General features: G+C 31.9%; 12 protein-coding genes across 15 annotated transcripts in view; 6 read left to right on the top strand and 6 right to left on the bottom strand.

The window, feature by feature from the left end:
- Nucleotides 1–104: 104 nt before the first annotated feature.
- Nucleotides 105–3,648, bottom strand: LOC125844560 (protein SOSEKI 5). The gene is made up of 4 exons (XM_049523870.1): nucleotides 3,390–3,648; nucleotides 3,204–3,273; nucleotides 2,127–2,996; nucleotides 105–654 (listed from the first exon to the last, which is right to left on the bottom strand). The coding sequence occupies exons 1-4, from the start codon at nucleotides 3,619–3,621 to the stop codon at nucleotides 453–455; spliced, it is 1,374 nt and encodes a 457-aa protein (XP_049379827.1). The 5' UTR covers nucleotides 3,622–3,648; the 3' UTR covers nucleotides 105–452.
- Nucleotides 3,649–16,840: 13,192 nt separating this feature from the next.
- Nucleotides 16,841–18,537, top strand: LOC125845111 (transcription factor MYB48). Its single transcript, XM_049524529.1, has 3 exons — nucleotides 16,841–16,999; nucleotides 17,213–17,342; nucleotides 17,765–18,537. Exons 1-3 carry the CDS (start codon nucleotides 16,882–16,884, stop codon nucleotides 18,171–18,173), a joined length of 657 nt encoding a protein of 218 aa, XP_049380486.1. The 5' UTR covers nucleotides 16,841–16,881; the 3' UTR covers nucleotides 18,174–18,537.
- Nucleotides 18,538–21,332: 2,795 nt separating this feature from the next.
- Nucleotides 21,333–26,675, top strand: LOC125844053 (uncharacterized). The gene is made up of 9 exons (XM_049523288.1): nucleotides 21,333–21,434; nucleotides 21,523–21,608; nucleotides 21,721–21,768; nucleotides 22,006–22,094; nucleotides 22,437–22,490; nucleotides 24,878–24,945; nucleotides 25,043–25,092; nucleotides 25,221–25,309; nucleotides 26,250–26,675. Exons 1-9 carry the CDS (start codon nucleotides 21,376–21,378, stop codon nucleotides 26,352–26,354), a joined length of 648 nt encoding a protein of 215 aa, XP_049379245.1. The 5' UTR covers nucleotides 21,333–21,375; the 3' UTR covers nucleotides 26,355–26,675.
- A 776-nt stretch (nucleotides 26,676–27,451) lies between these two features.
- On the top strand, nucleotides 27,452–29,199 carry LOC125844051 (uncharacterized). The gene is made up of 2 exons (XM_049523285.1): nucleotides 27,452–28,271; nucleotides 28,354–29,199. The coding sequence occupies exons 1-2, from the start codon at nucleotides 27,452–27,454 to the stop codon at nucleotides 29,136–29,138; spliced, it is 1,605 nt and encodes a 534-aa protein (XP_049379242.1). The 3' UTR covers nucleotides 29,139–29,199.
- Nucleotides 29,200–30,290: 1,091 nt separating this feature from the next.
- Nucleotides 30,291–33,343, top strand: LOC125844052 (monofunctional riboflavin biosynthesis protein RIBA 3, chloroplastic). 2 transcript variants are annotated; one of them, XM_049523286.1, is made up of 6 exons: nucleotides 30,291–30,706; nucleotides 31,314–31,532; nucleotides 31,883–32,208; nucleotides 32,317–32,446; nucleotides 32,537–32,833; nucleotides 32,920–33,343. In XM_049523286.1, the coding sequence occupies exons 1-6, from the start codon at nucleotides 30,380–30,382 to the stop codon at nucleotides 33,181–33,183; spliced, it is 1,563 nt and encodes a 520-aa protein (XP_049379243.1). In that variant the 5' UTR covers nucleotides 30,291–30,379; the 3' UTR covers nucleotides 33,184–33,343. The 2 variants fall into 2 exon arrangements, with proteins under 2 accessions (XP_049379243.1, XP_049379244.1); XM_049523287.1 differs by having other exon boundaries at nucleotides 30,569–30,706; nucleotides 31,330–31,532.
- Nucleotides 33,344–34,002: 659 nt separating this feature from the next.
- Nucleotides 34,003–34,596, bottom strand: LOC125844418 (RING-H2 finger protein ATL66-like). The gene has a single exon (XM_049523735.1). It carries the CDS (start codon nucleotides 34,594–34,596, stop codon nucleotides 34,003–34,005), a length of 594 nt encoding a protein of 197 aa, XP_049379692.1.
- Nucleotides 34,597–35,061: 465 nt separating this feature from the next.
- On the bottom strand, nucleotides 35,062–36,721 carry LOC125844792 (uncharacterized). The gene is made up of 2 exons (XM_049524126.1): nucleotides 36,611–36,721; nucleotides 35,062–36,340 (listed from the first exon to the last, which is right to left on the bottom strand). Exons 1-2 carry the CDS (start codon nucleotides 36,644–36,646, stop codon nucleotides 35,525–35,527), a joined length of 852 nt encoding a protein of 283 aa, XP_049380083.1. The 5' UTR covers nucleotides 36,647–36,721; the 3' UTR covers nucleotides 35,062–35,524.
- A 10,243-nt stretch (nucleotides 36,722–46,964) lies between these two features.
- LOC125844917 (uncharacterized) lies at nucleotides 46,965–48,319 on the bottom strand. The gene is made up of 2 exons (XM_049524282.1): nucleotides 48,181–48,319; nucleotides 46,965–47,703 (listed from the first exon to the last, which is right to left on the bottom strand). The coding sequence occupies exons 1-2, from the start codon at nucleotides 48,214–48,216 to the stop codon at nucleotides 47,152–47,154; spliced, it is 588 nt and encodes a 195-aa protein (XP_049380239.1). The 5' UTR covers nucleotides 48,217–48,319; the 3' UTR covers nucleotides 46,965–47,151.
- A 2,229-nt stretch (nucleotides 48,320–50,548) lies between these two features.
- Nucleotides 50,549–59,575, bottom strand: LOC125843853 (UDP-galactose/UDP-glucose transporter 5B). Of its 2 annotated transcripts, XM_049523065.1 has the most exons (12): nucleotides 59,416–59,575; nucleotides 59,141–59,286; nucleotides 56,788–56,901; nucleotides 56,517–56,609; nucleotides 56,339–56,404; nucleotides 55,711–55,809; nucleotides 53,244–53,323; nucleotides 52,143–52,255; nucleotides 51,359–51,447; nucleotides 51,101–51,187; nucleotides 50,950–51,018; nucleotides 50,549–50,867 (listed from the first exon to the last, which is right to left on the bottom strand). In XM_049523065.1, the coding sequence occupies exons 2-12, from the start codon at nucleotides 59,243–59,245 to the stop codon at nucleotides 50,778–50,780; spliced, it is 1,005 nt and encodes a 334-aa protein (XP_049379022.1). In that variant the 5' UTR covers nucleotides 59,246–59,286; nucleotides 59,416–59,575; the 3' UTR covers nucleotides 50,549–50,777. The 2 variants fall into 2 exon arrangements, with proteins under 2 accessions (XP_049379022.1, XP_049379023.1); XM_049523066.1 differs by lacking the exon at nucleotides 56,788–56,901.
- Nucleotides 59,576–60,463: 888 nt separating this feature from the next.
- Nucleotides 60,464–62,372, bottom strand: LOC125843850 (12S seed storage globulin 1-like). The gene is made up of 3 exons (XM_049523063.1): nucleotides 62,103–62,372; nucleotides 60,881–61,601; nucleotides 60,464–60,799 (listed from the first exon to the last, which is right to left on the bottom strand). Exons 1-3 carry the CDS (start codon nucleotides 62,296–62,298, stop codon nucleotides 60,646–60,648), a joined length of 1,071 nt encoding a protein of 356 aa, XP_049379020.1. The 5' UTR covers nucleotides 62,299–62,372; the 3' UTR covers nucleotides 60,464–60,645.
- A 1,739-nt stretch (nucleotides 62,373–64,111) lies between these two features.
- On the top strand, nucleotides 64,112–65,860 carry LOC125843852 (glutelin type-D 1-like). Its single transcript, XM_049523064.1, has 3 exons — nucleotides 64,112–64,432; nucleotides 64,679–65,399; nucleotides 65,489–65,860. Exons 1-3 carry the CDS (start codon nucleotides 64,237–64,239, stop codon nucleotides 65,640–65,642), a joined length of 1,071 nt encoding a protein of 356 aa, XP_049379021.1. The 5' UTR covers nucleotides 64,112–64,236; the 3' UTR covers nucleotides 65,643–65,860.
- A 2,018-nt stretch (nucleotides 65,861–67,878) lies between these two features.
- The window catches only part of LOC125843854 (DNA repair protein RAD51 homolog 4), a 5,107-nt gene continuing 3,819 nt past the window's right edge, over nucleotides 67,879–69,166 (top strand). For both annotated transcript variants that reach the window (XM_049523069.1, XM_049523068.1), the window contains exons 1-2: nucleotides 67,879–68,002; nucleotides 69,002–69,081. In XM_049523069.1, coding sequence (XP_049379026.1) covers nucleotides 67,915–68,002; nucleotides 69,002–69,081 — 168 coding nt within the window. In that variant the 5' untranslated portion in view covers nucleotides 67,879–67,914. The remainder of the gene's footprint in view (nucleotides 68,003–69,001; nucleotides 69,082–69,166) is intronic.

The following is a 69,166-nucleotide window of genomic DNA, read 5'->3' as shown; positions in this document are numbered from 1 at the left end:
ACAAGAAACTCTCAAAGTAACACTACGACTACTAGTATGGAGCAATAAACGAGGTAACTCTCAGCTACTTACCTAATCCTTTACTCTAATATGTGTCCTCCATAACCTCTTATCTAAGATGATGTCCTCTGTAAACTGAAGTTGTGTCATGTCTTGACTAATCACTTCTACTCCTCCTATAACCAACAAACTCTCATGAAGATCCGTGCATTTCCTCTTCACATGTCCAAATCATCTTAGTCTCACTTTCCGTATCTTGACAAATTAGCTAGTCATAATAGATTATCAAAATTATATTAACTTCGAGTGAATTGACAACAGATTAACAATGAAATTTATAGCTAATTCCATTGTATTTACAACCTACCATGGAGATCAGAACTAGAGGAGATTGTTTTGGTGAATGCTTCTGATCATCCTCTAAACTACTGTTGCTTAATTTAGCTCTATATCTAGAGTTGGGGTGTAACCACTAGCCTTTTGCTACCATGTTGGCTACTGCTACTACTAGAAATACTAGCCCCACTGCTACCGCAAGACAAGTCAGTGCTGCTTCCTAATTCCTTTCTGCTGGATTGATTCTTTGGCCTTCTTGGAATGCATTTTGCTCTCACCCCTTCTATCTCCTTCTCCCTTATTTCCAACTTTGCACTCCTGCAAACCAAAAACAACCCGAGTATAGTTAATTTAATTCACAAAATAACAACAACAAAGAATCCTGTATAATTATACAAGTGGGGTCTGGGAACGATATGATACATGCAAACCTTCATCCCTACCTTTGTGGGGTAGAGACACTGTTTTGATAAGATAGCGTAGTGGATACAATACAAAATGCAGCAACAAATAGTAGTACACATCGAAGAATAAGAAAGCAGTTAAAATAGCTAACTAGCCTAGCTATAGGTAGCTAGAAGGATTCTAAATGCACTTGACGACATTTTCAAGGAGTCTAAGCAACATAGATAAACAGTAAGACAGCAATAATGCTTTAATACTAGTATATTAAAAATTTTCTTCTTTCTGCAGAACTGTGCTGTGAAAAATCTAGATATGGATTTTCTGAAAGATTACATCAAGTTATTAATGTTGATCAATTAATTAGGTACTAGTTGTAAACTTTGTAAGGCAATTTGACTATGACATAGTACCAATACCCCTATGGCCTATACTAAGTTACAAGAGGAAATTGTACTTTTCAATCATGAAAACAGGACAAAATATTTTCACATACTACTGCTACCAATCACTGCTGAATTGCCTTTTATGTAAGTTATTATAGACGTGTAATGCTATATCAACTTGATTTCCAGCTATTTTTTGTTGCTATGGAAAATAATAAATGCTCAATCACCTAGAACCAGAAATTGCAGAACCTCTTTAAATGATATTCCTGAAAAATTACTGTCTTGAATACTCCATTGTTTTCCTATGTCAGGGTAGATTAATTAAATAACCACATGAAAATGTCTTCCTTCCATACATCCAGAGGATTTGGAAAATGACATTTACAAATCTCTTATATGTAAAAATGAACTCGTAAAAAAAGAAATGAAACTAAAAACAAGTTTGTAAAACATTACAAAACCATCTCTCCCTCGGATAACTCATAGTGGACATGATAAGGCAATAATGAGATTTAGTATCTATCATATATAGGGCAATTTCCTAGCAAAGTGGATTTGAATGAACTCCTTATTCCCTTAACTCTACCCCGATAACAACTACGTAATAATTCCTTTGTGAAATGAGTTGAAATTTGAATAGATATTCATATTTGTCAAATTTTTATCTGATTAAGTTGAACTTTTGTGCGTTGCGATTTCAGGATTGTTCATAGTAAACAATCTTCTATAACATGTTAAGTTCTACTATATGTGTATATATTTATCATCGTCAACATTTATGACTTAATTTTAGGCAACACGACAATTTTTTTTTTGTTTGAATGAAACAAACATTATTGAGAAAATCACTCCAAGCAAAGTCAGGCACAATATTTTGGACTTAAGCAAAGTATTAGTCATCATATATATATAGAAACAGTTTGACACGAAGCAAAGTATCATCATTGAAGTCGTTCGGTAGAATGTATTAGAAAAAATAATATGCGGAGTTATACTCACCGATCTGCATTAAATGATGAAGATCTTTTCAGAGCTGGATATTCGTCCTTGTTTGTCTCTATCAAGCTTCCGCTGAAGTACTCTTTATCTTCTAGCTTTGTGATTCCGTGATGCTCCACCGTAGTAATCTCAGCACCTTTCTCCACCGAATTCAATCCCGGCCCACGTGGCACCCTGGATTTGTAATGTGAAATCAATGAAAGCCCATGATCTTTTCCATAACCACCGGGCCCACAGTCCTTGAACGACATTGACCCACACGATAATAATTGCATCAACACGGAAGATCCTCTGCTCTTTCCATTTGATTGATTATTAGCAGCCGTTTGATCTTCATTGACAGTTTCTGGCCGTACGATTACCCTCCCGTCGGCTTTCATCAACGTTTCAAGTGTTTCCGGGCTTGAATCAGACGGCGGAGGTGAAATCTCGCCTCTGCTAAGTTCTGTTGACTGGCTTTGAGTTTGCTCGATACTCTGGTAATCTTCTTCTTCTTCGGCAATTCCGATTTCTCTTCGCCGGCGACGGCGTTCGTCGGTCTGAGTTGAAGCATCGGCGGCGGCTTTTCCTGAGGATTCGTTACTGGACGACTCTGCTTTGTAGACTCTGTATTCGTGAAAGTCGGCAGAACACCAGGACTGGTTGCGACGCCGTGAAACTGCCGGAAATTCGTGATCTTCGCTGAGTTTTCTCACTTCCGGCACCTGATTTTTGGAAGTGGAAAATTCTACTTCTTCTTCCGATTGAGATGTCAGCATTGTTTCACCATCAACAAGTTCTGATCCTTTGAGAACGTACTCTTGGCCGTGTGCTGGATATATAAAATCATGCTCCGCCAAATCGTGCCATACAAATCCATTTCTGTAGCTTCTGCATTGCAGAAAAAATCAACTTCAGTTCCACAATAACAAAGCACGAGGATTTCCAGGAGTTCACTCGTCTTAGTACTACTTTCATTTAAATACTCTTAACTTTTAAGTTCTAATGAGATCCGTTACATTAGTGCTAATATCATTGCATTCACTCTATAACACATATTTGAAAAATAAGGAGTAGCAAAAAAATGAACTAATTCACCTTTTGGCAGACCAGGAATAAAGGGAAGCCATGCCTTTTCCCCTGAGAAAATTCAAGCGGTTGATCACATCTGAAAACAAGAGAATGACAATCAAAATCAATTGCTAATCGTGAAAATTCAATTTATAACCAAATTCCATCTGGAGATCTTAGATACGAAGTAAATTATCTTGCCAAAGTGTGTACCTCTAAGATAAAGTCCGTCAGGGGAAGAAAGTGGAACTTCCATGAAATGAGGATGTTCAAGTTGTCCATTTCTAGTGAGATAATAAACAACAGGCACTTTGCGTTCAGATTTGAGCTTGTGATTTGGATTTTCAATCCAAACTTTGTTACGTTCAGGACTAGTTTCTCTATCTTTCCATTTTTGGTGCATTTGAAGGTCCTTTGCTCTAACAGATCTCGACGAAACCGCCATTGTTTTTAGAAGAAGATGGGAGTGTGTGTGTGTATAAAGGGCGTTCAGATGAAGGGAATGTTTTACGAGGCTAAATGCTTGGAATTATGTCAAGTGTGAGAATAGTTGAAATATAGAAGAGTGAATGCCGGGGGGATTAATACAAAGAGAGGGAGCAGAGATTTCAAAATAGGATGCGGCAGACAACAGCTATATGACAAATTTCACTCGTCTTATTTTTTATTTTCTTTACCTCTTCTACTCTATTATTTTCTTCTCTTTTACGATTTTAATTCATCTTAATCTAGTATTTATTTAGATGGTGCTGATTAAAAAATTTCATATTAAAATTACTTTCAGCTTCTTTTCTAGTTTCGTTGATTTTATCAGGAAATTCAAAATTATATGATGATCGACGGATATGTTGACGCGATGGTACTAGTTGTGATGATAGATAGTAGAAATTATCCTTCAATAATAGCAAGAAATTGATGCTTTATTTTAGTATTCAAATGGATTTACATGTATTTGACTCTCACTCATCCCTCTTCCTTTTGTATATGTATTTCAAAATGTATTTTGTGTGATTCGCATGTATCTGGATACGTAGACTCCCTCACTCGTCTCTCTCTATGAATATGTATTTCAAAGTGTATCTAGTAGAAAAAATGCATGCATATGTGAAATCTGGTATGAAATTGTTCATTATTAGAGAGACAACATGTAAAAAAAATTCAAGCAATAAGGAGAATTTGTAAATATGATAGGAATATTTATGTAATTAAATAGTTTTTCCACATCTTATTATCTTTTCGATCCATTTTGCTTGTCATAATTTGACTATATTATTCTTATTTATTATTTCTTCCAATTTAATACTTATGTCTTTTGTACCACATTAATATCTTTTTATATTTATGACTAAGGGTAAAAGTGTAAACAATTAATTATACTTGATTTTTTTTTTCAAAATAATAATTATTTTGGAACATTTAATTATTTTTAGTAAGGACGACAAGTATAACAAAAATAGGTGGGAGAAAGTAGAATTTCTACCACTCTTTACATTTTTCTTTTTGGTTTCTGATTATATTTCTCTGGTCATTTTCTTCAACCTCTCTCTATGGTTTTCGTTCGGTATTTTTAAAGTTAGAGTTCGATAATTTCATAATTGATAATTAAAAATATATATCAAATATCAAAGTTTTAAATTTTGATTCAATTTGATAATTTAATTTTATGATTTATGTCCACCCTGAATTTCTAGTATACATTTCTAGTTCACTTTCGATACATAAAGTATTTTTGAGTTGCGCAGTTTGATTTTTATAATATTTAGTTCGTTTGAATTCTTCTTGATTCTTGTCGGAGTGAATTCAAATTAATTCAAAAAGAGTTGACTTAACACTTCTGTGATACTTCACCAAACATTGACTAAATCAATCCTACAATGATTATTATGTTACTTATTAAAAACATTTTTTTCTCAAAAGTAATTGAATAAAGTAACTTACTTTGCCCAAATGTTTGGAAATTTTCGTATTAATATTAAAAATATACTTTATGTCCATCTATTTCAATTTACGTGACACATTTTTTTTTTAAATTAGTTAGTCTTAAAAAGAATGATACATTTATATATCTAGTAACAATTTAACTTTAAAATGTCTATTTTACTTTTAATGAGATGATTTATAGATCCACAAACAATTATGACTTATTTTATACCATAAATTTTAAAAAGTTTTTTTAAAAAAAATCTTGAACATTTCGTATCAAATTAAACAATATCACGTAAATTGAAATGGACGGATGGAGGTGGTGCCGTCCATCAAATATATATCGAATCAATTTTCCAAACTAAAAATAAACATGAAGCCAATCAGTTTTTGAGGAGACGATTTGACAAGGCAGATCTTTTGTTAATTTGGACAAGAATGTACCAGATTATCTACAGCTTGACGTTACCGTATCTTTACCGTATTTGCAACTTTTTGTTTTTCGTTGTTCAATATCTTGAAGTTAGACTAATTTGAATTCGCATAAGGTAATATCCCATTCGGAGGGATGCGCTCTCTACCAAAAGAATTTTCATACCTAAGGCCCTTGTATATAAATATTATATTTTTTAGAAGATACATCTTTTATATACGTCCAAACACCTACTAAGTAGATATGATTAGGGTTGAAATTAATTTGAGGGGCTTGAACATATTTTAGATCAGATTGAAATTGAAAATATTGTTGGGACACGATTTTGATGTTTTATACGATGAAAACATAGAGATCAATAGCGCAATCGCGAAGAGTGATGTCAAGTTAAGCAAGCAAAGAGGGCTTTGTCGTAACACGATCATAACCTAAGTCAAGGCGATCAAGCTCCACAGGGCAAGACGGATTTGGCTTTATATGAATGTGGTGTAGTTAGTGTGATTCCAAACTACTTAGTACATTGTAGATGTATCGTAAACGTAAATCTTTCGAGCAAATCATATATAAAAGACTCAACATCGAGATGATTTCATTTTAAAATTTAAGACTGTTTAGAGGAGATTTTGAGTTGGTCGGAATTGAATAGTCAATATATACTTCATGTATAGTTCAATTATATTTAGCTTTTTGGGTGTATCATAATGTATATCAGTGTATAATTACTCATGTATAGGTGAGTTATATTTAGTTTTTTGAGTGTATCATAATGTATAGTTAGTGTATATTTTCTATGACTCTTCGCTATATATATATTAAAGATTCGTTCGATCAATATAAATAATATATCAAGAACTTAATAAACAAAAATAATCGTAATTCAGAACCCATAAATTAAAATTTTTGGTTCCACCGGTGTTAATAGCAGGATCATATTCATTTGGTTGTGACATGTTATTAATACCAGAATTATATGTTCATTTGGTCTAGCGATCTATTTGTAAGGACCAATTGTTTGTTCTAAAATTCTTATTGCTAATTTCAATCTAAACATAAAAATATGATTGCAAAGTTGGAACCATTTGTCAGTTTGTCAACATTTAATAAATCTTGAGTGCTGACCTTTCATCCCTAGGGTAAAAGGAACATATCTCTCTGTATTGAAAAGTGCTCCATCTTGTTATCAACAAAATTCCAAATATTTTAGGTATGGGTCTTAGGAAGCATCATTTTTATTATAAATCTTTTTTTACTTTATACTCTTTCCAATTCATATTAATTGAATTTTTAAGGTGTTTCACACCTTCAAGAAAAGTAGATTAAGACATAAATTGAACATAGTTTTCAATTTTTACCCTTATTAATTATTGTCAAATTTATTGAAGTCATCACATTGAAAATCCAAATGAAGGGTAAAATTGGAAGAATATTTTAAAAATAGTCTTGAAGATTGAACAATTAAGTTAATTTGAAAAATGAAAAATGCCTCAAAAATTCAATTAATATGGAATGGACGGAGTATTAAATATGTGCCAATCATCATCATTATTATAATTACCAATAAAGATTGTGGTGGGATGAATAGGTTTTCGTCATCTTTAATTAGAGAGCTCGATTTCAAATTTTATTTAGATATGAAAAAGATCTTGTTAGGAAGAACTTCGTCGTGGTGAGAATCGGAAAATCTATTGAGGTTTTTTAAAAAATTAAAGAGTTTGATGTGTATAGATATAGTAGACGTGCAAGGTGCATATATACCACTTACGAGAAAACAGTTAACTAAACGCAAGTAACAAATTCGTCAATCTTTCCTCTATTGCCTTTCGTGTGTTCTTCGTTTCATCATTGTTCTGCATCAATACGAATATCAAATATCAAATAAGTATCAAAAAAGGTGATCATTATAATTTATAACGAGGAGGTGTATTTGATAGTCGAGAAAATAGGCAAAAAGGTCCAAATTAGGGAGTAATTCAAGGACCAATATTCACATGGGGGGGCAAGAATATACATCTTCCAGATGTTCTATATTTCCCATTCCCAAAATACACAGCAACGTGCCCTATTGTTTCTTCCATATTTGTGTTTCTCTACCCAAATATCAAATGACTATTTCCAACACATTCATGCACCGACGCTCGAACTCTGACATGTTTCAAGTGTCTCAATATATGATAAAATGTTTCTATTAGACATTTTTAATTAAAATTTTGAAAAAGTTTTTGGAATGTGTTTTCATGTGCTCATTATTCAACTTAAAATATGTCACTTTGTTTGATTGTACACATTATCGTCCATAAAACCTTGCCCTTGTTTTGATTAATGCATATGTATATAATTAAAGGATGTTATTTTATGTTATGTAGTTGACGTTTGAGAACACAAGCATGAAAGTTTCCAAAATGACTAGGGTTTGTGGGAAGAGATGATAGGATGAAATTTTGTGCGATTTGATGGAGGTTGTATATGTTTTCTAAAAATTTACGATCAAAGATAGACTTGTTTGAATCTCGAAATTTGAAATGTGTCACGTAAATTGAGATGGAGGGAGTAACCAATGCATCAAAATGATAAGCAAGCACAATCTATAATGGATGACATCAAAGAATGGCAACTTCGATAAGACGATTATCCTAATTAATTCATAAATCTAATCCATTTCAAAAAGGAAGAATTAATTGTTATCATATTTATCTTTCTTGCACTGATATTCAAATAAGAATAAAAAGGAAGAATTAATTGTTTTTATCTTTATCTTCTTATATTGATGATGCTGTGTATGGAAATTCTGTCCCAAAAAGGCAATTACAAAGAATAAAATTGAATAAAATATCTTTATCTTTTGTGTGCTTTAAATTGCAGCTAAAAACGATACATTTTTCTATATGATTAATTGTTAAGGATACCACATCGGTGGAAAAAGGCTTTTTTTTTTATGACTTTTAGATTTGGATATGGATCTGCTGGATCATTATTTTGAAAAAAAAAAGAAAAGAAATAACGCAAACACATTATGATTGGGGCTAATTATAGGGTAAAATTTACCTGCATCGGGTGTTTATACCAAGTCAATGCATACATGTCATGTGTTTAAATTTATAGTTCATTTTACTTAACCATAATTGCATTGTCTTGATGTAAACACCCGGTACGGGTAAGTTTTTTCCCTAATTATAGGTTGAAACAATTGCTTTCCAAATTATATTTTTTGTCAGAATAATATTATTTTGAATACATATATGTGATGGAATAAAGATATATGTATCTCAAATACATGTAAGTAAAATTATGCGTAATTTATCCCGGATAATTATATTTAAGTGTGTCTAACGTGATGCACATATATCTAGAATACTCTCTCTCATTCCTCTCCTTCTTTGTATTTGTATTTCACAATTTCATATATATGTGTATTTCAAATTAATTTCATCTAATGTATTCAATATGAATTTTATCAGTATATCTAGTATCAAAATATCATAAATATATATATCTGGTATCAAAATATGCATTAATACAATGTATCGAAATATAAATATATGTATACTCATCGATTGCTTCTAAGTACCATCCCCATCAATCAGAAAGAGTGGAGAAAAAGAGAGAGAAAGGGGAGGAGAGAACACAATTTTTTTTTTATAAAATATAATAAATTTAATAGATATGATAGAAATATTTAGTTTTTCCTACAATAAAACTCATTCAAATATTTACCAAATTGAGGAGTCATTTTAGATAGATAGTGAGCCTTAATTTTAAGCTCAAATTATTTGTGTAATTCCTTCTAGCTCAAAGCTCATCTTCCAAAAGAGAGTTTTTTTCTTTAATCCACTCTCGATTTTTTTTTGGAAAAACGTAAAAAAACATATTGGAAGGAATAGTTTGATAAAGTTATTGGACTGTAGGGCGGAGATATAGACCGCATACTAATTTGATTGAATTTAGTAAATTTTATTCAAATAGTGTATATGTAATTTTATATTAATACTCACTAAATTTATATAAATATTAAATTTAAAACTTAATTATTATCATTTAAACTAGCCATTAAAATTCAGAATTCATAAAATTAAAGTTTGATTGGACTTGTGTTTCACAATCTGATGATTCATTTTAGGAAATTTTATTAAGATGTTATCAATCCGATTTGCCTCCTCACTTGCCCCTCGAAAATGCATAAAGGAATTCAATTGATATTGTAGTAATCACTTTGTAAAACATTTATACAAATAATCAATCGGATTTATTGTTTATTTTTTTATTTATTGATTCTTTATTTATTTTTAAATCAAGGTTAGTGAGCTCCTGGCTCAATCAACAAATATCTAGATTATATGTTGATTATATACATGTATATACTGTGTATTTTTAAATTGAGCAATTGGATACATAGATATTTAGGTTTATTGTTACTTTCTTATTCGATTAAACTTCGATTGCTTTACTAAAATATGCATATTAAAACTTGTTCATTTCTCCAATAAAAATTGTGAGCCAACCCTTATAAATCCTCAAAGGTGATTTTAAAAGTTAATACACTATAAATTTATAATTATGGTCCTAATCAAGCTATGGTAGTCATATATAATGATTCCAACATGATGCTTTCTTAATTATTAGAAAGGGAAAAGAAATATTGATAAATCATTCATATAATTAGTAAACCAAATCACTTAGCAACGACCTTAATCAATCATTAAAAACTTCTAGTAATATGTATACCCTACCAAAAAAAGGAATTGAGATCTTTATCAATATGGTTGTGGGCAGTGGTGAGACTGTTTCACCTTAAACCAAGAGGTTTTGGGTTCGAGCCTTGGGTATGAAGAAAATCTTGTTGAGAGCGCTTCCCCCGAATGAATCCTGCAGTGTGCGATATGAATTTAATCAAAGCTCCAATACGAATTCCGAACACTAAATAAAAAGAAAAAGAATTTGGATCTTTCATTTTGCTACTTAGATAAGACAACTCTCTTACCCACTAGACCACTTAGACTATACTATATGTTAGTGCATAGACGTGACATCAACACTAAAAATGTAACATCAACATTCAACAATAAAATAAGTCACTTAAATTTCTATAAATATTCCTGGCCACTTAATTCTTTAGAGAAGGTTAAATGACAATATTTTATTATGTTGTTTTAAGAATTTAATATCTTATCATCTTTTATCCCATCCATTAAAATTATACCTTTCCCCTTTCAATTTTAGTGTCCATTTGACTCTATATACCCCATTTTTGTTGTGCCATGTGGAACTAACCATATATAACTTCTTGACCATTGTTGCCTAGCAATTCCTTATAGATGGCTGAATTACGAAAACAATAATATATTCAGTGTAATTTCATAAATGAAATTTGTGGAAGGCATATGATATATATAAATCTTATACATATCTTTGTGAAGAAAAAAGTTGTTTTCGATAGACCTTCCATCCAAAAAAGAGTAATCAAAGCATGATAGAAAGCAAAACAACAATATAACAAAATGACACGATAAACAAAGTAAATAAAACAACATGTAATGCAAATTAGATGATTAAGATACCACGCGAATACTACTAACTAAGGACAAGACGGGAAGAGAAGACTGACCCCATGTATCCCCCACATAAAGTATTATACAACACTTGATTATCTACTACTTTTCTACCTTATGCTCGATTTCCATATCTTTCTATATAGAGTCATGCCCTTAGTAAACTAAAGATATGTCATGTCAAATCACCTCCCTCAGTTCTTATTTGGCCTACCTCTACATTTCCTATAACTTACTATAACCAACCTCTCACACCTCCTAACTGGTGCATCTGTAACTCCCTCTTTACATGTCCGAATCATTTCAGTTTCGCTTTCCTTATCTTATTTTCCATGCAGGCCACTCCAACTTTTTCTTGTATAACCTTATTTCTAATATTCTTATCTCTCCTAGTATATTCATATATTCATTTGAGAATTCTTATCTCCGATCTTCATCTTCCGAACATGTGTGTTCTTGATTAGGCAACATTCTATCCATACTACAAAGTAGGTCTAATCACCATCTGAAGAACTTACCTATAATTATGCCTCAACACGTTCTTATCACAAAATACCTCGGGCACAAGCCTCTATTTTATCCACCCCATTACTAAATTATATAATTTAATTAATTAGGAGACAAAATTTGCAAGTTAAACCTTTCTTCAAGGACTTAGCTAAAAGTATGATTAAAAGTATGATTATGATTTATGACTATATTATTAATTTTACATTTATGTAAATATAATATATAAAGAGGTAACCGTTCATAGAAAATGCAAAATATAATTTTTTACGAAAAAAGGAGGGAAAGGATAAAATCATAAGTGAGTTGCCATAAAATATAAAAATGGTGACATCCACGTTATATATAGTTCATTTTTTTGGGCTTAAGTCCGTGATAGAAAGCCCAAGTCCCCACCACAAGGAGAGCCCCTAAAGTCAGGAGCCCACCATCCATTTTTTCCTAAATATCACGAAAATTGAAAATTTGAATACATAAAATATTCCAATTAGATATTTTTTTGTTCAAAATTTGAAAAAAAAAATTGCGTGCATTCTCAATCGTCTCTTAGGCAGTCAAGTTAACTACATGGAATATGTCATTACCTTCAATTATACACATCAACCTCTTGCTTAGAAAAAACCCGGAGTTTTACGACTTATTGAGACGAATGCGTATAATAAAGGTGTAGCATATTTTTAGTGGTTAATTCATTTATGTAATATGTATTTGAGAAATATACGCAAAAGTTTTTTCAAATTTAAATAGAAATTACATGTCTAATAAAGATAATTTATTATATATATATTCAAGTATTCAATTGAAATATATTATAATTTAAATGTCTAAATAAAATACCGATAAATTTAAAAGTGACAATGTATTAAACTCTCTTTTTAATTGACTAGCTAAATAATGTGCTTCATTTATTGGGATTCCCATAGAATTTTAATTTTATTGGTTTTGAATTTTCTAATAATAATTTTTAGTAATAATAATTAGATTTTGAATTTAGCATTTAAATATATTTAATAAATTTAATAATATAGTATATCAAAATATATGCTGATTACTAGCTCCATCCCTAATTACAGGACGTCATATTCCATTTTTAAATATCTCTTATCATATAGTTTTTTAATATTATGTGCTGTAACGTAATCATGTTTGGTTTCTCATACCAAAATGTTCTTGTTTAAAAAAAAAGAGAGGTTTAAGGAGTACTTATTTTTCCTTCTTGAAATTATTACTCCTTTGATTTCATTTTATCTGGTCAGGTTTGAATGGATATAAATTTTTAAAAAAGAATTGTAACTTAGAGTATATATGACATGATATTTGCATAACTAAAAAATTATGTGATTATCAAATTGTTTGATTCAAAAGTAAATTATGTCCATATTGATTATGTAAAAATATTAATTTATCATCTGTATATAAAAATTAGTAATACATGGATGAGTGATAGGAATTACAATGTATAATATTTTTTATTGGAAAATTGATTTGTTATCATATTAAATAGGGAAAAAGGAAAAATATACCCTCAAACTATCGTAAATGGTATGCAGATACCCTCCGTCATACTTTTGGGACATTGGTGCCCCTGCCGTCCAAAAATTAGAGCATATATGCCCTTCACTCTAACGGAAGACTAAATAAGAACATGTGGCGCAATCTTATCCGTCGATCCGACATTTAATAAATGTCAGAGCGGTGGATAAGATTATGACATGTGTATGTCCGTTAGTGTAAAGGGTATATATACTCTACTTTTTGGACGGCAGGGGCACCAATGTCCCAAAAGTATAACGAAGGGTATCTGCATACCATTTATGATAGTTCGGAAATATATTTATCCTTTTTCCCTATTAAATAAATATGAGTGAGGAAACGAGGGTATGTTTATAGATCCTATTCACCATTTAAGTAACTAAATGGCCTTAGCTGAAGTCAAGGGACATTAAACCAGCAAGAGCTCATAACATAGTAAATTAATGACGAAGCAGGTCTAGTCTTTATCCGATGGTATTTATCAATTTGAGAAAAGATAAACACCAAGGGTGTGTTATGTTAGACACAAAGGATAATATTTTTCATTAAAAATATTTTTTTTAAAAAGTAATTGAGTTATTAAACAATATTTGTTCTAGTGATGAGTGAAGTGATGCGGTGTACTTAAGATGAGGTGTATTAGTGTATATTATTTGTAGATGGTATCGTATTGATTGAAGAAATATACAATGGAGTTAATGATATGCCAAAAGTGTGAAGACAAATTCTGAAGGATAAGGGATTCAGATTGAGAAGGATCAAAATAGTGTTTAGAGTGTAAATCTAGTGATGTTATGCATGATGAAGGCGTGGAAGTGAAGCTTGACACACTACCTAGCTATCGTCAAGAAAGATAGTTTCAAGTACCTCGGATCTGTAGGAAAGTGGAGCTATCGACGATGATATCACACATTATATTAGTGTAGTGTGAATAAAGTGGAGGCTTGCCTCTGGAGTCTTATTTGATAAAGTGGTAACACAAAAAAATTAAAGGTAAATTCTATAGAGTGGTGGTTATACCAACATTGTTGAATGGAACAAAGTGCTGACCAATTAAGAACTCACATGTTCAAAAGATGCATATTGCGAAAATGAGAATGTTGAGATAGTGTTGACATACTAAGGGAGATAAGATTAGGAATGAGGCTATTGAGAGTAAGATAGGAGTGGCCTCTGAGGTGGACAAGATGACAAAAGCGAGATTCTGATGGCTTAATTTGGAACAGTGAAGCGGAGTTGCGCAAACACCCCATTGAGGAGGTGTGAGAGGTTGGATGTAAAAGGAAGAGGTAGAAGTAGGCCAGAAAAACATTAGGGAGAGGTGATGAGACAAGATATGACGGAACTTCAGATTATCGAGGACATAACCTTAGATAAGAGGACGTGAATCTCGCGTATCAAGGTAGAATATTAGTAGATAGTGGATTGTTACCTTGCTTTCGTGTGTTAAGGCTTGTTAGTGTTTGTAATTATACTAGCCATTAACTTGTTCTAGTTTTTTATATCTATCATCATTTGTACTATTTTTCCATGGTACATAGTCTTGCTTTTAGGTTGTACATTGAATTCTCTTATTAGTTATTATGTTTTCGTTATAGTTTTCTTCTTCTGTATACATGAAATTGTTGCATGTGAAGCGAGGGTTTTTCGATATTTATAAAATAATTATATTTTTCAATTAAAAAATATTGAATAGAAAATAATTATTATTTAGCGGTGAAAAAATAAATATAAAATGGAGAGCAAATATTTTATGAAAGTTACATCCACATATGACCGTCTTATCTTCATTTATGATCACCAATATTGGTCTTTCCTGTTAGTGGCTTTCATCATATGCAACATTACTCTGCCAACAATTGAGCCACTTGTTTGGTTATATTAGACTCACAATTTATTTATTTTTTAAATTAATAATAATAAATACATTAAAAAAAAATAGCCTAGGAACTCTCCTCGATCTCAAATATTAATTGTTTTAACAAAACTGAATTTATTTTAAAAAGTATTAGTTTTTTCGCAGAAAAATAAATCATATATTATTTTGATTAATAGAATATTAATTAGATGATACATTTAAAGATATATAAAAGGTAGTCCAAGCAAATATTTATATGATTAAAGCTATAAAGCTTCTTTTATTATAATACTAGACAATGTTGCCCGTGATATGTACGGGTCCAATAATATAAATGGTATGTTTTGGGGCTAATAACCGAGTTTTTGAAGCGATTGTTTGCGTGGATAAAGGAATAAGTTTTTTTTTTATCACAAACCTGTACTTTCTTTGACGCTATTTAAGGCATAATAAGACTACCCACATACAACATTTTGTAAATATTTTATGTTGTCAATTATCATAATTTATAGTATTTTTACGCAATTTTTAAATATAAAAAAAAACAAAAAAAAAAGATAAATAAATTAAAATGGACCCAATAGATGTTATTTCTGTTGTCTCAATTTATGTGACACAAATGAAATTTGGAGAGTCATCCTAATTTTCATATTTTTTTAAAAAATGTTTTAAGTTATTAATTATTGTGATTTATAATATTTTTATGTAACTTTGAAATAACGTACATTACTGGTCACTTTGTCCTAATTTATGTGAAATGGATAAAATTACAAAATTAACCCTTTTAAAATGTCTTTCAGATATTTTAAGTTGTTAATTATTATTATTTATAATACTTTTTTGGTAATTTTAAAATGATATGTGTTATTTTTTCTGTCCCAATAGATGTGAGCCTGATAGAATTCTGAGAGTTAACCTATTTTATTATATAGCTTTTAAATATTTAAATTAGTAATTATTGTAATTTTTAATGCTTTTTAAGTCATTTGTAAATGATATATGTTGCTTCCTTGATTGCGACTTTTCCATTTGTGACATATATATATATTATTTTAAAAGGGAGTTTATGCCCAAGTTCTACTATATAATGAATATAATATATAATATTCAAGAAAGTCCCAATCTTGAATATTATATATTATACTTGGGCATAAATCCCTTTTAAAAGTCCCACAAGTATAATATATAATATTCAAGATTGGAAAAAGTCCCAAACTTAAATATTATATATTATACTTGGGCGTAAACTCCCTTTTATAATATAATAGAATTGTGCGAAAATTTTAAGAAAACCCACTAATTTAGTAAAGGTTAATTGATTTTGAAGCCTTATAAATTAAAAAATGAATAGTGATAGAATCCCAAACTAGAACTCATAAAATTTAGATTTTAAACTCTATTATTATTAATTAATTTAAAATTATTTCAGATTCCACAATAAATTTTAAATTCTAAATTCACCTTTTTTACCTTTCTTGGTTAATTGGCCCCACCCTCACCCGTTGAATTTTAAAATTTGTCCTAAATAAGTAACTATAGAGATATTTTTGAATAAAAAGTATAACTACAGATGGATTTTTAAACCCAAATTATAATAACATGAGCACTTTTAGATCAAACTATTAATAAAAAATAATTTTATTTATTTTCACATAATTTTAAACCTTAAAGACATTCTTGATCATTTTCTAATTAGTTTAAGATTAGTGTAAAAAAACCTGATAAATTTTAAAATCTGAATTAGCCTCTTTTGCGTTTCTCGGTTAATTCTCCCTACCCCACAAGAATTTTTTTTTAAAAAAACTCCCCATGATGGCAATTATTCGTAGTATAAATATCAAAGTAAGCCTTAATATGAACCACACATAAAAAAGAGAAAATATTATTAGTAGTAGCTAAGAAAAAAAAATGGTGCAAGAAGAAATAATGAGAAGAGGTCCATGGACAGAAGAAGAAGATGTGCAGCTTTTATTTTATGTTAAATTATTTGGAGATCGACGATGGGATTTTCTTGCCAAAGTTTCAGGTTTGAAACTAAGGTGATTGGCGGGAGACAAATTATAAAAAAAAAAATACATCATAGTATATATGTATAATATTAGTACAAAAAATAGTCTTCTCTTTTATCCCAAATAACAGTTAAGTTTCTAATCTCTTCTTTAATTACTTTTAATTTTACTTATTTTAATTTTTTATATATATAGTTGTTTGTGATGTATTTATGTTTATATATGTTTAGGGTTGAAAAGAACAGGTAAGAGTTGTAGGTTACGTTGGGTTAATTATTTGAATCCTGATCTCAAACATGGAAAGATGACTCCTCAAGAAGAACGTCTTGTTCTTGAACTTCATTCCAAATGGGGAAATAGGTATTTCGAAATACTAACTTTTTAATTTTAATTTACTCGCAATTTATTTGTACTTTTTATTGTTATATTAGCAAATCGTCTTGTATTTTTCCATGGAGGAGCTCTAGCGTGGTTTATGCAATACATTTTAATATCCTTAGGTGGATTACACGTCTCAAACTATACTTTGGACTTGTTTTTTTGTTTCTTTCTAATTTATCATTTTGCTTTTGATTATTAGTTACAATTTCCTTGATTTTGGAATAGGGATCCCCGTTAGCAACAAGCGCGGTAGTTATACTTTTAAGTTGAAATTTTGTTATATTCAACAACAAACACGAAGATTATTTATTTTCTTTGTTATACTTCAGGTTGGACTTTTTGATGATTTTTTCTCTTTAATTCCATATATATGATGCTACTTTCTTTATTTTTTATATTAGATGGTCAAGAATTGCCCGAAAAATACCAGGACGTACTGATAACGAAATTAAGAATTACTGGAGAACCCATATGAGGAAGAAAGCTCAAGAACAGAGGAGAAAGTCTTCTATTTCTCCATCTTCATCATCTTCTTCTTCTTCAATCACTCACGAAGAAAATGAAAGAAACTTTTACGATACGGGTGGAATCAAGGTCTTGCAAGTTGAAGGAGAAAAGAAATCTAGTGATCAAGAACAACATGGAAAAAGTATGAAAGTTTACTCTATGGATGAAATTTGGAAAGATATTGAATTATTAGAAGAAAATGAAGAAAAAATGAATAAACCAATTATGGGGTCTATTTCACCCCTATGGGATTATTCCCTAGACTCACTTTGGAAAGATTTTGATTGGAGTAGCTTTCGATAGGAACGTGACTCTGAATTAGACGAGACAACAAACTTCAGTAATCAGATGGTTAAATTGAGGAGGGAAAAAGACGGGTTAATAGGAGGTTCATTTATTTGAAAAAAAAACAAAAACAAAATTGTTATAGTTGGTTTTAGGTTTTACAAGAAAAATATTAAGTTCTAACTTGTATATTACTATTAGTAGTGGTGAAAAAAATAAGAAAAAAATCCCATGATTAGAAGGTGCTAGGCCTCTCTTAAGAGGATTAGTAGTAGTGCTTTGGAATTAAGTCTGTTATTGTAGCCATTTGATGATGCTTTGATTTAATTTCTTGTCTTTTAAGTCCGTTTCAATGTGAAATGCTTTCACTATCCGGCAAATCTTTTATCTAGTGTATACGTTACATATTTATTTGAATTTAATAACGTTAGTTTAAATTTTGTATTTGGCTTAAGAAACTCATTGAATATATATACATTATTAATTTAAAACTCTACAACGTAAAAAAACTAAATTTCAAATTCATAGATATCAAATCTTGATTTTGCTTCTATTTATCAAAATTGCTGAATTATACCAAATCTGTAATCAACATACTAGCTCCGCCGCAGGTTCCAAAGACTGGGGATCTGATTAGGATGCAATTAGAGTTAGTGGTGATTTTAACTCTGTAATCCACTACTATTAGCATTAGCACAACTTTCATTTTGATACGGCAAAACGGAAGCCCATGATTGGATGATTAAAAAGATAGAAAATGTTCTCCAATCACCTTTGTGTATTAGACTATGATTTTTTTTATACCAATAATCCAAAGAGGAATAGTTTAGTTCCCACATAAACACGTAGCTATTTTCTTTATCACACAAATATAGTATTCATCATTCATTATAAATGGTACAATTTGTCACAATGATAAAGTTATGTACTATCCCTCCCACCCAATTATGTGATGAATAAATTATTATTTTCTCCGTTTTATTTTATGTGACACCATTTAACTATACGGAAGATGTTAATATTGATTATTTAGTCAATGGAGAAAAAGTTAAAAGAGGGTGTTATATCAACTTTTTATTAAAGTGATAAGCATGAGTGGTTAGTGATATTTAGATGTTACTCACCAAAAGCAATAAAAAATACTAAGGGGACAAAAGATATGAGTGGATAGAATTGAATAATGTGTAGGAAGAATTCAATTAGCTTCTTGTTAATTTTCTAGAAGTGGTAAGTGGTTCTATGACTATATGCATATCCCTTTCATCTTAATTTATGTAATAGGTTTAACTTTTAAAATTTAAATTACATAAATTTTAATTAACATTTTAAAATATAATCTTATATATATATATATATATATATCCTTCTACAATTAGAGATAGAATGTGAATATTTGTGCAAGAATAGACTTTTGATAATGTAACCTAAGTAATCAAATCTTTCATGAGGTGTTGGGTGGAAATGTGATTGACATTCTACTTTTATCGTTCGTTAAGTGAATTTTATTATAGTCTATTAATAGTGATTTTTGCTCTTAATAGGTAAATAACCACTAATAAAATCTTTAATTATTATTGTTTGGAAATCGAATACTAAATCAAACACTAAAACACCAAAGACAAATTTAATTCACTATCGAGATATGATCCTCTCACTGAAATCTGAGTACATTAGTCTTCTTGATCGAGGCATTTTTTTTTTTGAAATAACATGTGTCAAATGAATAAAAATTTTGGGAGAGAGACTAGCCCAGACAAGTGTGATGAATTTGTTTCAGAGCCTTGTACACATCGTCTCTTACATTATGGGAGTTGATCATGTCCGAAGTTGTTATCTTAACTGCAAGAAGGTGGATGCCAAAGACAAGACTAGAGACTGAAATGAAGTCGTAACAAATAGTTGTACTAAAAGGTGCAGCTGAATCACCTCCTTTTCAGAAAGAGATAATGCTAATGGGGTATTGCAAGTGTGGGACAACTGATCTACCCCTAGGCATAGCGGTAGATTGATGTAAAAAAGAAAGATAATCTCAATCTACATCACCACAACATTTAGAGCCAAAAACCCATTACCTTTATTGCTAAAAGTTATGAGCTTATTACGATAATGATAGTAGAATTTAACAATTGTACAACTTGGGAGCAAGTGTCCTGGTGGCACAATAATAGTAAAGATGTAGTATTGTCATATGTAACAAATGAACATTCCAAATGGTAAAGAAATTAAACACATCCAACAAAGAACAAGTGGTGGCAACCAACAAACAAGGGTTTGGCGGAATGATAAGTACTTTGTCATTCTTAATCAAATTAGGTATCGAATTCGAGTCTCCTTTAGTACGAAGTTACTTTTGTTAGGGATAGTTTACCTCCCTCTCTCCATAAATTTTCCAGCGCAATCCAAATTTAGTAGGAACCAAACGAAAAAGAAGTGGTGGCAACTCCATCTATGTTGCCTCGGGTCAATTTCCATGTCATGCTACTCCCACTAGTATAGTTAAGTTTGAAATTTTGTGCATTACATAACAGCTCAGCACAATGTACAATAAATAATAATTTTATTTTTTTAGAAATTTTAGTAAAAATAAAGTGTATAAATAGTATATATTGAAATTTGAAATGATCTTTATATTTTGTCTTCAAATATAATGATTTTTTAAAAATTTTATCTATGTCGTTCATTTACTTAAAATTTATGGATCAAAGCGTCCATATCCACGACCTAATTTTATTAGGCATAAGTTTAGAGAAACTTTGCATTGTTGGGCATAAGTTGGATAGAAATTAAGTTATGCGACATAAGTTATGTAGTATTTCTCTGATCTAATCTTGCTAAGCATAGTTATAAAGAACTTTTGTCTTACTCAACATAAAATTTGTCGGAATTCAGTTATGTCTTTTACGACGTAACTTATACGTTTTGAAACTGAAGTTTTGCTTCTACCGACACAAGTTCTGTAGGAACTAAGTTATGTCATAATTTTGAATTTAACTTTTGCCTTTACCAAGTTCTATAGAAAATAGACGACATAACTTGTTAACGTGCCCCTTTTAAGGCATAACTCGTGTAATATTATAATATGAAAAATATAAATTTATGCTGAATAAAAATTATTTATTATTTTGATATCAAGATATTTTTGTGGGCCCTCTTGTTGTACTATTGGTTGATATTGAGGACCAAATTTGGTACATGCCATAGGATTACCAAATTATCTCTAATGGCTAAATTGCAAACTCTTTATCTCTTCTCTTACAATTTTCTTCAGTTTCTTGGATGGTAAATTTCTCTTCCCTTTCACAATTTAAAAAAAAATTATATTCATAATGTTCCAATAATATATGTGATGGATGACATGAAATTGTAGGACATTAGCTCTTTTTAGAATTTTGAGCAATTTTATTTCCACCAACTCGGTTACTGGGGTTTATGCTTCTGCTGGTGAACTAATTTGTGAGTTCCAATTTATTTATTTATTTCCTTAATTAATCTCAATCTCATTAAGAAAAAGAAAAAAATCTCTCATTTTTTATGTTTGAGTAAATTTGTGATCTTTATGGTAAAGGTTTGCTGCAATGTTGTGCATTCTTGGAAGTTATACATGGAGCTATTGGTAAAGTATTTTTAATTGGTTACATTTGACAATAGGTAGCTAGAGGTGGAGCCAGAATTTGAAGTTTATGAATTCGGAATACTAATTGTTTTTTTAGTTATTGGCTTCAAAAATAATAATTTGTACATATTCAATGTAGAAATTTAAGTTTGAATCAAAGTTACTGAGTTTGGCTCTGCGGCTCCGCCCCTAGCTAGCTAGCTCATGTTCTAATTCCTTTTTTTTTGGGCTACGAAGGGATTGTTCCTACTGGGGTAGTGCTTCCTCTGATGCAATGGAGTGGACGAACTCATTTTTTGCTAGCAATTGTTCATCAAATTGTTGAGGTTTTGTATCTTTCTTATCAAATCACACTTACTTTTATGCATTAGCTACTCGAATATGATATGCTATGTTGCTCTGACTCCATGAAAACGTTGTTGCAACCATGTCAGATACTCCAAAATGCACTGCTTTTGGAGGATCTAACTCGTACTTGGTGACATTTTTGAGGAGTCCGAGCAACATAGAGTACTTGCTGTTTTTACATAGTATCGTCGTGGGGCTGATTATTGGTGACAATAACAAGATTTATGGAAACTTAATAATGCAATGAAGTCTTTCTTTTTGCTAATCTGTTTTGTGTTAGCATTAGTATTTAGTAGTGAACACAAAGATGCTTCTTGTAGCTCCAGGAATCGCCTTCAGTGTTCATAACGTTTTCCGCTTGGAGCTTAAGTGAGGTGAGTTAATTTTCTTCATCTCTTTGCCTTTCTTACATGTTACTCTCATTTTCTTTTTTCCCTGCCTTCTCCCCCTCTTCTTAATTTAGTTGATTCATGTGTTTAGAACTGTAAACCGTTATCTTTGTGGAACTTACTTGCAATAACTTTAGAACTTACTCCCATTGAAAGGAATGGCTGGAAATGGAAGAAATCAATTGTGCTGGATGAACTTTTGATGTAAGTGAGCACATGGAGGGGACTATAAGGAGTGTATTTAATTATGATTGATTAAAGTATTACGGGACCACGTTTATTTACAGTTGGGAGATATATATGGAATGGGGCAAAGATTTCAACCAAATTTTTTGCTATACGAAACGATTCTCAATGCACATATTAATTCTTACCCAAGAAAATTGGTGGTTGTGTAGAAAACAAAGAAAAACAATGATGATTAGAAAAATCATGAGTTAGACTTTGAAGTGAGGTACCTTTCGTCATTTGTTCCCCCTAGACAAGCTATTGTGGAACTAACTCTGTAGGTGTGCATTGTACTTGCTAACAAGGCAGATCTGAGGTCAGTCTAACCTTGTAGTAGTGATGAGAAGTGATGGAGAAGGAAAAAGGCGAGAAATGTACATACTTGGAGATAAACGTGTCTGACCTGACTTATTTTTTTTCCCTTGTTGTTCTATGTTCTTGTGAGACAACCTGTTCAATTCTCTTGTTAATCCTTCCGTTAGATAAATGCATGTGACCTGATTTATTGAAGATATTGCATCTTTTTAACTTCTCCAAACTGACAGTAGTTGGGGAAAGAAACGGTAAAACAGGACTGAGGTAGGCCACAGTGTGAGTTGTCTGATTCATATTATTGTACAAATACAGTAAGTGGTTATATTTACTCATACACATGCTCGGTAACAATAGTTTCCTATACGTATAAGAACAGAAACTACACTTAATCTTATCCCATAGGCCGAGAAAGATAGATTGACAGTTTGCTATAATGTGTAGAGGTATTTTCTTTGTTCAGTTTTCTGTCTGATATTGTACTTTTTAGCTGAGAGGCTATTTTGAAATTGAAAAACATCTATTCAGTTACTGAAGCGAGTAAGATTGTTGAGAAGTTTTGCATTTAATTGATCCGCTGCATATGCCACATGACCGAAAGATGATACATGTGGAATTTACGTCATAGGTTTTGCTCAACCACGAGTGAATTTCCTTCTAGGCAATGCTCAGAATCATTTCTACCATTTGTATCTTGGCAGGAAGATTCTGTTCTCCTCTGTACTACTAATTATCCTATGTCGTCTTCATATGCTTATCTCCTTAATCCAACAAAGTGGTCAACTTTGTTTCACAGGAAATCTGTTTTTTCCTCAGAAGTAACCAACAACATACCCAGTGTAATCCCACAAGTAGGGTTTAGGGAGGGTAGAGTGCACTGTACGCATGCAGACCTTACCCTTACCTCGTAGAGATAGAGATATTGTTTATGATAGAACCTCGGTTTTAGATAAAGCATTTCCAAGCAGTTTGAGAAAAAGAATACATACATTAAAGAAGTAGCAACAACGAACTAATGTGAATGCCTCAAAAGTAACCAACTGATGATAATTAAAACCCGTCACTCCCATCATCTTCAAGTCCTTTTCCACAAGTTACTCTAATATGAAAAACATATAAATTGTCATAATTAGAAACTCAGTGCATCTGCAAGGAAGTTAAATGACTTTGTTTCTACTTCCACAAAAATACTTAAAACTGAAAATTCCGAACTCTTTTTTCCTATTCCTGTGGAGTCTTTTAACAGTCTAAAAAGGTTCGACATGTCTTCATAAGTTCTATCTCCCATTAGACCAGACACTTAATAATGCTATAACATTTTTCACGTCTGATAATAACGCTCGTTGTTTTTAGCTGTAGTCTTCACTCCTAAAGCTATCCTACAAGTTATAGAGTACCGGTTTGGTGACTTAGTGGTTTAATGCGTTTTGTAATATCCAATTGGTTACAAAAACATTATTGATTCAAAGCTAACCGTATCCACTCTATCCTTATTAATTTGCAAAGTTTTAGTGCACAGTAACGTTTAAGCGGTACTTTTAGGGAAAAGTATACTGAAATTGAAATGCCAAAAGCCCACCTTTAGGCAAAAGCTATCCTAAAGTAGCTTATACTGTAACATGAAACATTGACAGAAACACGAACTCAGAATGTGATTCTAAGCTTTACGAACCTAATCTCAGGCCCAAATATTTACTAGTTATGTTCTGTTTGAGTTGCAACAACTTTTCCATGTTTTGGTCTATACTTCATCCTTTTGATCGTCTTCCGTTGATCTTGCATGATGATAAACTTTAAACAATTATATGATCCTGTTTTGCTACTCAATGCAGGTGATCAGATACTCACACTATGCTTTGAGTTGCATTGGGAGTCCACCATACTTGATCACATACCTCAGGTTCGAATTCTCTTGCAGAAAATAATGCCTCTGGTTACTCAGGAGAGAGTATATTACTCGGAATTTTTTTGGTTTTGAATATCTTTTTGCCTATTAGGTACACTGCTTTCATTTTACTGTATCCCGTTGGAGTCGGACCTGGTGAAAGTAAGTTAACAATTTTGTTAACACTAATTTTATCATATTCATAGTATTTTATTTCATGCATTTCTTTTTGTGGTCTCTTTGTCTCGTATGTGTAAAATCTGAAAATCTTCGACTTCATTTCTATGCAGTATGGCTTATGTACCAGGCACTTCCGTTCATTAAAACGAGAAACCTGTATGCAGATACTCTTCCTTTCAGTTATTATAACTTTGTCAAGGTACGTTTCGATATCCTGAAAGAAAGAGTAATTTCTACTGGAACTTTAATACGCGAACAATTTTTAATGACGAAAGATAACTTTGGCTTTTGCCACCATAACGACGACCTCCTTCAGCTTTACTTTTGCATCAACTCTCTCCATTTCTTTAGACGAATTTCGGGGTTCATTCTGTATATAGCTTTGTTTCTTAGATCAGATAAGGCACTTATTCTGTCTAAAACTTTAAAATATAGAAATGCAACTTGCATTGTCCTGTAAATGTAGCAAGTAGATCAGCATTTCTAGCTGATATTGGTGTGCATCATTCATATGAATGACGCGGGCTTGCTTTGGAAAATGCCCAGAGAGGCGAGCAGAGACAAATCTAGAATTTCTAGAACATGGACGCACTACTAAGAAAGGAGAAAAAAGAGAGTATTAAGTGGGAATTCCTTTGGGTATTAACACAACATTCAACTAAGTGCATCATTCAGCCTTTTTTGTAGCACGAGTGTCAACAGATAATATTAGATTAATTATGTGAAAACATGTACACTAAATACATAGTTTGACAGAAATACCATGGGTTCACGTGTATAGTAATTTTGGTACTAAATCCGCCCTTGAGAGAGAGATCCTACTTGCTTATAAATAGAATGTTGTTTTGTTATAGACATAAATGAGCTTTTTAACTTGGCTGATATTTATGTCCTCTAACTTTAGGTGAGCACAAATAGACACTTAAGCTTGTATAAAGTTGAACAAGTAGACATAATCATCCTACGTGGCATAATACAAGTAGGACACATGTATTTGCTTGTTCAACTTTATACAAGTTTAAGTACCTATTTATGCAAATCCAAAGTTGGAAGGCATAGATGTTAGCTAATGCCAAATTAAAGAGCACGCATATGTATCATGTCATAAAAATACTTCATTTTTTCATTTCTAACTTCAGGTTCTGCTTCTGTTATACCCTCTTCTATGGCTCAAACTTTATCTGCACTTGTTCAAGCAACGCCGATCAAAGCTGGGTAAATATCACAAGACAAAGAAGACATGAGAGTCCATGAAAACTTAAATTAAGGGTTCATTTACTTGGTGAGATAAGGATAATAATTTCAAAACAAAATGTGGATTATTTTATTTCGCATTTGGTTATGGATATTAACCAGTCATGAAATTATTTTATTCCAATATTTGTACTAAAATGATGGATTACATGTCCAATATAAAAGGCGAGTCAGCTAATCACATGAAATATCACAACTGATTGAATATCCTTGTCTATTCCATCCCATGGATCAAGTGTATGATGCGTTTGTCCATCAACAGACTTTCTGCTGGTGAATGTTCAAATATAATTTGTTTATCTGAACTTAGTGAACTCTAAGCTTAATATCTATTGGAGAAACTTAACATTCGTATGCTACTATTAGAGAAATGGAACGTTATAGCAATTATACCTTACAGGTATAATTAAGTTTGAATTACTATTATAATGTATGATGCATGCATCCTATACTTAAAAAATCATAGAAGAAAAGAGTTGTAAACCTTTGCGCATGTGAATTAATCCCTTTATTCACAAGATAATTTAATTGTGTTGCTTTGAGTAAAAATGTATCCAAGCTATAACCCAGATTACCAATTCCTTTCCTCACAAGATTCGTTTGACATTTTTTCATACAATTTTTTTAGAAAATGATTTCTCCTGGCATGCAGAGGACCTTTATTTCTTCATTTTGAGTCTTCCTTTTAATTAATTAATTAATTAGTTTGAAGCTACTCCAATGTTCAAGGAAAGGTACACATACAAATAATTAGAATTCTGTAAGTGTAGTGTACTAGCTTTATGGCCAAGTGATACCATATCTTTATTCATTTTATGAAGCAGCAATATAACATAGACAATATTGAGTTCACTTTACTAACCTTCTATTTGGGAAAAGAAGCATGTGAAAGGCACCTTCCAAAGGAACCTAGTTAAGTAATAATTATCAATCAAATAATGCAATCATATATGTGCCCCCCAAATAACTAGTATAAAATGGGGGATGTAGTAATGGAAATTTCATCAGTACTCATTCAACACAAGTAGTTGAACAATTAGAAAAGAAGAGGTTGACACATTCAAGCAATTGATATAAAGATAGTGAAATGGCTAGATTGATTGTGGGTTTGGGGATTGTCATGCTAATGTTTATAGCATTGGCAGAGGCGACTCCCCCGGGAATAGCTGATCATCCAAGCCATTCTCATTGCTCAGATGATGAGATTAAGCAATGTAAAAATCTTCCTCATGTCTGTCCCAAATTCTGTCCAAATGGCTGCATAACCGAATGTCGTTCTTGCAAGCCTATTTGTGTTGATGGCCCATCTCCTCCCGAGGAACAAACTCCACCATCGCCATCTCCTCCTAAGGAAGAAACTCCACCACCCAAGGAAGAAACTCCACCTCCATCTCCACCCAAGGAAGAAACTCCACCATCGCCTTCTCCTCCTAAGGAAGAAACTCCACCACCATCTCCTCCTAAAGAAGAAACTCCACCTCCATCACCACCCAAGGAAGAAACTCCACCACCATCTCCTCCTAAAGAAGAAACTCCACCTCCATCACCACCCAAGGAAGAAACTCCACCACCATCTCCTCCTAAAGAAGAAACTCCACCTCCATCTCCACCCAAGGATGAAACTCCACCATCATCTCCACCCAAGGAGGAAACTCCACTGTCATCTCCACCCAAGGAGGAAACTCCACCGTCATCTCCTCCTAAGGAATCAACTCCACCACCTTCAGTGCCATCCTCATCTCCACCTCCTCCAGCTTATCCACCACCTACTCCTAAACCACCCACACCTAAGATGGTCAAGTGCAAGAACAAGTACTACCCTAGTTGTTATGCTAACCAGCATGCATGCCCTACCTCTTGCCCCGAGAGTTGTCAAGTCGATTGTGTCTCTTGCAAACCCGTTTGTAGTAAGTATAACTACTAATTTTCCTTATTTTCTTGCAATAATTTCTCTATTTATTTCCCTTATTCTTTTTATTTGGGATGTAGAATGTGACCAGCCTGGAGCAGTTTGCCAAGATCCACGATTCATCGGTGGAGATGGAATTACCTTTTACTTCCATGGCAAGAAGGACAAAGATTTTTGCCTAGTTTCAGACCCTGAATTCCACATAAATGCACACTTCATCGGAAGGAGAAACGAGAACATGAAGAGAGACTTTACTTGGGTACAATCCATTGGTATCCTTTATGGAACTCACAAAATCTCAGTTGCTGCACTAAAAACATCAACATGGGATGATTCCATTGACCGTCTAGCCCTTCATTTCAACGATGAACCAATATTTCTTCCTGAAAGTGAAGGCGCGAGTTGGAAGTCTGAAACTGTACGTAAGACCTCAATTACAAGAATCAGCAATACTAACGAGGTTGTCATTGATGTAGAAAATGTATTGACAATCACAGCCAAGATTGTGCCTATTACGGAGCATGAATCGCGAGTACATAACTATGGGATAACGAGTGATGATTGCTTTGCTCATCTTGAACTTGGGTTCAAGTTTGTATCGTTGAGTGATGAAGTGAATGGTGTTTTAGGCCAAACTTATAAGAAAGACTACGTGAGCAAAGTTAAAATGGGAGTTTTGATGCCAATAATGGGAGGTGACAGAAAATTTGCAGCTTCAGGACTCTTCAATGCTGATTGTTCCGTAGCTAGATTTCAAGCAAATGAAGAACAATCCGACATTTTTAAGGCTCCCATGAACTTAGAGCTTCCAAGTTTGAATTGCAATAGCGGAATTTATGGACGTGGAGTTGTCTGCAAGCGATAGACATTATTATCTTACCATTTTATATGATCATTTTATCACAATAAGGTTTGTAAACCAATCTAACAATTAATGGTCCTATACGTATAAAAGAAAAACAAACACTCTTTGATTTTTTATTTCTATGATTAATGATATTGTTTCCTGATAATGGGAATCATTGTGTTATTGAGGGAGTATATGTTCAACGTGTTACTTATAATTGTTTACCTTTTCATTGTGGATTTCAAAGGAAAATAAGACAAACACATTAGAGATGAAAGAGGCTCGATCGAATTCTCAATCTCATAATCATTAAAAGAAGCTATGAGTCCTTTGCGCTAGCCAACAATATCACTATCCATTTTCTTTTAGGGAAAATTACGCGCATATTGTGTATAAACACCTTTTATCTCATGAGCACTTAGGCTACATGTAGTTCATGTTCAAGCATTTGATTTTTGCTTGACATCAAGGATTTCAAAAGCAATTATTGTGTCGAATACGGAAAGCTTGGGAATGCGATGAGTAAAAGATTATTGGAACACCACCTATATATTTTTGAGATTTGGAAATCAATCTACTAGTTCGACTCAGTTGGTTGAAAAAGTATCTATTATAATGAGTTGACCTTTGCAGCTAAATGTGGTTTGAGTAGATGCATACTTTTGAAATATAGAGACTTTACCATTGAAGTGGATTCGTTATATCTTGTTCAAATGATCAATGAAAATAAGTGCTATAATTAAAAACTAAACATGAAGTATAACACTGTTTTCAAGAAGATCACTATACGATTGCAGACCATCTTGTTAAATTAATCGTCCGCGGTCAGAATGAGGTCTATTATGACACTTATCAGCAACTTCCTATGTATGGGGTCTAAGGGTCCATTCCAACGGGATAAGAGTCAAATACCTTTTATAAGGCTCAAATTTGACAAGACAAACTTTTTTGTTAGTTAGCTAGATAGGTTATTCCTTTTATAACAGTTCCAAGTAAAAAAAAATATAGAAGAATTATTATACCAAAGTAGGAAAAAAAGAAATGAAAGAGGGAATTAATTATTGATATCATGTGGTCCTAAGTCCACCTACGTTCAAAATCATTTTTTTTTTGGTTTAGCATTTTATTGGATAAGACGATAATAAAACTAGAGGTACTCTTAATTTCTTCACTTGCAAAATTCCAAATGAAAATTACTTACTACTACATTTTTTCTATGTGCCACTAAATAAAAGTACAATTGAATCAGCATTTTTTCTATGGATTGTGTGTTGTTTAATCAGCTATTAGCTCCAAGAATCTTCATTAGCTCAAATGTTCATCATCAATCTTTTGGTAATTCACATAATAATATTGTTGGAATTGGACACTATAGAAAAAGACTATCTTCTCCCAATTTGAATACTTGGACATGTAGGGTTGCTGAGACTCCATTTGAGAATGGATCTTTATTTGAAACATTGAGTGCTGAAATAACCCCTCAAACTATTGATTTCTTTGTGAGTGAAACAGAGGGTGATCCTGATTGTCCCACTAAAGGCTATTCTTCAATTGGAGAGGCACTTAATGCATTGTCTCAAGGAAAGGTTGGTGCTTTCTTGTAATACTCTCACTCTGTCTCGATTTCTGTGGCACTGTTTGGATTTTGAACGTCAAACAAGATTGCTTTTTTTAACTGTGATTTGTTTATATGTTTTTTAAATATTTTGTACGTTAATTATTGTGACTTAGTAGAGGTTCGTATTTGAAAACTAACTTTTTCAAGTTCGAAATACAACTTTCAAGTTTGAATTTTGAATTTTCACAATCGAACATTGATTTTCAAATAAAATGAAGTACAACATGATTTTTGACTAATCGGACAGGACAATTCAGTTGGATATAAGATGAAGTCATACCGATCTATCATGGTTTGCATTTGTTTCTAAAATATATATTTTTTTCTCTTCTTTTAATAGTATTTCACTCATGGTACCTCAAAAAATAATTTTTAAATAAATGTGTCACTTATGATACCTGAAAACATAATTCTTTAAATAAATTTGTGTGAGACTATATGTTGAAGACATGTACTCGCTGACAACTTAAAGTTTAATGAGACGGTCACACAATTCAACATGACTCGTATTACAAGCTATATAGTACTAGTAGATTTTCATTTTGGTAGAACTTATGATTGTGAAAATGTATCAGTTTGTCATTGTTGTAGATGATGAAAGTGGGGGAGTGGAAGGAAACCTTGTCATGGCAGCATCATTTATTAGTGCCGAGGCAATTGCATTTATGGTGAGACATGGTTCAGGCATTATTTCTGTGGGCATGAAAGAAGAGGATCTTGAGAGGCTTAATCTTCCTTTGATGTCACCTGAAAAAGAAAATGACTCTTCTGCTCCATCCTTCACAATCACAGTGGTAATATGATAGTATTACTCTTCTCTTCCTTTCATAGACAAAAAGTGTTGTAATGTACTTAGAAGTCACTGAATAAGGTGTATTAGTAATAGTGAGATTAGTTATGTTGGGATTACTTCTTATGCACGGTTTTTGTTTGGTGTATTTAGGTAGTTATGTCTTCAATCATGCTTTTTCGGTGTATTAATGACTCTTGTATTGCTAATACCATAATTTGCTATGTATTAATTATTCACCATGTAATACTGGATAGACTGAAGTATACCATCCATATATATAACAATTTTACAAGCTGTTATGCGTTAGTGATCATGTTTGCTTACTGAAGTACCATGTTTAATTATGCAAAGGATGCTAAGAAGGGCACATCTACTGGTGTATCGGCTTCGGATAGGGCTAAAACTGTCCTGGCATTGTCATCTCCTACTTCTACTCCTGAAGATTTCATAAGGCCAGGCCATGTTTTTCCTCTCAAGTATCGGAATGGTGGAGTCTTAAGAAGATTTGGTCATACTGAGGCTTCGGTTGATTTAGTAACGTCAGCTGGCTTGCAACCAGTTTCTGTTCTTTCAACTATAGTTGATAAAAATGATGGTTCTATAGCCTCTATGCTCATTTTGAAAAATTTGGCCTTGGACCACAAGATTCCGATTGTATCAATAACTGATTTAGTAAGGTGAATCATTAACATATTTTCGTATTGCAGCCTTCAATTTGTACTGAAGCTTGAGAAAGCAACAACGGCCAGGTTTCTTATTTGTATGTCATGTTTTACTGCTTGCAGATATAGGAGAAAGAGGGAGAAGCTTGTCGAAAGAACTGCAGTATCTCGTTTACCAACTAAATGGGGATTATTCGATGCTTACTGTTACCGTTCAAAGCTTGATGGTACAGAGCATATAGCTGTCGTAAAGGTCAGAGATTTCTCCTTTGATAGTATAAACTATTAGTGTTTAGTGAATTTTATCATCTGGAATTCCTTTAAACTTTAAAGCCTTCAACAGGGTGATATTGGAAATGGTCAAGATGTGTTGGTAAGGGTACATTCAGAGTGTTTGACAGGGGATATTTTTGGATCACGACGATGTGATTGTGGTAATCAGCTGGATTTGGCAATGCAGCTGATTGAGGAAGCTGGTAGGGGTTTGGTTATCTATCTCAGAGGCCACGAAGGACGAGGCATTGGCTTAGGCCACAAGCTTCAGGCCTATAATTTGCAAGATGAGGGACATGATACTGTTGAAGCCAATCTAGAGCTCGGCTTTGCTGCAGATGCTCGTGAATATGGCATTGGCGCGCAGGTTAGTGTGATCATGTGCTTATTTTCTACTACTAGAGTAACTAACTATTAATTAATGGAAGAATATGATTTCATTGATTGCAACAGATGTTAAGGGATATAGGAGTTCGTACCATGCGCCTAATGACTAACAATCCAGCAAAATTTACGGGTTTAAAGGGTTATGGTTTAGCAGTCGTTGGACGGGTACCAGTTTTGACACCCTTCACAGATGAAAACAGGAAGTATTTGGAAACCAAAAGAACAAAGATGGGTCACATATATGGATCTGATGTACAAGGACCTATTAAGGCGTCCATCAAACGGAATTTGGAGAAACAAGATCCATCCCAGGAAAGAAATGAAAGTTGAGTAAGTACAGATTACTTTCAAGGAGGGAGAGACTTTCATCTGTTGCATACTTCATTCACATTTTTTTATTGTAGAACTTATTCTATGAGATATATTCCAATTACAGAAAAGAAAACACACTAAAGCACCCATTATACATAAATACCTTCTTGATACAAAAGCTCAATGATCTCTTTTTAGCTTAATTTCTGTATCTCATTTCATCTTTTGAGAGATTTTGCAAGTTCGAAGTACTACTATGTTCAACCAACTGAAACAAACAGTACAAGTAAGGAAAAATGTGAGTTTCAATCGATAAGCTTAAACAAAACGTATACCTCAATGGAGCTATAAACTTCAGGTGACCACAGTTAAAATTAGCTTGGTGTAATTTGTGTTTCTAGTTTGATTTGCCTAGTTTTACTCGGTCAATTATCGCGTCTAGTTTCTATTGATTTATTATTCTGATTCTTTCTTTTTCCTCATTGGTGTTCCTGTTGCAGAATTATCTCTACTAAGAAGGATAAAAGTATAATAACTGAAATGTGTTCTTCATATATTTCACTTCTATGCTCTGAAGTTGTTAAATCTGCTTCCGTTGGCTGAACCAAACGTACCATCACCGACTATTAACTTTCATGGACAACCAGAAAGAGAAGTGAAGGATGAAGCTGCTTAGTTTCTAGCTATGTTCTTATAAGAATTCCTAGTCTCTTATCAACATCTTCTCGTGCACGCGGGCTTGTCTTTGCTAATCCAATAGTATGATATCCATACCAAGTAATTGTTAGACACAATTGGAGATGGAAAACCCACTAGTCAGAACTTCCTTCTACAACTCTAGAAAGAATGATTCTGTAATATCTGTGACCGGATATCCTCATTGTGAACTGATCGTTCACGATTGAAATCTTCCCTTCTCAGAGTTTCCAGTAATGTGTTCATAGTAATGGAATGTCCTTGCTGCATTTTGACACTAAACACATTTGATCTGCATAGTGGGCAGCTTGAATGAATCTGAAACCAAGTGTCAATGCATGCAACATGAAAGACATGAGAGCAATAAGGTAAGTGTTTCAGCCATTCACCTTCTTGAAATTCACCTAAGCAAACTGCACAATCTGAGTTATTTGGTCTAGTAGTTTGTTCGTCGTTCTTCTTGAACTGAGTGATTGGTAGTGAATGCATAATATAGGAGTCTAGACCACGACTTTGGAGCTGTGAATCATGATCTTCAAGAATATGATCGTTTAGTTGACGCCTTTGAATTGGATTTCTGTAGAACTGCACAGATAGAAATCCACAGCAACGCGTCTGTATAATCTTGAAGTAACTGAATAGCAGAAGGATAAAACAAACTATCCCTACTGAGACAATCAGTAGCGGATCCCAATGCAAAGGTCCAATGCCTGGAGTGGAGTCTGGACTAGACATGCTATTCTGAATTTCAACAGGAAAGACTTCTAAGAATTGAATTGATAGGCCTTTTAAGACAAGTTACTTAGTTTAGGACCTTAGTAATTGGAGAGACTACTAAGTTTAGAAAAACTGTTGAGGACATGTATGGTTGACGGTTATATCAAAGTAAGATCAATATAGACAAGCAAGGTTACTGATGAATCCAAGAATTTAACTTTCGGACGAGTTCATTTAAGTAGAGGTCATAAAGCTTCTACCTTTCCCAGACAATGAAGAAAGAGAATTCTTACTTCAGTTCTCCATCTTAACGACAGAAAATAGGATTGATCAAATTCTATCGCCTTTTGGTATCTTTAATCTTTTCATTATACCAAAGATTCTAGATATTGATAATTTTTTATGTTTGTCATTATATATGCAACAACCAAGATGCTTTCTTCTGGCAGGCTGCTTCCTGGATAAATAGTATAATCCAACATTTTGCTGTCAGAATAGTTTTAAAAAATGATAAGTCAGTCTACATTACAAGAGTCCAAATGGAAGGTTTTGCTCTTTTTTGACACTTATGGACAAAGTTATAACTCTTTTGAGTAACATATCAATATCAAGAACCATAATCCAAATTCAAAATTCATAGTATTACTGTTCATTGAATAATGTAAAGAAAACTGTAAGGGAAAAGCCAAAGGAGCTATGAAATTCATCAAAAGCTAATGCTGTCAAACTCAATCAATATGTTCCATTTACAACGCCCGGAAAAAATGCTTTGTACAAAACTTTGAAATATAGGCATCCATCTTTCCACCTATCTTGCTGAGACTCTCCAAAAATGTTATTGCACCCGTGTCACATCCTCCAAAAAGACACTACTTTTAGAGAATCCGACATGCACCCCTCTAGATTATTGAAGAGTCCGAGCAACATAAATTTCAACTTGTCTTAATTAATGCAACCTTTGTCTCTTTCCCAGGCAGACAAAACTGTTCAACCTCTGATTTTCCAAACAGGAACCAGAATCAGAATTAGCAAAATTTAACATAGATGTAGACGCCATTTGTGAAGATCCACATGACATGTCAAAATAAGGTTGAGATGTTGAAGCAGGATAGCTCAAATTTGCACCAAGATTCTGATTTGAGACATCAGATACACACCCTTTAAAGGAAACTGATGGAATATTAAACGGCATAAGCTGAGGCGGATTTCGCCATTGAGGAAGTTGTCCTGAAACTAAAAGTGTTTGTAGAAGTGGCCCTGCTTCAAGAACAGACTGCAAAAGTTTCCCTTGTTGAGGCAAAGTTTTCCCCTTAACAAAACTTTCAATAACCAATGAGGCCTTGTCAACTTTTGGGGACAATTGAGTAACACAATTGTCATAAGCTACTGGATTTGAATCAGCTATGTTTATATTGGAAAATTCCAATTCAGGAGATGAAACTGTGTCGAAAAATGATTCGACAGGGGATGAATAGTGTGACTGATAATTGTATGTTTCAGACAAGCTGTTGGATTGATCAGTTATACTTGAATTTGCTTTTGTTGACTTCATCATCACAATAGGAGGATTACTATCAAATTTGTTGAGTAGTTTATGAAGTTGATCTTTTGCTTCATCTCTTTCTTGACAAACCATTTTCAAGAATTGGATTAATTGCTTCACATACTCTTTGTTCTTCATCATTTCTTCACTCATTTGAACTTTCATCTTTTCAAGTTCAAGACTAGTGTAAACAAGTTTCTGTCTCATTTCATCAATTGTCTGCAAGAATTGAATCAAGTTAAAAGAGAATCATGGGAACAGTAGAGTCTACGCAGATCTTACCTTTACATTGTAAAGATAGACAAGTTGTTTCCGAAAAATTGACACAAAAAGTTCTTTAGGCATGAACAAGTGTGATGCAAATTTTTAAATTTTAAACAAAAGAAGTAGAAAGCATATGATTCGTCTTTATATTAAAGAAAATTAATTCTTGAAATTTGTCTATAACAATAGAGACCTATATAGAAAATGAAGAAGTATTTAATTCACCTCTTGGTAAGACCATAAAGAAGCCATTTCTTCCATTTTTCTCTAACAATTACTTGAAATATGGAAAATAGAGAGAAATGAAATATTTGAGAAGAATTTGTGAGAGGAAAGAAGGAGGGAGTTTTTAGGAGTGGTGGGGTTGTGAAGATTTATATAAAAGAAAGGAACCCAAAAAAGGACAAAATAAGCTCTATTATGGTAACAAAAGTTTATTATGGAATCTTATTGAATTTCCATTAAAATTATAGTACTACTTTAAAAAAAAAACTCCATTTCTCTTTATAATTTTCCCTCCCTTGTGGTCATTTGGTCACAATATTTTTCACTTTTTCCTGAGTTGAATTCTGAAAATAATATTAAAAATTTTGTATTTATAGTCAAGCACAACTCTAAATTCTAAATCTTTCTTCTTCTTTTTAGTTTGGGGGTAGGAAAAGGGGAAATAGAGGAGACGATTATAAGTAGGGGTGGATCTAGTAGCCTGCAGACCGCAAGTGAAGTTCGGTCGAAGCAAGTAGATTTTGTATTATTATTATAGTTATATATATAGCTATTAAATTTAGAACACAATTTATTGTCACTTAAAATCGTCATTATAAAATTCAAAACACATAAAGTTAAAATCTTAATTTTCTATTTGTAAGGTAAGAGATTGAATCCTTATCAATAAATTTAAAATTCATATAGTCAACCAACTACATTAAGATTTTTTCTAAATATCATTTTTTATATTAAAAATAGTTTTAAAAATTCAAATTTCATAATTTTCATGATGAAACTTTGCTAGTGTTGGGCAATAAGTTGTGTTTTTTGTTCTTGCAGAAAATTAGGCTCCACTCTTTTAGGGCCCTTTGTTTCTTCTTACCTTAAAAAAATGAAACCTCAAATATATGCGTTGGCACTGCAAAATCTTTTTTACACAGTCAATATATTTTATACGTTTTATTTTTTTTTCTTACTAAAATGGTTTAATTTGTCTACAAATTCTTTAAGATGTGTAAACTTTAGGGGTGTGCACTATTCGGATTAAACCGAATAACCAAACCAAACCAAACCGAAATTTTATTTGGATTGGTTTTTTGGTTTTTCGGATTGGTTTTGGATTAATAAATTACTTTGTTTGGTTTTTTGGTTTGGTTTTGGATTTTANTGAAGTGAAAAGTTGTCATAAGGGTAAAATTATAACTTCACTGTGTTAATCATTGTTGCCTTAATCTGTGTGTCATTTCTAAAGTGGACAACTAAAAAGGGACGGAGGGAGTATTTCTTTTAACATGAATGTCATTATTTCGAGTTTAGAATTAAAAAAAAAAGACACTTTTTCCCTTTCTAGGTGAATATTACTATTTTCATTTTATTTAGCGTGACTCATGTTGACTTACAACGCCCTTTAAAAATATTAAGCTTACTAAATATGCTTATGTAGGTATTTAATGAAGGATATTATTTGATGAAAATAATAAATATTTCTTAATTTATTAAAATGGACAAATAGAACAATACTTGTTTAATATAAGAATCGAATAAAACAAAATGAAGTGAGTATTAAGGTTTAAAGATAAAACGTGTTCCATAATTTAAATATGGATATGAATTAAATGTTATTTAGCAAGGTAAATAACTCTGGATGCAAAAATGGAACTTTTGATCTACCATCGCTGCTATAATAATGCTATTTCTCTTTTTAGCTTCTTTATTTTTTTTATTTAATATTTTAAAAATAAATAGTGGATTTTTTCATGTGGATTGGAAACAATTTTCAACTTGAGTTTTAAATTTTAAAGTGAATTATTTGGAGGTAACAATTAAAATGAAATGAAGAATATTCGTTACTTTTTTTCAAAATCTTAATTGCTCCCCAATTAATTAAGGATTGTTCAATATGAAGAATTTGATAAGTAGAGATATTGATGAGATATTTCATTTCATCTTTTATATGAGATAGTATTTTTATTATTTCTATATAACTAATGAGATAAAATAATTTTAAAAATTAATTAATACCTCAAATTAAATACAATATTACTATTCTTAGTATAAAGCGAGGTTTAACAAAGAGATAAAAGGAAACTTAAAAACGAAATATTCTTAAAACTAAAAAGACTATATTTTAAAAAAAACTTTTATAGAGAAAAAAATGTGTGAACTGCCCAAGAAACTGAAATAAATCCAATTGTTGTTGACTTTTATACGGTGTGTATTTTCTAATCATATATTTTATTTTTGACAAAGTTTTGTCATATCCCAATACAACTGGCACACAGTTTTAATCTGTGAGCACTCCGGTTATATTACACCGCAAAAGAGATAAATTAAAATTATTTTTTTTATTTATAATTTTATAAATTTGGGCAATCTTCCTTCCTTTGAGATAGGTTTTAAATCCTTAAATTAAAGTAAGATTCATCTTACTCGGTGTTGCCCTTAAATTGAATTTATCCACGCACCAGATGTCAACTCTAGGCGTGAGGTGGAATGTTGAAGAATGAAAAAGTTCCACGTATATAGGTGATTAATGAGATGAATGATCTCTTTATAAAACGTGAACCATCTTTCTCCCTTTGAGCTAACTTTAATTTGGGATGTGCATTAGACACATGACCTAATTTTACATGATATCAAAGTAAGATTCATCTCACCCAATATTGAACCTCTAAATTAAATTTGTCTACGCACCAAATGTTCAGCCCTAAACACGTGATGGGAAGTTTGAAGAAAAAGTTAATGAAATGAGTGATATCCGGGCAATCTCCTTCCTTTGAGATAACTTTTATCGTATAAGTTAAACTTAAACCCTAATTTTACATAATATTAATTTTTATACATCACATTATTTTATCAAAAAATGATATGCATCTGACTACCTTTCGTCTAAGGTGGCTCTGCTTATAGGCCTACAGGGTGGTGGTGAATATATAATCAATACAAAAATCCAAGTTTATGCATTGATCACCAGTCACCACCAATAGAACCTGATGAACATTACAATTGTTTTGTGTTTTTAATTAATAATTAAGGATAAAACCTAGTAGTGACAAAGACAATGAACATGAAAGGAGGAAAATTAATTTGTTTATCCCCGACAACCAGTTTCCCTACTCATTAAATTTTCCATATCATCACGTTACACTTATATTCCATATTGGAATAATCTAATTAATAACACCGCCATTATTAATTAACTAATCATAATTCTACTGCCCTTAGATTTCTCTACTCTTGTCTTATTATATATCCTCCTAATTCAATCTTTAATATTGTAGGTGCATTGCTTGTGTATGAGACGTGGCACTATCATTAACAGTTGGAGCATTAACACTTCGGGTCGTTAGGTAGTTGGTTAGAATAATATAAATCTTAAATTATATAAATATTAATTATTTTATTTTTTACATCACATAAGATAATTAATACATATCAACATTCTCATAATTTATGCATGTAGTATATATATATATATATATATATATATATATATATATATATTATACAAGTTCCTAAAATTGCAAACCAAACGTAGTATAATTACTTATACAAAATTTATATGAATATGGTATTTGTTTACTAGCTACCAAACAATGTTTTAGGGATTGTTTGATTGTTGGACAAGCATAAATAGTTATGCAATAAAATATTATGATAAGTTATATCGGAATTGCTAATTAATAGTACTCCCTGGTAATGGTAATATCAGGACGCTAGTTATCCTTTATATTAGAAGGAGGGTAAAATATTAGTGATTTCAAAATAAAATTGAGATCTCTCGCACTCTTTTTTCTACTAAAAGAAGGTAGTTAATATTTTTGTAAACAAATAACTTTTTTAAAAAAATTATGTGATGTATATTATATTTAATACAAAATAATCAAATAATAAAATTTAATATCAAAATAATTAATCTCAGCATAACTAATTAATCACTATCTAATTATCTTCAAACAAAACAATCCTCAGAAATTTTCTATGTTGTTTGCTTGTGAGTTCAATTGTTTTATTTGGCAAAGAAGAAGACAAATAATTAAAGGTGTTTTTATATTATTTTTAATAATATGAATTTTTTTAATTAAGAAAATGTTTCATTAAAGGACAAAGCTGTTTATATTAATTTCATCTCCGTGCAATGTATCTAGTAGCTCTATACTTGGATTAAAAAAATCACGTACACACGCATCATATACGTATTTATTTATTCTTATTAATAAAATATTAATTAGTATCTTTTAATAGCCCACTTGTCTTGATTTTCTAAAAAAAGGTAAAAATTAACCAATACATCATTCGATAATTGCTAATTCATTATCCAATCAGTCGATATCTTATTGATTGGCTAGCAGATTAGTAAATTTCAAAACCAATATCCAATAAGTCAAATCATTAAGTGAAATTATCTGCTTGATAAATAGCCCTGCCTAAAAAGATTGGCATTGCAAAAAAAAGCCTAACTCAATATGAATATTTAAAGGTAGCCTATATATATGATTAAACTTTAGTCATATTTGAACTTCGTGATATATATTTATTTTCATTTTCTACTAATTTGATTATATTTGAGCTTAAAATGACTTTTCAATATTAATCTTATAAAGGCTATTAGTATTATTTCAACCTCAAGCATGTTTCACTAAATTGACTTTTAAAAAATATGAGAATTAAAAAAGTACGAAAGAGCGGTAAATAAGTAGGCATGGAGTCACACATGGCTAAGTACCTACATCCTAGTCTAATAAGTCATAAGACACTACATTTGAAAGTTCCTTCTTTTAATATTTGTTTTTTTGATCGGAAAAGAAGAAGTTTTTTTAGCCCATCGAAGCAATGGTCCATAAAAGCAGAAGCAATTTTACTTTAAAGCGTATCCTTACGAGTAACGACTTTACCTATTTCACGCATAACAAATTTGGTATTCCGTCCGTCGCAATTTATTTGATATAAGAAATTTATTTTAAAAAATAATACTTAAAATTTGTAGTCTAAAGAGTCGTGTTTGTGTAATTATAAGTCAATTAGTATTCAATTTGTTTATAATATTAAAAAAAATATATTAGCATCACAAAAGAATTGTTTTTCTTCATATTTTTCTTTGAGAATTAATTGCTTGTTTTTTAAATTATTTCTAGAAATTTCATATCAAACATCAATTAACATGATATTCAAGTTACTGAATATGATATTTTTTAAAAAAGTTTAAGACCCTTTAAATAAACTTTAGTTTTAGGTCTCCAATATTTTTGAATCGATCGTTATAATATATACATGATTTCGAAACATGGAGTTCATCCGTTACTATATTCACAAAATGTGTCAACATACTCATATAACGTTAGTAATAAGTTGCAATTATAATAGGAAATGTGTATATATGTTGGGTCATTTGTTAAGTAGGGTCTTTTAAGCATAGTGTAAACTGTAGATTATTTATCTATGTATCATGTGTAGACTAACGGTTCATCAATTTTTCTTTCTTTTTCTATTACCATATAATATAAATAGTGTCCTACAAAAAAAGACTACTTGTGCAAATGCGTCTTTTAGGTTTGCCTATGGATGGTTATCAAGTTGACCCATTTTTCTAATGGAAAGACACTGAATTTTCTATTGAACTGTCCACTCCAAAAATTGATGGTAATAGACACTAGAGAGTTTGGAGGCAAATAGGAAAAGAAAAACTATGTATTTTAATTTGTCAAACATATTGGACTTTTGTATGACTATACCTTATGCTCATGGATGGGTGGAAACATTTTTGGCTCCATTATATTTTGGTGGCACTTACTAACAGATCCAAATCTAGAGTTTCAAAGTTATCTTTAATTTAGTAAAATATACTTTTAACTAAAGCCTTCTTAAGAAATATGTAAGATCAATAAAGGTCAAGCTAAGTAATATAAAACAGAAGGAGTATTTTGTGGTTAATGTCAAAGAATCATGGTATGTATTTGATGAACATAAATCCAAGTTTTATGCATTTGATGATCTCAAATAGAACTTTGATGAACTCATATGAAACATTACAATGATTTATATAAATTAAAATTCAATTAAAGGATACAACAAATTTGTGACAATGACAATGCACATGGATGAGGTATTTGACCAAATGAAAAAACAGAGAACATGTCTAACTTTATTTATTCCCAACAAAGCTATTTCGATTTTCTCTATCATCACGTTAAACTAGGAGTATTTTAAGTAATTAATTATAATTATCAGATTGGAATTATCACTAATCTAAAACCAGCATCACTAACAAACCCATATAATTTAAATTCTACGCCGTTAGATTTCGTAATGATTGCATCATTTGTTACGTCCAAAGTTTGTCTTATTCTCGTAAATCCAACATTAAATATTGTACTGATACATAGGAGTGTTCACGGTTTGGATAAAAATCAATCAAAATCAATTTTGTTTGGATTTAATTGTATTTGGTTTTAGATTTTTAAAAATCCATAATATTTAGTTTGGTTATAGATTTGTTCGGAAAAATCATAAGAAATAACTTAATCGAACTGATAAATTATATACATATATTTTATTATTATACATGCACAATATATTATTTTTTTAAATAATTTTAAAGATCTTACATATGTTTTTATCAACATTTATTTATAATTTACTTATGAAAGCAAAAATTCCCGAGGTGAGGACATTTATTTTATTGATCTCGTGTATATGTGAGTGCCTATGATAATTGTTTGTCCGACTAAAAATGTCACCGTCTCTTTCTTCTAGGGAAAAATAGTGAATTTTGAAGCTTTATTCATAGTAAATTCAGTGATCGAAAGTACTGTAAGTCATTCTAACTATTTTTCGTTTTGAATGAATTTTTGTCAATTTTTTCACGTTTTGAATGAATTGTTTCTTTTATGTTTGTGTATGGTTAATATATAACTGTTTTGAATGAATTGTTTCTTTTGTGTTTCTAGGATCGGCCATGATTGGCTAAGAAACGGTCAAAGATGTTTGCATTTTAAAAAAAAATCCATTAGGATAAATTGAAACTGCTTAATTTATGTATTAATTATCAGTTCATCAACATGCAATGTATCTAGCAATCCTCAACATGGATAACCAAATGGCATAGACACGCACCATACATTTATTAATATATATAGTTTTTAATTAAGTTGTGTCTTAATTCAGTTAATTGTTCTAAGTTTTGACAACAGTTCAACAAGTACGCAACCTAGATTTTAGGACATTACTTTTATATTATCTACAATTCAACATGTACAAAGTAATACGTGTAGAAGACGAGGATAAATGAGTTGTGAGGTATAAAGTATAATAATTCTGAAATAAAATGCAGAATTATTTCATTCTATATTTGAGTAGTGATATATTAGATAGTTTTTGAATTATTTATCTCATAATTTATATTATAGAGATGAAATAAAATATCTCAAATCACGTATATGAGATAATTTATCCTAAAATAACATATCACATAATAACTTGTTCCTAATTAATCGACCCGTAAGAGTATAGTACAACTAGCTAGTAGTATCAACGGGATGAGTCACACATGGCTAAGTGCCTAACCCTACTTCTAGTCTATGTGACTAAATGTCTGCTTCATAAAATTACTCCTATAAATATAAAACAAGTCATTTGTCAAACAGAATCGTAAAAATGAAGTGTTCATTTTTTCTTCTTTTTAAGCCAATCGAAGTAACTGTGTGGGAAAATAAACACAAGACTTTAGTGGTTTAGGAACTTTTATACTCGGTACGAAATTTAAGAAAATAAATAGTAAGATTTTTTTATTTCATAATTTTAAATTAAAGATATATATTTATATGTAAAATGTATCAAAATATCTTTTAATCTTGTGATTTAAACATGTCAGACAAAAAATATTTTTTTGTACTTTAATTTTTTGTTTTTTGCTTCCTATAACAACTGACCGAATAAATTTTTCTAAATGAACTTGATAAAATCATCTAATAAAAGTATTTTTCTAATTTATTTTGTATTAATAAAATCACTTGCTTGTTTATGAAAATGTCGCATGACATGCTAGTAACATTCCTTACCCTTTAATTAGGGGTAGGAAAATCATGTTTGGCATACATAAAATCACTGAATTTCCACGAATCAACAAGTTGAAATTACATTTCATTATTAAAAAAAGATAGTTTGATCCAAAAAGTATCCTTGCGTTTGTAGAGTTTGAGAAAGAATCACACTCCATAAAGGATATTTTCATTATAAATCAGATATGGTAATTTATTGATAACAACTTTAGTAGATTCTAGTTCGACTAACCGCTTTACCTGTTCACTTAATTATATTACTGGTGAGACTAATTAAAGGGATAAAAGGCTAATTGCATAATTAAAGGGCAGGTTGCTGTCATAATTGGTGGATTAAGGAGTTCTAATTAAGAAAGCTACATTGTCCGGTACTTCAGCACATGGGGTAATGGGAGTTTGGTACAAAGTCATGTGTAAACAAATTATATTTTAATTTATATATATCGATAATATAAACATTTTTACATTATCGATACATTTTAGCATAATGTATGTATTTTCTTATTGGTTACTAGCCTCGATTGTATAGGTTGGAAAAAGTCTCACTTTTATGTGAAGTTAAACGTGCAACGATGTAAAAGAAAATTACCAAAAAATAAAAGATAAAGTCATGATTTAAATTTTAATTATTTAATTATATTAAAGTTACTAAATTCGATCGGCCACATGCATATTTTGTACTCATTTAACGTCCTAAGTTGCAAGTTGTAGGTTGTCTATGTGCATTGTATGTGGGTCCAAGGATTTTTTATTTCTTGCTTCATGTTGTGTGCAACATGGATGTGTAGGTGTTTTATCTTTGGAATTTAGTAGAATCACATATTCTCAATGTCAATGTTAGAATTCTTTCATAAATGAGACATTATTAGTCTAAAGTGGATGTCAAATTTTGGGTGTCGACATCACACATTTAGCATGTGTGTCATGACTGAAAGAGTGATCGGAGATTTCTCATTTTTTCTTTCAAAATTTTGAAAGACGATGACTTTCTTATAAATAGAATAAATAAATTAAAACGAAAAAGATAATTTTTATATATTCATCAGAATAGCTTTCTTTCAAAAACCACCGAACATAAAGGGTAAAAAGTGGAAGGAATTAAAGAGAGACTACACAAAATTAATGTAGGATCAATTAAGTCAAAAGATAAACCTTTTAGGATAATTATTACGGGGTAAAAAAAATAATCATTTTGTGCTTTTGAGACTAATTTAAAACGTATGGTTAATAATTTTGGCACTATAAGCCAGAAGTTTTGACACGAAATCCACTGATGTGATAAGAAAATGGTAGAGTGATATGCATGAACAGTAAAATCAAGTGCTGAGGCTGCTAATAATTATAAACAAAGCTAGGAATTGGTTTATTTGGTTTTCAACTTGTCATGCTATTTTCTTTTTGTTTTTTTTTATCTCAATGTCTAATTTCAATTATATTAAAGTTTGATTAAATTTGAACTTAGGTTGAAAATTCTATATTGAGAGGTAAAACGTTCTCCAATAAAAGTGACTATATACCTAATTAGGAGACTCAAACTTGAAATATTCGATTATTTAAAAGAATTTTTATTACTCCACCACATTCCTAATAACTTTTCATGCTATAGTACATGTCCTTTAGTAGGAGGATGAATGCATGCAGTGAAGGGTAAGTCATCCAAAGAATAGTCATTGGTCAAAGGATACACACACATTAAATTGAGTAGGGAGAAGGAACCACCAAGTAGGGGTTTTAGGCGGTGCTACAACAAAAGAGATATTTATAATAATATAAGTGATATTGTCGCAAAAATATTTAATGATGATTAAGTTAATATTATTATATTTAGAGTTATTAAAAAATCTTTAGCAGCATTTATATTAAGTGCTAGTTGTAGACATTTGTATTTATTCTTATTATAATTATCGTTTTAATATAAATAGAGCTACAATTATAATTAAGTTGGTGAATTTCAATGTCTACCTTGGAGATGTTCAATTAGACAATATATCTCCATATTTATCTTCATGCCCAATGGATCAAAAATACACCTGAACTTATCTGATAGTCCAGGTATCGAAACACAGTTAAACTATCAGTTATCACCTCTTGCAACTTCTTTCTAGCTGCAACATATTTGGATAAACATTTCAAGTATGAAAGTTACACATGATAGTTTAAATATGAAATTCAAACACTTTGAATGTATTTTTCACCTTTTACTTTTCGAGATATGAGCTAGAAATGTCTAATATGAAAACTCTATTGTTGATGTGAAACAAGCCATAATTGGAAATTTAGTCTTCTTCCATGTTTATATTACTACTAAACATTCACACCTTGCAGTCTGCTTTATACAGAAATTAGAAGCATAAGGTATTGAATATCCTTCAACTTGTTTCAGTACAATCTTTGCCTCTTTCCAGCAGACAAGACATCAAAGTGTGATTTTCCAAACAGAAACCAGATTTAAAATTAGTAAAATGTAACATTTGTTGAGAAATATGCAATGATGTTGAATCTTCAGGATGAATCAGATTGACACCCATTAATGGAAACATGAGGCGGATTTCGCCATTGAGGAAGTTGTCCTGAAACTAAAAGTGTCTGCAGAATTGGTCCTGTTTCAACTACAGCTTGCAACAGTTTCCCTTGTTGTGGCAAAGTTTTCCCCTTTACAAGATTCTCAATAATCAATTCAACTTTTGGGGCCAATTGAGTAACACAATTGTCAACGTTATGATCATTAGCCATATTGTTGGAACATTCAGGGGAAGCAACTGAATCGAAAAATGAATTATGGTAATTGTATGTTTCTGAAGACAGGCTATTGGAGTACTGATCAGTTGAATAATTTGCTTTTGTAGACTTCATCATCACAATACTATCAAGTTTGTTGAGTAGTTTTTGAATTTGAACTCTTGCTTCATCTCTTTCTTCACAAACTATCTTCAACATTTGGATTAATTGCTTCACATATTCTTTGTTCTTCTTCATTTCATCATTTTTATCTGCCTTCAATTCTTCAAGTTCAACATTAGTGTACAAAAGCTTTTGTCTCAATTCATCCACTGTCTGCAACAATTTATATATATTTGATATGGAAAAAAGAAAAGTCAAGAGAAAAGTTTACAAAATGATGAAATTTCACTTTGTCAACCTACATTTTACGATATTAATTAATATACGGTATAATTAGGAGAGTAAGTGACAACTTAAACAGGGCATGAAAGGAAGGTCATGATGAAAATATCCAATCACTTTTACCAAACAAAAAGACTAAAAGCACAAAAACATTGACTGTGGAAAGAAAAGAAATTCTCAACACTTCCATTTACACAAGCAAAGATAAAAGTGATATTCCTTGAATGGTATACAGACCTTATCGTCAGGTTATTTTCGATAGGAACTCCTCCAAAAAATATATAGTTCAAAACAGTTCAGAAAAATAATAATAAAAGTACAAGACAACAAATAAAAACATAAATAGAAAAACCATAAACACAAGTGAAAAGTTGGGAAAAACAAGAAAATGAAGAGGTATTCATTCACCTGTTGATAAGACCATAAAGAAGCCATGTCTTCCATTTTTCTCTCTAAATCACCAACCCTTACTAATTTGAAAGATGAAATATGGAGAAAATAGAGAGCAGTGTATTCTCTTGAAGAATTTTTGAGGGAGTATTTTATAGGAAAGCTGGGGGTTTATATTATATTTGACACCAAAATAAGCTCAGCAATCAATCTTCATTATGTTAACAAAATTTTATTATGGATTCTTAATAACCTTTTTATTTATGATTTCTTAAGAAACTTAACTGGACAACTGATATAAAATGGAGGAGGTACTTTGTAAATTTGTTGATACGATGAATAATATTTAATAGTAACGATAAAATAAATATAAATAATAAATTATTCATTAATTTTATAAAATTGACAAATATTGATGAACATTTCAAAATTATACCGTGGACAACTAAAAAAAAAAATTTATCGCTTTTTTCTTTACACGCCCTTTAAAGTATATTGATAGGAAAAAAAATCACTACTTTAATCTTATTTGTATCTATGTTATAATATTATTTCAAATATTTACTCTATTTACCAACTTTATTAGTCAAACCATGGGGGGAAAACTTTATTTTAGCACACCTTTTGGATAACTATTATGTACTCCCTCTACCAACACGAGTTGTGGTGCATTGGTGGGAGTGCTTCATCCTTAACCAGAGGTCTCGAGTTCGAGCCCTGGATATGGAGAAAATCTTGTTGGTAGCACCACCCCCGAATGGGCCCTGCAGTGCGCAATCCAAATTTAGTCGAAGCTCCAATGTGGGCTCCGAACACCGAATGAAAAACTAAAAATAAAAAAGTAAAAAATTATGTACTCCCTCTTATTATGCAACATTTTAGGTAGAAAAACTCTATAAACGTAATTAAATCATCTTCGAAACACTTTTAATCATTATTATTGATTTAGAATTATTTTAAAAAATTAAAATAAAACTAATTATTTTTTCTGATAAAATGACCACAAAAAGTAAATCGTCAATACTACACATTTATTTAAATATGTCATTTTTTCTCTTACTTTAATGCATTTGAAATAGGACTATAATCTTCCTAGGGGGCGGTGCATGTGTGAACTGCCCAAGAAAACTGAAATAAACTGAATAGTTGTTGACTTATATATGTTTTCTGTCTTAAATTAGTACTCCCCTTTATTCCTAATTACTTGTCCACTTTTTCTTTTATAGTTATCCCTAATTAATTGTCCATTTTAACAAATCAAGAAAGGACAATTTCTTTTTTACCTATTATACCCTCAGTGAAATGACTAATTATTTTTTAAAATGTAGAACTTTCATCCACTTCATAATTAATAGGGGTAAAATGATAAACTCACTATGTTATTAATTATTTTCTTAATAGGTATGTTAATTTAAAAGTGAACAAGTAATTAGGAACATAGGAAGTATTTGTTATGTTTTCTTTATATGTCTATTAAAATATATTAATTAGAATTTTTTCTTTAAAATTTTAATTTTAATTTACTTATTTTTGTTAAATATTTATTTTATTTATATGTTATCAGGCATTATTTTATAATTTTTAAAATAATTACTAAAAATAATAAATTATTTGAAATAATTATTTTTAAAAAACACGATAGATAATTGGAGACCGAGTAAGTAGAAATGAATTTTCTATATGTAAGTATACGTATTTAATTTTTGACAAAGTTAAACTCAGATCCCCATACAAGTGGCACACTGTTTAATGCGGTGAGCACTATCATTAAATTATTTATATTAAGATAAAGACGAGGAAAATTAGTTAATCCTATCATATGCATCGGGAGAATCTTGTTGAAGATAATATAAATAAATAAATATTTACTTTTTAAGAATTTAAGTTTCTTATATGAGACAATTATATAACTAAACAAATTCAAATACTTGGATTACAATAATGATAGAAGGTAATATATACACCTGGAGTTGTCTTTTAATTTCTATCGTGCCCTATACTATGAATCTATAGAAGTCTGTGCTTTATAGGGCATAACCTGTGTTTAATGGTGTCTTTTTTTTACCTCAGACATAATTTGTACCTTCAGGCACAAGTCCAATAGTATGAACTAGTATAGTATAACTTGTACAGCAATTTTTTATTTTTTTTAATAAGGGTAAAAAATTGTCTTGCGAATCAGATAACTAACATTGAACTAATTCCCCAGGGCAAACATTTTCTAGTGAGAAAAAGTCATAATTAAAAACACTTGGACAAGAAAATTTCATTAAATGAGTAGTAAGAACAAACCTTTTCTACTTGTGAAATCTTGAAAAGAGAACACCGCACTGTCTATATTACATCCTTTTGAAGTAGCCAAAAAAATATGGAAATATACAAGTCTTTGAATGAAGATCATACAACTTGTATTGCTTAGTGAGGCTGTAATTTGACCTGCAAAGATTTGAGGAAGGCTAGTCAAAATCTTGCTTATGCCGTTGTATGCACCAGCAAGTAGCCTTCCGTATGGAATTCCAAAAATAGCACGCCTTGTTTAGTTAGTTACACAGCAGCTTCAAAGTTGCAGAGAGATGAATATTTTTCAATTCACTTATTTTGTGATAGACTTTTCCTTATGAACCACCTGGGACTTTAGTTTCAGCCATTGCCTTCTCTTTTGTCTTCAAGAAGCTTCTTGCATAAAGGGATCCAAACACGATAACCTGAAAAAAGAAATCAAACTAGAATACTTTGTTTTTTTTATATTTTAAGTAAAACCAACAGAGAGACGACGTTGATGCTTACAGCTCCGATGCATTGCTCCCAGCTCAAAGGATGGCCAAACCACAAGCATGACAGTAAAATGCTCACCAACTACACAAATTTAATTTAATTAGGTGCCACAGTTTTAGTTTAGAGGGAAGAAGACAATTTTTTGAGAACTATTTCTGAATACCTGTCTTGTGGTCATTATGGTTGCAAATGTTAGAGCACCAAATGTGCGGATTGTGTAAGAAATAAAAAACTGACTTGCAGTTGCTACCTGCAACCGAAACACATTATCAGTTCGTCCTCCCAATTTCTCCATTGCAAAAGAAAAAAAAAGTAATTGGTTTCTTGACATGCATCTTTCAGTAACAGCAAGGTTTGGTAACACAGATACTTGTGAAACCAGGATAACTGTTTAAGCAAAGCAACTCTACAGGGAACTTACAGTCGAAAGCAGAGCAATATCAAAGAAACAATCATGATGGCGGCATACAAAATCTATTGCCATGAGAAGATTGCCTTGCAAAATTAGACCTGCATGGAAAACAGAGAACAGAATCCAGTTAGTATCTAGTCATTGGATAAAACCTATATAAACATCACAAGTAATATAAAGCGTAACAACATTAGTTATAATCAGTAGTACCTGCGGTAAAAACTATAACTAAATAGTAGGAAGCAGGCATAAAATTAGATATAACCAGTAGCCTGCATTGTGTGTGGATGTTTCTGCTGAGTTTATAATCCACAATCATGTAAACAAAAGTGCATAATAAATCCTTTATAGTAAAATATTGTGTAAACAATGATATCAATACCCGAAATCTTTTGTAAATTCACAACTCATTCAAAACCAAACATTACTGTAGCTTGGAAGCTAACCAATCAGCATGTGTGACAAATTTTCTGTGACAAACTTTAAAAATCATTATTACATTAAAGATTTTGGGTAAAACATTAACCACAATGAGGTACCTAAAAATAAAAGCCACAATCTTCCGTCCTATGGTGCACATGAAAAACATAGAGTCAACTGGATATATCATGCTCAGTGAGAAGACACTCTAAACAACAGAATGGTTCAGCAAACTATCTTCTGGAAGTGTAAAGTGAATTTCTCAAATGTCCACCAAATACACACTCAATAGTTGCAAAGGCCTTTTTTTAAATGGTACTGTATTCAATAGTTGCAAAGGCTTGTTACCCAATTCCAAAAAATTAGATCTTACCAGTGAAACTAAGAAGACACGAACAGACCGTTGTATAGAATATTTGATTGTGTATTTCCATATCATAGCCTTTAAAAAGTTTGTCCTGAAAAGTACTCGTGAAGCCATCAAACCTGCGAGATCAGATGACTGATAAAGCTTGTAACATCCCAGAAAAAATATGCAGACACCAGCAAAGTGCAAACATTCAATTTCCTAGGAGGAAATAACAATATATGGTGTTGCTCCTTTAACAGATAACTATCTCAACAACCTAAAAAGCAAAATTATATCCTGCGCAAACCATCAAAAGCATATTGGCACGATCGTTCTTTCAAGAAAAAGAAGTCTTCCATTGAAATATTAGTTGTCCCCCAAAAAAGGCAGGGAAAAGACGGAACAAAACTGAAGAATGCAAAAATTGCTAAAAGTATATTTTCTTTCTGATGTAAAATTTTGTAGATGTGTTTGTCTTGAGTATTTGATATATATGTGACTCGTGAAAACCAGGATATTTTTAATACTTTAGTTTATGTTAACATAAAAAATTTCATTCTGACATGCACCAAATAACCTTTCTTGCATTTGCACTTCAGTGGAGGTGGAGAACCATGATTTTGACCATTACATTTCACTCAGGTGTTTTCACAATTCTTCAGTTGACCAATTAATTAGGCTTTGAGGGTTGGACCACAGCATCGAAAAGTAGAATTATCCAATTGACAGGGGAAAGACATGGAGTAAATTTGAGAATGAGAAATAAGTAAAAAAATATGATCCAAATACAATTTTTAAACAGAAATATTTTTTTGACAGTAAATATGATTTAGAAAAGGATTCAGTCAGTCATTCTTTTGGTGATATAACAGAATAAGTGAGATGATGCAGTGAGCAAGTAAAAGAGAAGCGATCAGTGTGTAAAATTTCAATGCACAATATCAGTCAAATTCACACTATGAGATGGTAAGTTGAAAGCCAACTTTCTACAAGGTCGGGTACTCAATCTTCTTAAGGAAACAAATCTTGACATTTAGCAAATCCAGATCCGTAACTTAGCATTTTGTTAACCCAACAACTAAAGGTTTAAAAATGCTGGAAGATTATGTGAGTTATAATTCATACCCAAGATAGCCTATCATCAGAGAAACTCCCCAGACTGTGCTTTCCCTTCCTCTATTGAAGGGACTGATGTCACCTGCACCCTTAGACCAAACACAGAAAGGCAAAAGCATTACCAAGTGGAGTAATCGTAGAAGCTAATGCAAGTCCAGAAATTAACAAGCCAAATACAAGCATGGCTATCAGCCAATCCGAAAAAAATTCTTTCAGTAATAATTTTACATGAAAAATGGAATTAAGCAGTAAACAGGAAGTACACATCATTAACGAATTCTGCAAGCTAGAGCTTCTTTCTAAAAAATTAATCCAGTCCTCTCTACTAGTTGGGGTATTGTTAGTGCTCCAAAAATATACAAAAACATGAATTTAGCAAGCATATTTATTTTGTAGAATCAGTAAAAACTATGAAAACTTGTCAATTGCTGGTAATAATATACAACAAATGGTTTAGGTGACACAATTAACAAGATAAACCGCAGCATCCACTTTAGCTTTTCCAAATCAATCTTGTGCCTCGTGGCAGTTTTCATTCATTCTAAAATATGGAGACAAAGAACTACCCATTCTCGTAGAGTTGTAGGGAGGTATAGCACAACACCTCAGAACTTTGATGTTGCTTGCAACTTGCAAAGAACAACAAATACTCCCACTGTCCCATTTTTTGTGGCACCATTTGACTTGACTTGACACGGTGTTTAAGAAAAAAAGGAAGAATTTTGGAACTTGTGGTCTAAAACAATTCTTAGATATTTGTGTAGGTGAAAATCATTTCATTAAGAGTAAAATGGATATTTTAAAGTTAAATTGTTACTAATTATAGTAAGGTAACATTCTTATTGGGACGGACTAAAAAGGAAAGGGTGCCACATAAATTGGGACGGAGGGAGTAGAAAATCTTGTTAAATGATCTCTGTGAACCAAAAATCCTGACCATCATCTAGAGCTACAACCATTCCACAGTGAGGACATGCTCTTTAAACATGGATGCTATATTTCTGTGTTGTTGGAGGTCATAAATAAGAAGTATGTTGTAATTTTAGAATTAAAAAATAAAGAATACAAATTATCTATGATATTTCAGTTCTTAAAAAAGTTGAATTCCCCAAGGCCATTATACCTTCTAATTAACCCATGTTCTATGTGAGTTCACATTGACCAACTTTTGGGACTAGATTTAAGGAAACAATAGCTCATGCACATGAAAACTTCAATATATTTGATTGTTGACACTATTAAAATGAGCAAGTAACATAAAACACAAACAAGAAAATAACTGTTTCACCTAAGAACCTAGTGAAACCATAGTTTAAGAGATGTTGTACTCAATGACTGCCCAAATAGCAGGAGTGCTGCAATATCAAAGTGCTTGTGTCTCAGCTAGTTAATAGGTTTGATAGGATGCTTGGACGCCATGACTCCTTGGTGGTGAAATTCAGTTACTTATGCAAGACTCAAGGGCTCAACCGTTAACATGTTTGCTAGAAGTCTCTTCTGGATAGCCAGAAAACTATGACTTTGAGATTTTCAACTTGGAGGACCCTTATGCTCAACAAAAGAAGAAAGCACTGGGGCACCATTGTGCAGTTTTCAATAGTGGGAGCATGAAGTTTAGCTTCAGGAAAGTTTAAACTTAGGGGTCGGGCATTCTGGGTAGTTTTATCAATAATAGGAAAAATAATACGCTCTGAAACTTGAGTTTATTGATACTTAGGTATCCAATCCAATCGTTGGACTTTCCAACTGCTTCAGAGACTAATTAAGTAGTGCAACATAAGTTTGGCTATATGTATACTTCAATTTTCCCAACAACCTCGTTAACTAAAATGTAGCAATTCTCATACTCAACTCAGGATGCAAGTTCAGATCTTTTAGAAAGATTTGTGAAGAATGATCTTCTTTGTATTTTTGGTTAATTTGGAGGGGAAAATTAGTATCATTTGAGGGTCTGGAAATCCTTTATGGAGTTTTCTGACTTGTCCCCTGCCGCCAAAAAAAGAAAAAGAAAAAGATATATGAAAGACTAAGTAGCAGGTAGATATAATCAGAACTGAGAGGTTGAACAAAGAAATCATTTCTTGAATTTGAAATTGAAGGCATAACATGATCTCATGTGGATAACAGGCTGATTTACCAGGAGGTGCTTTGAACATCAACAGTCAACGGATGCATCATCATCTTAAATTGGTTTTAAGGTTTTTTTGTGTTTTGTACTGAATGAACATGGAAAAGCATGAGATCATTCAGCAGTTCTCAAAGATGATGGAAGACAAATTCAGTAATTAAAAGATGATACCATGGTTGACATTAAAAACACATCATTTATGAAATATTTTCGAAAATGTAAACATCATTTATGAATGTTTGACATGATCAATATATTCTGAAAAGTGAACAATTCTTGAAATAATTTGAGAAAGTAGCAATTTGTATAATATCCAACAGGAAATTCAAAACAAGATATTAGTAATACCTGATACAGAATAAATAATGAACAACCCAGAGTTACTAGGAATGCCAAAAGATAGTCCTGTCCTTGGTACTTCTTTTGCATAATGATAGCACCCCAGATCTGCATCAGCACAAAAGGAAAAGAGAAAACATCAACTAGAAAGGACAGTTAAATATTATGGTCTGTCTACACAAGAACATTGTAAGCAAGATGACATCTAATTATCAGATGCCTTGAAGAAAATTATACAAACAGACTTTTCCAGTGTCGGGGGTTAAAGGGTTCTTGGTTTGCTTTATTATATCTAATATGACACACAACCTAGCAAACTCCAATAGTTTTAGTGTTGCAGTAAACTTCAGTAACATACCTATTAACCAGACAGTTGGATTTCAATTAAGAATGAGTAAAATTCTAGAATTAAAAAACACAAAAGGATTTTCAAACTTTAAAGTACACCAATATGATATCATGGATGTGACTAATTCCAAACAAAATGCTTTGGCTAAGCCTAAAAATAGCAATACCAAAACTCAAACACGTGCAATAGAGCTTTATTCATGTATATATGAGAGAAGTCCAGACCAAGAGGAATTGCATGCAGTAGTTACTAAGCAATTACAGCAATCTATCCAGCAACTTAACTTACCATTACAGGTATCATCTTGGCACATTTTGCCAGGGTTTGAACAGGAAAGCTAACGTACTTGAGAGCCTGAAGAAAGAAGTCATCACAATAGCCAGTGCTTCGTTATATGACAAGTTGATAAATCTTCTAATGCTTTTCACTCATTTTTCAGTTCCTTCTCCAAATGTTCTTAGTTTACCTCATACTGACAAGTAGTTGTAAGGATGTTAGAAATAGAAACAACACCATATTTATAGAGTGGAGCTACTGGGTCCAAGGCCTTCTTACTTGCCTGAAAATTAAAAAGAATAAAATGAAAGGAGCAAAATGCAAACTGTTTTTACAAATTCCTAGGAATAACAAGTAAATCAGATTAGAGAAAACAGAAGAATATTTGCAGTATTATATAAGCCTTCTGCTCTTAATACACAAAAGAAAGTAGATGAACAAAGCCAGAATCTCTCCACTACCAGTAAAACTCCGGCAGAGACCGCAGAGGTGGTAATCCGATTGCAAAAGACAAGAAACAATGAGTACGAAAAAAATTCTTTGTTCGGTCCGTAGGGAACTCTCATGATCTTTTCCTGCATGTACAAATTCCATCACCATGTTAAAAATAGAAAATACATATTATTGTAAATACGAGAAGCAAAGATGTTTTGTTTTACCAGTACACAATGGACAGAAGCGTCAAGTACTGCAGAACATATATATATGCTATATAAGCGGATGGTTAAACAGGCAATTTCACTGATGAAGCTACAGAAAGAAATTGAAAAAAAAAAAAAAGACAGAAAATGAACATATGCTTGGCTACTGGGATTCCCTTTTTAAATTAAACCAAATTTTCACTTAAGAAAGAAGCCTTTGGGAAGGAGGGTCAATCGAGGAACTAGATCTTAAAGTGGTCATCAAAGCAGTTTGCTTTTACAAAGGTACTGTGAGTCTCTGGTTAAATTACAAGCAAAACTCTATGAAGTATTGAAATGACAAGCAACTAGGAAGCAACAAATTGTGCAGAGATATTAAAAGGTCTTTAGTACCCACTTTCATCATGCTGAACAGAAAAGACAAAATATGAGCCCTATGATAATGCCTCAAACTTACAGCTGGACTTTACCAAATTTGAGCTCTTATCAACTAATGGAAAATCTAAAAATTGTTATTACATGTGCAGACAGTTTCCCCTAGCAGATAATTGTAAGAGAAAACATGTGATTTTCTCCCCACCTTTGGGATTACATTGGGTATGTTGTTTATGTTGAGAACATGTGATTTACTGACTCGTTTGTGCATATTATTAGTAAACTGCCTGAGAGACTCAGCACTATTGCAAGATGTGGCCCCACTGAGTGATACACAATATCTATACCAATTAATCAACTATGTCAATCCCAAACTAGTTGAGGTTGAATGGATGAGATTTCTATGTCCAAGTACAGAAGACTCATCATACTTGGAGTATTTTTACGCTAGTCATCAACCTACAATAGCCTTCACTTTAATTTAGGCATGGGACGGACTTTGCTCTGGTAATTCCAGTCTCATAATCAATAGATTCATCTGATGAGAGAATAAATTCCCTCAATGAAACGTCTTTGCATGTCTTGAGATGGTAATTTCAATAGCTTAATTTTAGTTAACCTACCAAATAAGCACTTATTTTACGAAATACTTTCTCCGCAAACAAAAATGGGTGACAATGTTATACAATCCAAAAAATATGTATGCAGGCAGATGAATAAAGTGAAGCAGCTCAAACTTTACTAATATGTATATGTGATTCGGCTATTTTTTTGGAAGGACTTTTTTATATTTTATTTTATTACGTGTGTTCACATGTATACTTCTTGTATTGTGAGCCATCGCCTCCTTTGCTGCAATATTACTTCCTCATCAAAAGAAAAGTTCTTTATAACCGTGCTTGTACTAGGTGATCTTCATATCTTACAGCTTTCCCTGTTAAATTTTTAGGGTCCTCACCTTAAGCACAAGTCTTTTTTTTTATAAAGACACCATTAAGCAGAAATCTTGAATACAACAAACATTTACATTTACATTTACATTTTTGCACAATTCCAGAATAAATCTCAAATAAAAATTCTTAATATTAAATAGGAAAGACTGAATGATACACTTATCCTGTTATATCACACAAAATATTTTATTAACTTGTCTCTGTTGCATAGAGGTCAAATTATCATAGCAGCTAAAAACTAGTCATGAGAGAAGAAGTTATAAGAAGCTCCACCAAATCACTCAAAAGCCCATCCAAACAGATGAAAGCATCATTAGAGAGAACCATACATTACAAATAAAACTTCAAATGTCTTAGTTTTAGTTTGTTTTGTTTTGTTTTTTTTTTGGAATGGTAAGTATTCATTCAAATGTCTTAGTATTAAAAAACCAAAAGCACATTAGACAAGAAATTTCTATACTTCTTTTAGCTAAAATACCAAATCTATTTTGCTCAAACTGCAAAAAAAAAAAAACTTTACCATTACAAAATTCAATGCAAGCAGTTAGAGCTTCCTGCACTTCTCCACAAACATCACAAAAGGCAGTTACTTTTCCTTTTTTTTTTCTTTTCAAGTATGAAATACATAACTATCAAACTTCTAATTGTTTCTCCTCATTTTCTTTTAGGCATCATACAATCACTAAAATCTTTAAGCCTAAACCCTTCAACTGTTATATTAGCTTCACCTATCAAAACAAGATGTATAACACATACTAGTTCTTGCAGCGGTGCTTATTACGCTTGTATTAATCGAACACACACACACACATTGTGAAGATCATGATACAGCAGAAGCAGCACACCTGTAAGATGCCATAAATGACGAGAGTAGACATGATTCCAACCACTGCAAAAGTTCCTTTGGCTATCTTGTTCTCCTTCAACGGCAACAACGGTGGCTCCGCCATATCCCATCCAATCACCTCCGCCGCCTCCGCCGCCACCAGCTCTATTTATCAAAACAATAATTAAAAAAAAAAAACAAATTAACCTAACAAGTCTTAGCATGCGCGCAGATATACATTTATTTATTTATTACAGATGTGCAGAAGCCGGAAATGAGAAATGTATAGCTAACCTTGGATGAAGAAACTCTAGAATGTCCGTCGGAGTTCAAAGTTGCGCTCGCCGGAAAATCAACTCCGATAAGGAGAGTACTATCAGAACTTGGAAGGTGGAAGAGAAGAGTGAGATTTATATAATATGAAGATGTCAAGGCAATCGCCGGCGAGTTTACGTTTTCCTCTTCTCGTTTTCCTTTTTTTATAATTTTGGTATTTTCTGTAACTTCTCCTAGTGTCAGGACACGTCAGATAGATGGGACCTACTAAATGAGTGACGACTATGTGGATTGTGGGTAAAGGGTCATATTTGCAAGTTTCGGAAATTATAGTGGGTAAGAGATAATAATTACGGAAACTATTTTATGACTTAATTTCAAATATATTACTTAAAAGAAATAAATTAGTTTACAATAAATTTATTTATGTTTTATTTACATAAAAATAGTTAAAAAAGTCACATGATCTATACATTATAGCTTGTTAGAAGTATACATATTATATATAGATTATACATAAAGTATACTCTTGATCAACTTAAAATCATCTCTAAAGAGTTCCAAATTTAAATATGAAATATTATCATGTTTCGATCCCAAATTTAAATATGAAATACTCTCGATGTTTCGAATATTTTGATATATGTGATTACTTGATATTAAAATGAGATATCAAACTCCTTGATAGGTGAATTCAAGCCTCCAGCCTATGTGAGTAAGATGTTGGATCAAGTTAAAATTATGTTTGATTTTAAAAGTGATAATGTAATTGTGGACAACGAGATTTTATTAAATACAATCTGTAAGTAATTTATATTTAGCAATATTAAGCTATATTGTTTCGGATTTTCAAATATCAAATGGCCATAGACAAAATTAATAAGTAACGTTAAGTTATTCTTGTAACGTTTAGTCTGATCTTGTATAACGCACAAAAAAAGTTCATTAAAGGTAGACAAGTTCACTTTCTTAAAAGTGATGGTATCATGTTCTATGATGCCATAAATCAATCTTCAATAATTTGAAATCTTAAGATATTCCAATAGATATTATATATGAACCACGATTTGCTAATTTGATAAAATTATATAAAAGTTCGGAAAAGTATAAGGGAAGTTTCCAATAGCAAATTTTAGAACCAAAGAAAAGAGCAACTAAATTATGATATTAAGTAAAGATACTACTTGTTCTTTCAAAACAAGATAAGTAAATCTAAGACAGATACAATTCCCAGAGCAACTTGACGGATCAGTTTGGTGGCGGGAAGAAAATCTCTTCTGCAGTTCTCTTGGAGCTGAATAGCTTCTCAACATCCGGTGAGACCTTGAAAGCAGCCTGCAGCACTTGTGGGGATAGAGCTTTCCAGGTTGAAGTCTTTCCAGCCAAGTGAGTGAATATTGGACTGTCAAATAACAAGATAGTTAGAATAATCTGTTTTAGCACGTTATAATTTGACATAGACAATGTACAAAAACAAACATACTTGGGGGTAGTGATAATGGAGAACCAATCCATGCCATCAGGATCACCAATTTTTGAGACAACACAGAACCTCGGAACAATGAAGAGATTACCAGCTTTGAGATGTGCTTCCAGAACACGCTTACCATCAGGGCCAACAACCTGAACTCGACCACTGCCTCTCACAATGTAAGTAACCTGAAGGGCTGAGTCACATGAAAAACCGGGAGAGCACATAGCACTTCCATCCAACCTAACAAGATCAGCACCAAGTCCAACTTCACCAACCAATGGCAAGTTCTTGGTATTCAAAACAACCACCTTTCCACCACCCTTGATATCGACATCCAATGGGGCTTCCTCACAGTTGAGAACCATACCATCCCTGTTGGCTTGCTTAGGCTCGGGCATTTGGAAGCCTGCATCCAGCTTAACAATCCCCTTAGCAGTCTGGGAGCTAACTAGAGTCTTAGCAACACTCTCTTCTACATCCCATGCCCTGCTAACAAACTCAGTTGAGAAACCAGTGAAAATCCCGTTGGAGCCTGTCAAGTACATGTCAGTGAATGAACCAGCCTTGTGTGCAGTTTTGGTATCACCAAGGAAGAGAACCACAAGTTCAGTATCGTCTTTGTTGTACCACCATGTTACAACACCAAAAGGAAGAGCAATAGCATCACCCTTCTTAATGGTGATCACCTTCTCTTCTTTCTCAGGAAGAACAATTCCAGCAACTCCACAACCTGATCACATAAATATGGAGTAGTACTAAATTAAACAGATGTATACCCAATGCAACAAAGGCAAGAAGATGTTTAATTATGAAAAACGTTTTTTTAACAATATAGATGAAAACAAACTTCTAATTAGCTCAGCTCTGCCAATTTATATGGCACCGTTTCAATGTTTATGAAAAAAAAAAGCAGGATTTACAGTAACAGATGGATCATACAAGACCTAGATGATGAACCCAAACCAATCAAATCCAAGACTAATCTAACCCATAAACTCAAACAAGTAGAATTCCATCAAAACCCCATGATTCATAAACAGAATCCCCAAATAAGAATTTCGTCTAAAGATCAAAAATTGAAGAAGAACCCACAAATCAAAACAACAAAATACATGTCGGGAATAGAGTATTAATTCTAAAACAACAAAAACACAATAAACCCCATTAATCAGCAGAAAAAGAAAACCATTACGATTACCAGAAAAAAACAAAAAAAGCCCCAAATGGTTACCTTGAAGAACATAAGCGACCTTAGCAGAATCAGAGTAACGAGGCAAAGCAAATCCATTCTTTGACAGAGCAATTTTGGCAGCGCCAATATTTCCTTCCTTCAACATGGGAAGCTCATTAGGGCACCATGCATGATAAGAACCACCATCTCCTCCATAAATTTGCTTAGCCAACTTTGGGGTTAGATCAACATCCATATCTCTCTTAATCAAGAAAAACTAGAGAATCGAATCGATTAGTAATTAGTAAAAGCAGAAACAGAGAAGAAAATCAGAATGATTGTATACTCAATGAAAGTTTGGTATTTATAGACCGGAGATTTTCACTTCAAAATTAAGTAGGATTAGGACTTTAATTAAATTAAAGATAAGTAGGATTAGGACTTTAATTAAATTAAAGAGTTTGTGATTATACTAATGAGGAGGTTTGCAGAATTTGAGAGTTTTAGGAGGTAATGGTCTGTCACTAAACAGAATAAAAGTGTGATTAGGAGACGTGACTTATTGGTGGAAAATAATGGAGTGCTAATAAATTAAGGAAAATATTTCACGTGGATTATTTTTTAATTAATATGTCGGTTACTAAATATATATAGTTTTTGTTTCCAACAGAAATATCTGTAAATTTTATTTAAAAAACTATCCACGGTGTAAATTCATATTGTAAATTCTTTTCATATGAATTTAACTGAAGTCCAATTTTATTTATAAATAAAGCATAATATACATAAATATATCTTTTAACTTAACTTTCTTTCATATTTATCTTTTCAATTTTTAGATGTGTATAAGTATCATGTAGGATGTCATGTATGACGTGTGTATATATTTGTTCAACTTTATTAAGTGTATATATATGTGCACACTCAAAATTGAAGGATATAAATATGAGTTAAAGACCAAATTAAATAACATATATATGTATTATGTCTATAAATTATGAGCTGACTTGTTAAATTATAAAAAGACTATTTTAAAGGTTTAGTTTAGTGTCTCCAATCAAATGACGTGGCACAGCACCATGCCATATTAAATGAAGAAGTCAATAAAATCATGTCATATGTTAAAATGACATAACATGTGTAGTTTAATTAAAGACCAATAAAAAATTAAAAATAGGTCACATGTACAAATGACATGTTTCAACCAATTAAATATCGACAGTTCAACTTTATTTTAATATATTGTTTGAAAATAGTTTATCCCATCATAACATAAATTTTAAAAATCTCATCCTAATATCTTTTAAGTTTTAGATAATATGATTATATGTGATGATATATGAATAAAAAGATTAAGAGTTCAAGTTTTATTACGTGATTGATCATGAATGGGAATCAAGTCTACGCCTGAAGTAACATGCTTATACATAAATCTAATAAATAAGAAAATTTTATATTTAAAAAATGTAAAATTTAAAATAAGGTGAACACACAATTTTAAAGTAATATGACTCGACAAAAATAATACTCCAGGAAAACTTAAATATTAAAATATAGCATTGACTTACAAATATAAAAGAGAATCGTGATAGATAATTTAAAACGAAAAAAGTAATTGTATCTAATGTTAAACATTAACATGCAACATATTTTTCTTGCTCACCTTTATTTGTCATTTTTGGACGTTACGCGTCTCTTTAAAAATAATGATTAAAATGAATATTTATATCAATTAATATTTAGTCTTACATCTTGAAAAATAATTTTAGCTGAGTAATTAATATTAAGTGTAAAACAGAAAGAAAAATATATATTAAAAATAGTGGACAAATGAATAATTATGAGTAAAATATATTTTTAATAAAATAAATAAGTAAATAATGGATAAGTAAAAGTGAATGAATAGATAACCATGTAAAAATATACTCCATACTCCATGTAAAAGTGGATAATTAAGTAGGTGATAGTAAAAGTTTAGCCAAGTAATTAGGTTTGAATATTTCATACAAAACCACTTTTAAGTAAAACTGTATTTCCGCAAAGCCCTTATTCATCTATAATACTGTTTCCATGGCTAACGGAATTTTGGTATGCAATTTTCAGTCTATAAATACCAAACTCTCATTGAGTTTACCCTCACCTCTCTGTTTCTGCTTTTACTAATTACTTACTAGTACTAATCAATTTTCGAGATATGGATATTGATCTAACCCCAAAGTTGGCTAAACAAGTTTATGGAGGAGATGGTGGTTCTTATCATGCATGGTGTCCTAATGACCTTCCCATGTTGAAGGAAGGAAATATTGGCGCTGGGAAACTTGCTCTTACAAAGAATGGCTTTGCTTTGCCTCGTTACTCTGATTCCGCTAAGGTCGCCTATGTTCTTCAAGGTAACAATTTTGGGGCTTTTTTAATACTAATAGGGTTTTGATTTGTGGCTTGTTCTTCAATTCAATTTTTGGGAATCCTGTTGTTTTGATTCGTGGATTTGATGATTTGGGTTAATTCGTAATCTAGGGCTTGTGTGATCCATGATAAAACAATTAATTTGCATTTTGGTTACCTTGGGAATGTTGTTGCATCTATTATACATAGATGAGTACTGCCACTTAATTATAACATTACATGGATCTCAGGTAGTGGAGTTGCTGGAATTGTTCTTCCGGAAAAAGACGAGAAGGTGGTAGCCATTAAGAAGGGTGATTCTATTGCCCTTCCTTTTGGTGTTGTAACATGGTGGTACAACAAAGAGGACCCTGAACTTGTGGTTCTCTTCCTTGGTGATACCAAAACTGCACATACGGCTGGTTCATTTACTGACATGTACTTGACCGGCTCCAATGGAATTTTCACCGGTTTCTCAACTGAGTTTGTTAGCAGGGCATGGGATGTAGAAGAGAGTGTTGCTAAGACTCTAGTTAGCTCCCAGACTGCTAAGGGCATTGTTAAGCTCGATGCAGGCTTCCAAATGCCTGAGCCTAAGCAAGCCAACAGGGATGGCATGGTTCTCAACTGTGAGGAAGCTCCATTGGATGTTGATATCAAGGGCGGTGGAAGGGTTGTTGTTTTGAATACCAAGAACTTGCCATTAGTTGGCGAAGTTGGAACTGGTGCTGATCTTGTTAGGTTGAACGGAAGTGCTATGTGCTCTCCCGGTTTCTCGTGTGACTCAGCCCTTCAAGTCACCTACATTGTCAGAGGCAGTGGCCGAGTTCAGGTTGTTGGCCCTGATGGTAAGCGTATTCTTGAAACACATCTCAAGCCTGGTAATCTATTCATTGTTCCAAGGTTCTGTGTTGTCTCGAAGATTGCCGATCCTGATGGCATGGATTGGTTCTCCATCATCACTACGCCCAAGTATGTTTTTGTTGATCGATGTCAAATTACAATTTCTGTTATGCTAAAAATATAGATTCTAACCTTAACTAGTATTTGTTATGTAACAGCCCAAAGTTCACAAACTTGGCTGGAAAGGTTTCACCATGGAAATCTCTATCCCCACAAGTTCTGCAGGCCTCTTTCAAGGTTGCACCAGAGGTAGAGAAGCATTTCAGCTCCAAGAGAACTGCAGAAGAGGTGTTCTTCCCACCACCAAACTGATTGATTGCAACCAAGTTTCCCTACTTTAGACTTAGTAATAAGAGAGAGTAGTGGTTAGATGTTTTGGAATTGTGGTTATTGTTCTAGACCCCTTGTGGTGTTCGGAACAAGTATCTTCGCGGCTCTTCAGTTTTTACAATAATATCTTAGTTTAATTATATTGATCTGATCTTTTGTTATCTATTAGATGTACGTTTTAACTTTAAACAACTTTCATCTATTGGTGTACTTATTTCTCTTTAAGCTCTTTTGTGTTTGCAGCCTTGTTCAATAGTAGTCATGATCAACCTAAAGGGTGGTTAAATATTAGAGTCAATGATATTTAATGTAAGTTTTACCATTACTCTAACTACTGAACCTAATTTGATCAAAAGACAAAATTATGTTTAGTCTGGTTTACTTTTTTGGAATTTTTGATCAAAGTAAGCTATTATAAAAATCAATTACCAAAACAATATGTTTTTTTTTTATTTTACAAAACTAGTATAAACGTAGTTCACAGTAACGTTTTACGTTATATTTTATTCAAAAAAAATTGAATAACAAAAAGACAAAAATCTGACAGAGTAAACAGACACAAAACATTATTGTCAGTAACGTTTTATAATTCGTTACTTTGAAGCACGTTTTACAGCTTTTTACAGCTAAAACGTGACTCACAGTAACGTTTCTCAATGGTGAAAATTGAAATCCAATCTTGTACATCTCTCATTCATTATTCAAATTTTCACTATTAAAATGGATAGATATATTTTGTACATACCTTCATTTGAAATATATATGATTTTCTCTTTTCTTTCTCTTTTCATATTGACAATACTTTTTTTATACAAAAGGAAAAAAAAGTGAGGATGACTTTACACAAATTGGAGTTTGTCTTGTATCATTTCAATTTCAAAATTTGTAAATAAATCATATGAGAGATCTTCTTAATTCAAGCCTAAGATAGCATCCCTTCTAAATATTAGACCAATCGGTTTCTTATCATTATTAAATATTAGACTATCAATAAAGAAGTTATTGAATTAAAATTGATGTAATAAGTAAGCAAACCAACTATTAAAAAAAATATAATGGCTACATCATAATAGAAGAGACAAAGGGATTAATTGATATTGTAGTAATGCCTCCTCACAACTTATTTTTCTTGCAAAAGGATTATCTATGTATGAAAATAGAAGAAAAGAGAAATTTATATATGTGTAAAATATATATATTCATTTTAATAGTGGAAAATTTAATAAAGTTGAATGAGGTATGTACAAGATTGTTTTTTTAATTTTCAGTCATTCCAGAAAAACGTTACTGTGAGTCACGTTTTAGCTGTAAAACGTGCCTCAGAGTAACGAATTATAAAACGTTACTGACAATAACGTTTTATGTCTGTTTACTCTGTCAGATTTTTGTCTTTTTGTTATTCAATTTTTTTGAATAAAATATAACCTAAAACGTTACTGTAAACAACGTTTATACTAGTTTTGTAAAAATTTTAAAAAATGTATTATTTTAGTAAATTGATTTTTATAATAGCTTGCTTTGGTCAAAAATTCTACTTTTTTGCATTCACTCGTGAAGTTCTAGTTAGGTGAATTTTTAATATCTATCAATCAAACCAAGCTATCCCAAAATTCAAATTCTCCCACTAACCAAGTAGTTTAGTACGGAAGAAAATATTTTTTAGTTTTTTTCACAGAGATTTTTAAAAATATTAATCCTTGAAAATGACATGTCATATTGATTGTGCATGTTCTTCATCCTCAACACATGTCTTCCTTGTGAAATTAAATATGGCATGTGAATATGTGTTCTCTCGATAAAACAAGATAATATATATATATATATATATATATATTAAAGGGAAAAAAATTGAAATATATTAATCAGCTAATAATAGGACTTTTTATTTTGTTCCTTACCTTTTTTTATTGTACACTTTTCCACTTTCAATATAATATTTTAATTTATTTAATTGAAGTTGACATGAATTCCACAATTGTCTTGCAATTCTCACTCAAACTTTACATTCTCTCTCCTTTTGGTTTCATTTTTTCAGCCTTAACATCAAGCTTGGGCCCCACGATTCACATGTCAAAAAATGGGTGGAGCCTCACACAACTTTGGTTGGTTGGGCCTCTACCATAATAAAATTTTTCGAATTAACATACCTTAATTCTTCACGAATACTTAAATATTTTTCCTATGCACATTTTCCCTCCATCTTGTTTAGAATAACCCGCCAGAAAAACTGGGACCTGAGAAATTGGAAAAAGTGATGGCGGCATTGAGGTGTTTGGAGTGTGATTACCCTTTAATTGACTCCGATTTCCGCAATTTCTGTGCTTCTCACAACATTATTTCAGGTTTCCTTTTCTCTATGCTCTTATTTATACCAACAACAATTTCTCCATTTGTTCTACCATGTTATCTTTCATTCCAATACTGATATTATTTTGGGAAAATTTTCCTGTAGACTACAACTTTTATGTCACTTAACCCTAAGAGATAAACAACTGATTTTGTTAACTTATGCAGCTGCTACACCAGTTTCAACTTTACCTGAGAAGTGATAGTACTTTCATATAGAGGGAAGCTCATTTTAGATCGAAATTTTATGCTTTTGATATGGTGAACATGTATCATAAGTATATTCTGGGTTATCCTCTCTCTTTGTTGATCTATATTTTGGTTTGATTGTGTGAGAAGAGATGACAAATTTGGTGCATGTCACGGGTTTGAACCCTATCACAGATAAAAGCCTAGTAATTAAATGGAGAAGGGTAGATGAGTGAATCAATTATCCACCAGGTTTCGAACTGTGCACCAACCGGCCCTCGAGAATTTCTTGGTTGTCAAGAAAATAACAAAAATGTCTCGGAGTTTGGTTGTTGTTGTTGGGAATTTAAGGTTGATTCGACACCTCCCACCCAACTCCATTTTCCTGTATAAGCTTTTTAAAAGAATTTGATCCCAAAATAGACTGTTTACTGAATCTTTTGAAATAATGCTAGCGCTAACAATTGAATTGTACTCCATTCTTTCAAAATTTAGTGTCCCAGTTGGTTTGGATACGACTATTAAGGTAAAAGTTAAAGTTTTACTATGGATCCAGAAGTGGAGATAAAGTTGTCTTATTAAATTTTTTGATGTTGTTTAGAATAAAATTGGGTTCTAAAGCATCTTTTAAATAAAAGAACTAAAAGTGTTAAGAATTGCGGTGGAAAAGTGTTCCTGACGGGCAGGACATAATCCTAGGATACCCTCAAATAGAAAGTAAGAAAGTTAATTTGGAACATAGGATTATGGATAAAATTCAATATATGTGTTGTAGTCATATTATTTTTGTTTTTCTGTTTTTGCAGTTGAAGATTTTCTCCTGCATGATCTTTATGTGTTAGTGATTTCAACCGAACAGCATCATAATTCTGAGAGATTGAAGGAGGTTCGATCTGCCACATATGTAGTTTTCATATATCTGTTCTTTGGTATTCCTATAATGATCTGTACATTCATTTTACTCGTAAAAT

Source organism: Solanum stenotomum, chromosome 11, assembly GCF_019186545.1.
Source record: "Solanum stenotomum isolate F172 chromosome 11, ASM1918654v1, whole genome shotgun sequence".
Lineage (NCBI taxonomy): Eukaryota > Viridiplantae > Streptophyta > Magnoliopsida > Solanales > Solanaceae > Solanum > Solanum stenotomum.
This window is presented reverse-complemented; position numbering and strand designations above follow the sequence as displayed.

Bases quoted from the DNA above. Each gene is read 5' to 3' on its own strand.
- LOC125844560 (XM_049523870.1), bottom strand. From the start codon at position 3,621: ATGGCGGTTTCGTCGAGATCTGTTAGAGCAAAGGACCTTCAAATGCAC. The intron at 3,274-3,389 runs GTACACACTTTG...TCTTGTTTTCAG, and splicing joins TGACGGACTTTATCTTAGAG to ATGTGATCAACCGCTTGAAT. The intron at 2,997-3,203 runs GTGAATTAGTTC...TCTGCAATGCAG, and splicing joins TATTCCTGGTCTGCCAAAAG to AAGCTACAGAAATGGATTTG.
- LOC125845111 (XM_049524529.1), top strand. From the start codon at position 16,882: ATGGTGCAAGAAGAAATAATGAGAAGAGGTCCATGGACAGAAGAAGAA. The intron at 17,000-17,212 runs GTTTGAAACTAA...ATATATGTTTAG, and splicing joins TTTTCTTGCCAAAGTTTCAG to GGTTGAAAAGAACAGGTAAG. The intron at 17,343-17,764 runs GTATTTCGAAAT...TTTTTATATTAG, and splicing joins CATTCCAAATGGGGAAATAG to ATGGTCAAGAATTGCCCGAA.
- LOC125844053 (XM_049523288.1), top strand. From the start codon at position 21,376: ATGGCTAAATTGCAAACTCTTTATCTCTTCTCTTACAATTTTCTTCAG. The intron at 25,093-25,220 runs GTAAGTTAACAA...ATTTCTATGCAG, and splicing joins TGGAGTCGGACCTGGTGAAA to TATGGCTTATGTACCAGGCA. The intron at 25,310-26,249 runs GTACGTTTCGAT...TTCTAACTTCAG, and splicing joins GTTATTATAACTTTGTCAAG to GTTCTGCTTCTGTTATACCC.
- LOC125844051 (XM_049523285.1), top strand. From the start codon at position 27,452: ATGGCTAGATTGATTGTGGGTTTGGGGATTGTCATGCTAATGTTTATA. The intron at 28,272-28,353 runs GTAAGTATAACT...TTTGGGATGTAG, and splicing joins CTCTTGCAAACCCGTTTGTA to AATGTGACCAGCCTGGAGCA.
- LOC125844052 (XM_049523286.1), top strand. From the start codon at position 30,380: ATGGATTGTGTGTTGTTTAATCAGCTATTAGCTCCAAGAATCTTCATT. The intron at 30,707-31,313 runs GTTGGTGCTTTC...AAAATGTATCAG, and splicing joins ATGCATTGTCTCAAGGAAAG to TTTGTCATTGTTGTAGATGA. The intron at 31,533-31,882 runs GTAATATGATAG...AATTATGCAAAG, and splicing joins CATCCTTCACAATCACAGTG to GATGCTAAGAAGGGCACATC.
- LOC125844418 (XM_049523735.1), bottom strand. From the start codon at position 34,596: ATGTCTAGTCCAGACTCCACTCCAGGCATTGGACCTTTGCATTGGGAT.
- LOC125844792 (XM_049524126.1), bottom strand. From the start codon at position 36,646: ATGGAAGAAATGGCTTCTTTATGGTCTTACCAAGAG. The intron at 36,341-36,610 runs GTGAATTAAATA...CAATTCTTGCAG, and splicing joins CTTTATGGTCTTACCAAGAG to ACAATTGATGAAATGAGACA.
- LOC125844917 (XM_049524282.1), bottom strand. From the start codon at position 48,216: ATGGAAGACATGGCTTCTTTATGGTCTTATCAACAG. The intron at 47,704-48,180 runs GTGAATGAATAC...AAATTGTTGCAG, and splicing joins CTTTATGGTCTTATCAACAG to ACAGTGGATGAATTGAGACA.
- LOC125843853 (XM_049523065.1), bottom strand. From the start codon at position 59,245: ATGGCGGAGCCACCGTTGTTGCCGTTGAAGGAGAACAAGATAGCCAAA. The intron at 55,810-56,338 runs GTAAGTTAAGTT...GTGCTGATGCAG, and splicing joins CCAAGATGATACCTGTAATG to ATCTGGGGTGCTATCATTAT. The intron at 51,019-51,100 runs GTATTCAGAAAT...AAATTTGTGTAG, and splicing joins CCATAATGACCACAAGACAG to TTGGTGAGCATTTTACTGTC.
- LOC125843850 (XM_049523063.1), bottom strand. From the start codon at position 62,298: ATGGATGTTGATCTAACCCCAAAGTTGGCTAAGCAAATTTATGGAGGA. The intron at 61,602-62,102 runs GTAACCATTTGG...TTATGTGATCAG, and splicing joins GGTCGCTTATGTTCTTCAAG to GTTGTGGAGTTGCTGGAATT. The intron at 60,800-60,880 runs GTATGTTTGTTT...GTTATTTGACAG, and splicing joins TCCATTATCACTACCCCCAA to TCCAATATTCACTCACTTGG.
- LOC125843852 (XM_049523064.1), top strand. From the start codon at position 64,237: ATGGATATTGATCTAACCCCAAAGTTGGCTAAACAAGTTTATGGAGGA. The intron at 64,433-64,678 runs GTAACAATTTTG...CATGGATCTCAG, and splicing joins GGTCGCCTATGTTCTTCAAG to GTAGTGGAGTTGCTGGAATT. The intron at 65,400-65,488 runs GTATGTTTTTGT...GTTATGTAACAG, and splicing joins TCCATCATCACTACGCCCAA to CCCAAAGTTCACAAACTTGG.